Here is a 72,089-nt window from a genome sequence, read left to right as displayed (position 1 = left end):
TTAAAAAGTACTATCATAAGTTTCTTTTTGACATAATTAATAATAATAAGAAGTTTAATATAGTAATCATCGAAAACTTATAAAATACTAAACATTTTACGCACTCACACGCATTTTCAAAATTTAAAAAATATTGTTATGAGTTACGTTGAAGATATTCACAATAGTCATAAATTTAACATAATTATTATTAGAATTTTGCTGTATCCTTTATATTTAGTTCGAAAAAATTATATTTAAGGTACACTGAGAAAAAAAAATACTTTTGTTAAGAACATTTACTTGATACAAGAACATATATTCTTGATAATTTTCAAGAATATATAATTTTGTCTCAAGAATTCGTAGAATCGAAGGAAATAATTTTTATTTAATTCAAGTAAAGCTATTCTTTTGTTTACTTATCATATAATATCAAATTCATATAATAACAAAAATATATTTGATGCTCTTTTCTCAAAAAATTGATAATTAATAATAATAAAATAAATATTTTGAACGGATTTCTTGAACCAAGAAATTCTTGTTTCGAAAATAGTACTTTTTTTTTTCAGTGTATCTTAAATGTTATTAAAATTGAGAGCGTGTAAATAATTAGTTTTTTATTATTTATTCATGCTTATTATAAATTTAATATAATAATTTTTAGAATTTTATAAAATACTTCAGTTTTGTAGGTGTTATTTTTGCTCATATTAGTGACTTACAGGTAAACTGAAACATAATTACCGCAATTAATTCAAGGTTTTACTTTATTATTGTATTCGTTAAGATCATTTTCTATTATATGTATAATTGCAGATGACGGTTTGATGGTACCAGCAAATAAGGATGGCGGTGTCTACGAAAGAATAGAAGCTGGAGTATCTGCAAAGATCTGCAAAAAAAAAAAAATTGGGCATCCTTGAGCTGAAAGGGCGTATCTCAAGACATACGCCCTTTTACCTTTTGAAAAGTAGTGCCTAAAGGTAAAAGGGCGCATAAAAAAAAATTCTAGTTTTAATACAAAATACTGACAAATAATTTCACAAGACAAGTTAGATAAAAAAACACTCCTCCTACACTTTTTTTTTAATTTATTAAAAATAAAATAACTGAAAAAAAAAAAATAAAATGAAAATATCAAATTTTCAATTGAATAAAAAATTTTCATAACGACTATAAAAAATAAAAATTTATTGACTTTTTCTTTAATCAGTGTTTTGGATTATGGATCCGTCATGAATCAGAATATATGAAAAAAAACAAAAAAAAAAAAAATCCAAAGTACATGCGACAGACACGGAGGAAGAGGGTATAGGAATCGTACCTAAATGAACCGGTTATTTCTGCTTTTTTTTTTTTTTTTTTCAATTTAGTATAAGAATTTTAAAATACTATTATAAACTCTAATAATTAACTGTGAAATAAAATAACATTCATACAATTTGCAGCATTTTTTTTTTTTCATTATTAGACTTCGGCTAAGCTTTTTAATAAATTTTTTTGAAAAAAAATTTATACGCCCTTTTACCTTTTGGTCACAAAATTTTCAAATTCCTAAAGCTAAAAGGGCGCATAATTAAAGACATACGCCCTTTTACCTTTGGGAAAAGAATATGTGATTTTTAAGAGTAGAAAATGTTTACTAATCAATTGGCGATGAAAAAAAAATTTATGCGCCCTTTTACCTTTGCAAAGGTAAAAGGGCGCATACATTGGTATACGCCCTTTTACTTTTTGGCACGCGATATTACTATTAGATTTAAGATAATTATCAATAAGATAAAAAAAAATGATTACTTCAAAAACAACTTACTACTTACTCCCTCGCATTTCCCATATTTTGAAAATATTATAATGAGTAATTTCATAACTTATTTATAGTTTTTATAAATTTAATAGAACAATTAGTTTAATCATATAAAATTTTTTATATTCAACTTACTCTCATTTTTTAAATTCTTAATCTATAAATATTTTAATATTTGTATTAAATGTCATGTATTCTATAAGTCTGTAACGATTGCTATATTAAATCTAAAATAATCATAAATAAGTTAAAATATAACAATAATATTTGATAAATTTCAATTATATTTTTTAATAACAAAATAAAAAATGCAAAAAAACAATAGATGAATTTTATTCTTTCCATTTCTTATGTAATGATTAATAATTTATTCGTTGAAGTAGAAGCTGCATACTCTGGTCTGGTGGATTTTATCGTTTCTATCGTTCATTAGTTCGCTTGTGACAAACAATGATAACAATAAGTAATTAAATATTAACGTTAGGATTTTTAATAACCGTACTACTAATAATAATAATAAAGTTAAACTTGTTAATGATGGCAGCTAAATTACTTATAATTTCGTGAATTTTATGTGAATCAAGAAAAAATTTAATTGCTTAGTTAAGTATCATTCTAATAAAATAAAAAAGTTAAATATTAATAAAATAAAAATACAAAGCTTGCACTGCTTTTTACTCGTCGTCATAATTAAAATATATTATCTAGGTATTATTCAGATAATAATAATACGGCGCGGTATCTCCATTATCGACATACGTTAATCAATTTTTCCTGTATTTTATATTGCATGGTACATAAAAATACGACAAAGAAGTCACTTTTCTGGCAGTGTTCACTACGTGGTAGTTTTTTCATTGGGTAGGCTTAAAAATGGTAGAGATTTTTTTTGGTAGTCTCTATTATTGGTAGTGATTTATTCTGGTATATGTGTACTATGGTTGAGTTATTAATGGTAGGCATATTAATGGTAAAGATGCTAATGGTAGGCATTTTTGTGGGTGACCTGTATTGTGGTAGAAATTTTTATGGTGGAGATTGTTATGATCGAGTTTGTTACTGGGAGGGTTGTAATCTGGTAGAGTTGCAATGTGAGAGAGTTCTTAAGTGTTAGAATTGTTGATTGGTTGAGATTTTTGCGGGTAATGTTCAAAACTGGTTTAGTTCGTGTGTGGCGCAGTTACTTGTGGTAGGCCTGGTTATGGTTCAGTTGTCGTAAGGTAGAGATTTTTTTGGTACACCTATTAATGTGCCGTAATGGAGCTTCAAAGTCCAACTCTGACGCTCGTAACTATAAATTAAAATAATGTTTACGCAGGTAATTATTTATCGGTCTCAATTAAAGACTTCATATTGTTATGTATTTGGAGAAAGTTACGCTGCGTGGATTTAAGTTCGGTATATTCACGCAGCGGGAATATGAGTTCTGTATATTCACGCGATGTGAAATTGTAAGTCAATATAAGTAGAACTGATGCAAGTTGCTGGTACTGAGACTTGTTCTGGAGCTACAATGTCTGTATCTTCACGCAGCATTTTCAAATTAATCCCAGATAGAATCTACATATTACTAATATTATCAAGAAAGTCAGGGCACCTGTACTCGTATTCAGAATTCGTGCCTTCTAGATATAAGTATCTTGCATGTACTTTGCTGGAATTTACAAATATCGATACACTAAGAATCGTTTAATGTATTTATTCACTACATTCAAAGTTTTTTTTCTTTTTTATTTAAAGACTATCAAGTATGTTAAATGATTCGTATCATTACAAACATTCAGTTTCTGATAGTTATAAACAATAATTAATTATATGTGTCTGTAATTAATTGGGGATTATTGTAAATTTTCATTTTATTATGATTCCATGTTTTAATCGATATATATTAATATTTCAATCATGTGTCATTACTTTTTCGCGCCAAAAACAATTCAAATTTAACGTTGCTATGTTCGTGTATTGTCGACTTCTTCCGATTATACTCGTTTTCCGAACGTTCACGATGGGGACACTACTCATGAAACCAAAACGATTCCTTCTTTTCATGTTTATTTTCGTTCTGGTATAACCTTAACTTTGTCACAATTTTTAATTCCAAATGTTTTTCCTGATATTATTCATATTGTAATATTTAACTTTGGCTGAACATATCATAAGTTCTATAATCTACAGTTATAAAATAAAATTTAAGATCTGATTTAAAATATAATTTTTTTTATGACTTAATATAATTTATATAATCTATTCAGTATTTAATTTTCAATGATAAATTTGTTCACGATTAAATTTAATTTAAAGTAATTCATTAATACATATGAATTATATTCACGTCATTCTTTAAGTTCACGCTAAGGCTCACGAGTAAGCTCATTTTCCATAAAAATTTATATTCACGCTAGAGTCACGCTAGAGTCAGTTTTGCGTGTTGATAGAGTCGTCTTTTAAAATTAAGCATTTTTTTAAACTTTCGATTTCATTGTATAGTTACGCAGTTGAAATGTAATTTTCATAATAAAAAAAAAAAAATTTGATGAAATAATTTGATTATTCATTTATTAACCATTTCAATTTTACTTAATTATAACTTTATTCTTTCAGACAGGAATTTTATCATTCGTTTTTTTAACTCTCAGGTATAAGTTATTTGATAGCTAATTTTTATTACCGATTTTGGATATGTTTCATGGATTCTAATGATTTATATTGTGGCAGAAAAAATTTCAGATAAAAATTTTTCTATTTTAATTGCAGCTACATCATGAGACTAATAAATAATTAAACTTTATGGATATACTTCTATTTCGTACTTGATATTTTGTTTTGAATTTTATCAAAATTAAATTATTTGAAATACTGTTCGTGATAACAGCATCGAAACTCAGAGTTTCAATGTCTCTACAGTCAGTCGAAAGAAGTTAGAATAATAAGTAGTATTTATAGTTTCTGTTTAATTATAAATTGCAAATGACAATTAACGCTTACGCTAAAAGTTGATCACACCATTGATCTTAAATTTACTTTTTTCTGACTGGCTGCTGACACTAAAATTTCAAGTTCCAATGCAGGTAATGAAAGGGGATGTAGCTGAATGCTGGATTGTTAACATGACTTCACACTTACCTGTTTTAGAATCTTATTTTCTAAATCTTGAGTGTAATCAGCAAGCTTGTTCTTAATTCTTATTCTTATTATTAAAAAAAAATCAATGGTCAATAGAGACTTTGATTTATAATTAATTATTATTAATGAAATTTAAAACTTATGATTGTACTTCCTATCGCTTATTATTATTTATTAACTAATACTACAACTATGCCAATTTCTGCTTTAAATTTTGCAAATTAAAGTTTTGAATATTTATTTAAAAGTGATGTTTGAAATGATAATGTAATTGTTCATTTATTCTATTTTTACTTTACTTATTTTATTTTGAAATACTTAGAGAACAATGAAAATAAAAATCAAATTTAAAACAATTGCAGAAATTCGTATTAAAAAAATAAATAAATAATAGTAATTAAAATTATAAATAATTAAATATTAAAATAAATTGTGACAATTACACAAAATTAAAAAAACATAGTGATTTATTTTTCATATATACAATATTCATACATGTAATAAAAATAAATTAATTAAATTAATAATTACAATTTTAAATTAAGACTTATGGACTACGAGTTTATTGAAAATAACTTCTGTATTAAAATTTAATTTCCGAAATGACTATATTTCTTTTAGATCAAAGAATTAAAAAAAAAAATATAAATAATAAAAACACAACTTAATCTATTTAATTACACATGTGTGCACTTATAAGTGAAACATTTAATGTTATATACGTATTGAAAATAAATAAATTAAATAAGTAATTATTTGACATTGTTAATAATAAAGACCACAAATTTATATACGTATTAACCCTACACCCAAGAAAATGTTTCAAATTGTTACAGACTTAATAATATTAATTAAAAATATTCCTATAAATATATCATTGTAATTTTTCCAAATCTTCATTAGTCAGTAATTTTAAAATACTCCTCGTAAAAGTACTTGGAAGTTGAATGTTATTGAAAATATCATCAATTAAACTAATAGCATTGGATAGCAATTTTTTCCGTCCTAATGCTTTTCTTAAACGATATGCAATCATTCCACCGTATAGTGGAAAAAAAGATTCAATGTTCAAATTTAAAATAGTACTATCACTAACATACTTTAAACTTAAAGCTAATTTGTGTTCACATTTATTACATAGAACAATATAAAGTGTAACATTACTCGTACCAATATATGTTATCTTCAGTTTTTCAATTTCGCTTATGCACTGACCGCGCAATTCACCAAATTTTCCACTATCTACGACTGCTAAATTTTCTTTATCAATGTAACAATTCGTCGCACTGAGTTTGGCAATATATTCAGTAATTGTGTCTTTAACTTTTTGTGAATAATTCTGTCGTGAAGCAAATGCTGTTTTACCATTAGCGTTTTTTAAATTAATATCAACACCAGCATTAAGCAGTTGTCTTATGATATTATCGTCGGTTGCGAAAAATGCGTAATGAAGCGCTGAATATTTATACGCTGTCACTATATTTATATCAACCATACTATGGTTCAAGATTAATTCTACTGCTTCCGAACTTCGGGATTGGACAGCAACATGTAAAGGACTTTCTTTTGAAAAACCACTTTCACTTACACTATTAACATTTGCACCGTATGTTAGAAGAAGCTCCATAATTGGTAAGTTTTCTTTAGTAATAGCACATATTAGTGGTGTTTCAAAATAATGAGTATCAAGGTTCGGATCAGCATTATTTTTTAAAAGTAGTTCTACAATTTTTTCATTACCTCGATCAACAGCAATTTGTAACGGTGATTTGCCAAAACAAAAATCATAGGTTTCCAACATCGCAGTCTCAATGGCATGGTTTTGTAATAAAAACTCAGGATTTTCTTCAAGATTTGGCTCAGCTCTATACAGGTAATGGATCAAATCAGAGTCCTGGATTAGCAGAGTATTAACGTCTGCTCCGTAATTGATGAGGCTTTCAATTATACCCAAGTTCTCCATTATAACAGCAATGTGAAGAGCTGTACCCCAGTATTTACTTCTTGAATTCACATCAGCTTTCTTGCGGAGCAGATAGTTCACCAATCTTTTATCATTATTGAAAGCTGCTATATGAAGCAGCGTAAAACCACCCATGACTGGAACCACTGTATTAATCTTTTCGACATTTACTTGTTTGATTAAGTTGTCAACGTATTCGCAATTGAATATTGAACGGATTGATTCCATCGTAATGAGTGATGCAATTAATAATTGTCGACTTTTAAATAATGAACTTTTAATTTGATTAACTTTGACACTTTACTGTGAGAGTAACTGTTCACTTAGTAATAACTTCAAGTTAAATTATTAACGATCACTGATTTTATGTTTGTAGTTTTGGGACAACATTGACTGTACGACTGATCGTCTCAAGATCGAAAACGGTTTTGAATGATGTTGTCTATGGTACCTTCGACCTTAACAAAATCTCCCCAGATAATTACTTTTCTCCCCCACTCTTAAATATCTGTGGTCATAATTCAGGAAGAGAGGGGCAAAAGGGAGTACTTAAGGAAAGACTGAGTTTTTGGGGGCTCGAATAGGGGAAGAAGGGAGGGGGATACTTACTTTTTGTCTCAATATACCACATTTATCGAAAATTAAAAATCTTTAAATTTGAAGCAAAATGCGTCGTGAAAAAAAGATTTGATATTTTCTCTTTTTACCCCTTTTATTTCTGCTAGTTTTCTACCATGTTTTCGTCATTAATATGCTCCAACAAAAAAAAATTTTATTTGAGGCAACATGGGACCTCTAAAAAATCTACCAAAATTCGGTTATTATTTTATTTCATCTGAAAGCTACTAATTAATAAATTTTTCAGAACACTGAATTTTCGCCCTTAATTATTTTAATTTTGTGCATACAGATACATTGAACGGACTGTGGCATACACAGACTGCAAAAAAAAAGTTTCATTTTTAACTTCCCGCTGAGAAAATTCAAAATTTTCAAAAATTCAGCACGTTGTTGGTTTCGCTTTAATTTTCGCAAATCGAATTCTTTGGGGGAGAAATGGAGTACCCTTCAAATAAGATGACAAAAGAAGTTCTGGAAATTGAATAAATTTGATAAAATAAAATTTTTTTATAAGTAATTTACATAAAGAAAAATTATATTTCACATAATTATTTGATTCAAAGGAAAAAAATAGTTAGTATAGCTTTTGTTATAAAACCAAAGTCATTAATATTTTTCGACTGGAATTTTTTTTTAATTTTAACGAAAAATTTTTTTAAATAATGCTCAATTATACACTTATCCAAAAAATTAAGTGGAGTAAAAATTTTTTTAATTTTTTACTGATATTTAGAAGGCTGTATTTTCGTGAAAAATTATCGTGTTGACAAAATAAAAAAAAAGCAAATTGAAGATTGAAATCTCTAGTTTAAAAATCTGTCAACTAAATAATTTTCTGAGCCACTGTATTTGCAGAATCATAAGAAATAGTTCGAGACAAAATGTTTCTAATTTTTTTGATTTATTTGGCTGACAGATCTTTAAGCTAGAGATTTAAAGCTTCAATTTGCTTTTTTTTTTTTTTTTAATTTTTCAACACGATCATTTTTCGCGAAAATACAGCCTTCCAAAAATTACAAAAAAATTTATAAAATTTTTACTCCCTTTAATTTTTTAGATAAGTATATTAACAAAAGTAATTTTGGAAAAATTTCCTCATAATAAAAATAAACTTATTCTAAAGTAAGCCCATACGAGACATTAAAAGTTCTTAAGTTGCCCTTAAAATTATTTTCTTTCTATCAAAAGTATTTATCTATTTAACAATGGGGAATTCCCAATTGGACTATAGTCTCGACTACGGAAATGATATACTCTCTATCGTCTCGATTACTATAGTTATCCAGTCTATTTTTCATTTACTTTCTATAATTATCGGATAATCTTTCTACTCTTAAAATTTAAATAATTTAAGACCCACTATCGACGATTCTTTGTTATAAAAAAGCTTATACAAAGGTCATTACTATTTATTAATGACTGTAATGAAAATGTGGGTCATTAAATAATATATATTGTACTATGGAACAAATGTATGTAACTGTAATTACGATACTCCATGTTTAAACATGAAGGTTTTCTGGAAACAATCCCAATGGTGAATTTTTACCTGAGCCCTAATAAGCGTCGTCAACAACGAACTTGACATAAAAATGAATCAGATCAAATTCAAAGGGACGGTAATCCCTCGACTACCTGATGTGCTGTCTCGTAGTGGCAACTTCCCTGTTAGCCAGACCTTGCTCTGCAAGTTCTGCTGAGCAACATTTTCGGCTAACTTAACGAGAAAGTTTCTGGCAAACCTTGGCTGGGTAGTACTTTCCTTTAAATTGGCTTCAGAATATGGCAATAGCTTGAATGTAACTTAACAGATAAACTTGCCGTCAATTTGAAGTGTAACTTTCAATCAACTAAACGTCATTGTTTGACAGTAACACTTATAGTCAAATTGAATTCAAGTTTACAGACAATTTACTGTCAACTTAAAGGTAACTGCTTGCTCTACAACAATTTCCATTAAGGACCCAGATAACTAGAGTTTCAGCACAATTTTTGAGCTGAAACTCTTGTCATCTCAGTGACGTACGGTACACATAAAAAATTTTAATGTCAACTTTTGAGTTCTCTTTGACGTCAAATTTCACATAAATTTAACGTAAGTTTAAAACTGCTATTTGACGTCTGTGAGACATCAAAATTTGAAACGCAACAAATGACGTCAACATATGACATCAACAAGATCTCAACTAGAGATATATTTTTTACTTTTTAATTTTTGAATTTACTTTGTTGAATAGTTGCTAGATGTCGCGAGCTGACTATTTTTTCGTTAATTTAACTTAAAAAATTGTTAAGTATATTTTTATCCTTAAATTGTAGATGATTTTGTGTATAAATGTTTACCTTTAAATTGAAGAATAATTAACCGAGAATTTTTATTTTCAACTTTTGCTGTGAAATTGTAGGCAAATTCGGGTAGCAGATTTCAGGTAATTTCAAAATCAAATTACAGTCAATTTCAAGCTAAAGTGGCTATTAGGGTCATTAAACAACCAGGGTGGTGCTGATTAGCATTAGGGAGTATTCAAGTCAAATCGCACGTAAATAATAAATATCAGCACTGTCCGCGCTGTCGTATACGTCATATACGTCATATACATCAAATAGGGGCTTTAATCTGACGTCAAATTTACGTGCAATTTGACTGTTGGTTGAGCTCAACTGGCTATCAGGGAACTTCCAATCAAGGTGGCTTTCAGGCTAGGGTACTATTATTTTATGTTGGTTGACAGCGCGAACAGTGCTGATATTGTCCTCCATAGCTTTAGGTGCCTTCATCTGTAAATTAATCAGTAAACTTGGAATAAATGAATAGGCGCGCACTCAGTTTCCATTTAAAATTTATGTACTGAGATCATACAATCTTTATAGCATCTTATCAATAATAAAATATCAATAACAATTAGTTGATAATACAAATAATAAATCGTTGTAGCACATAATTTTTAAATTATATACTTAGATTATAAGAAATTCGAAATGAATCATTAAATTGTATGCAGAGAAATCTAAACACAGTTTGAGTTGTCTTATTAGAACGTTTCCTGCCTCTCGATACCGAAAACCTTAACAAAATACACGCATAAAAATCGTGAATAGGATCTTGTCCTGGTAAATATGATTATAAACAAATGTGTATTCTATAGACAAACAAGGAAAGGAAGTATACAGTAAATGAAGATTACTTATAACTACAAACCATACCACAGTACCCTAACTATTATTGTTCACACACACACACACACACACACACACACACACACACACACACACACACACACACACACACACACACACACACACACACACACACACACACACACACACACACACACACACACACACACACACACACACACACACACACACACAATAACAATAAATTAATATACCAATATAATATACCAATTTAATATATGCAAATATTCGTTCAGTAACATATTCCTTTAATTTGGCAACGAGCAGTTGTCGATTATGAAATATTTTAACTTTTAATTATACAATAGCTGTACCAGCGTTTCCTAGAAAAAGAATTATACATGAGCATTCATGAAAATGCTTATGAAGGATTATATATGAAATCAAATTTTTTATGTGTACCTTTAAGTTGACAGTAAATTGTCTGTAAACTTGAATTCAATTTGACTATAAGTGTTACTGTCAAACAATGACGTTTAGTTGATTGAAAGTTTCACTTCAAATTGACGGCAAGTTTATCTGTTAAGTTACATTCAAGCTATTGCCATATTCTGAAGCCAATTTAAAGGAAAGTACTACCCAGCCAAGGTTTGCCAGAAACTTTCTCGTTAAGTTAGCCGAAAATGTTGCTCAGCAGAACTTGCAGAGCAAGGTCTGGCTAACAGGGAAGTTGCCACTACGAGACAGCACATCAGGTAGTCGAGGGATTACCGTCCCTTTGAATTTGATCTGATTCATTTTTATGTCAAGTTCGTTGTTGACGACGCTTATTAGGGCTCAGGTAAAAATTCACCATTGGGATTGTTTCCAGAAAACCTTCATGTTTAAACATGGAGTATCGTAATTACAGTTACATACATTTGTTCCATAGTACAATATATATTATTTAATGACCCACATTTTCATTACAGTCATTAATAAATAGTAATGACCTTTGTATAAGCTTTTTTATAACAAAGAATCGTCGATAGTGGGTCTTAAATTATTTAAATTTTAAGAGTAGAAAGATTATCCGATAATTATAGAAAGTAAATGAAAAATAGACTGGATAACTATAGTAATCGAGACGATAGAGAGTATATCATTTCCGTAGTCGAGACTATAGTCCAATTGGGAATTCCCCATTGTTAAATAGATAAATACTTTTGATAGAAAGAAAATAATTTTAAGGGCAACTTAAGAACTTTTAATGTCTCGTATGGGCTTACTTTAGAATAAGTTTATTTTTATTATGAGGAAATTTTTCCAAAATTACTTTTGTTAATATACTTATCTAAAAAATTAAAGGGAGTAAAAATTTTATAAATTTTTTTGTAATTTTTGGAAGGCTGTATTTTCGCGAAAAATGATCGTGTTGAAAAATTAAAAAAAAAAAAAAAAGCAAATTGAAGCTTTAAATCTCTAGCTTAAAGATCTGTCAGCCAAATAAATCAAAAAAATTAGAAACATTTTGTCTCGAACTATTTCTTATGATTCTGCAAATACAGTGGCTCAGAAAATTATTTAGTTGACAGATTTTTAAACTAGAGATTTCAATCTTCAATTTGCTTTTTTTTTATTTTGTCAACACGATAATTTTTCACGAAAATACAGCCTTCTAAATATCAGTAAAAAATTAAAAAAATTTTTACTCCACTTAATTTTTTGGATAAGTGTATAATTGAGCATTATTTAAAAAAATTTTTCGTTAAAATTAAAAAAAAATTCCAGTCGAAAAATATTAATGACTTTGGTTTTATAACAAAAGCTATACTAACTATTTTTTTCCTTTGAATCAAATAATTATGTGAAATATAATTTTTCTTTATGTAAATTACTTATAAAAAAATTTTATTTTATCAAATTTATTCAATTTCCAGAACTTCTTTTGTCATCTTCTTTAAAGGGTACTCTATTTCTCCCCCAAAAAATTCGATTATCGAAAATTAGAGCGAAAACAATAACTTGCTGAATTTTTGAAAATTTTGAATTTTCTCAGCGGGAAGTTAAAAATGAAACTTTTTTTTTTGCAATTTGTGTATGCCATAGTCCGTTCAATGTATACGTATGCACAAAATTAAAATAATTAAGGGCGAAAATTCAGTGTTCTGAAAAATTTATTAATTAGTAGCTTTCAGATGAAATAAAATAATAACCGAATTTTTGTAGATTTTTTAGAGAGCCCATGTTGCCCCAAATAAAAATTTTTTTGTTGGAGCATATTAATGACGAACACATGGTACAAAACTAGCAGAAATAAAAGGGGTAAAAAGAGCAAATATCAAATCTTTTTTTCACGACGCATTTCGCTTCAAATTTAAAGATTTTTAATTTTCGATAAATGTGGTATATTGAGACAAAAAGTAAGTTTCCCCCTCCCTTCTTCCCCTATTCGAGCCCCCAAAAACTCAGTCTTTCCTTAAGTACTCCCTTTTGCCCCTCTCTTCCTGAATTATGACCACAGATATTTAAGAGTGGGGGAGAAAAGTAATTTTCTGGGGAGATTTTGTTAAGGTCGAAGGTACCATAGACAACATCATTCAAAACCGTTTTCGATCTTGAGACGATCAGTCGTACAGTCAATCTTGTCCCAAAACTACAAACATAAAATCAGTGATCGTTAATAATTTAACTTGAAGTTATTACTAAGTGAACAGTTACTCTCACAGTAAAGTGTCAAAGTTAATCAAATTAAAAGTTCATTATTTAAAAGTCGACAATTATTAATTGCATCACTCATTACCATGGAATCAATCCGTTCAAAATTCAATTGCGAATACGTTGACAACTTAATCAAACAAGTAAATGTCGAAAATATCAATACAGTGGTTCCAGTCATGGGTGGTTTTACGCTGCTTCATATAGCAGCTTTCAATAATGATAAAAGATTGGTGAACTATCTGCTCCGCAAGAAAGCTGATGTGAATTCAAGAAGTAAATACTGGGGTACAGCTCTTCACATTGCTGTTATAATGGAGAACTTGGGTATAATTGAAAGCCTCATCAATTACGGAGCAGACGTTAATACTCTGCTAATTCAGGACTCTGATTTGATCCATTACCTGTATAGAGCTGAGCCAAATCTTGAAGAAAATCCTGAGTTTTTATTACAAAAGCATGCCATTGAGACTGCGATGTTGGAAACCTATGATTTTTGTTTTGGCAAATCACCGTTACAAATTGCTGTTGATCGAGGTAATGAAAAACTTGTAGAATTACTTTTAAAAAATAATGCTGATCCGAACCTTGATACTCATTATTTTGAAACACCACTAATATGTGCTATTACTAAAGAAAACTTACCAATTATGGAGCTTCTTCTAACATACGGTGCAAATGTTAATAGTGTAAGTGAAAGTGGTTTTTCAAAAGAAAGTCCTTTACATGTTGCTGTCCAATCCCGAAGTTCGGAAGCAGTAGAATTAATCTTGAACCATAGTATGGTTGATATAAATATAGTGACAGCGTATAAATATTCAGCGCTTCATTACGCATTTTTCGCAACCGACGATAATATCATAAGACAACTGCTTAATGCTGGTGTTGATATTAATTTAAAAAACGCTAATGGTAAAACAGCATTTGCTTCACGACAGAATTATTCACAAAAAGTTAAAGACACAATTACTGAATATATTGCCAAACTCAGTGCGACGAATTGTTACATTGATAAAGAAAATTTAGCAGTCGTAGATAGTGGAAAATTTGGTGAATTGCGCGGTCAGTGCATAAGCGAAATTGAAAAACTGAAGATAACATATATTGGTACGAGTAATGTTACACTTTATAATGTTCTATGTAATAAATGTGAACACAAATTAGCTTTAAGTTTAAAGTATGTTAGTGATAGTACTATTTTAAATTTGAACATTGAATCTTTTTTTCCACTATACGGTGGAATGATTGCTTATCGTTTAAGAAAAGCATTAGGACGGAAAAAATTGCTATCCAATGCTATTAGTTTAATTGATGATATTTTCAATAACATTCAACTTCCAAGTACTTTTACGAGGAGTATTTTAAAATTACTGACTAATGAAGATTTGGAAAAATTACAATGATATATTTATAGGAATATTTTTAATTAATATTATTAAGTCTGTAACAATTTGAAACATTTTCTTGGGTGTAGGGTTAATACGTATATAAATTTGTGGTCTTTATTATTAACAATGTCAAATAATTACTTATTTAATTTATTTATTTTCAATACGTATATAACATTAAATGTTTCACTTATAAGTGCACACATTTGTAATTGAATAGATTAAGTTGTGTTTTTATTATTTATATTTTTTTTTTTAATTCTTTGATCTAAAAGAAATATAGTCATTTCGAAAATTAAATTTTAATACAGAAGTTATTTTCAATAAACTCGTAGTCCATAAGTCGTAATTTAAAATTGTAATTATTAATTTAATTAAATTATTTTTATTACATGTATGAATATTGTATATATGAAAAATAAATCACTATGTTTTTTTAATTTTGTGTAATTCTCACAATTTATTTTAATATTTAATTGTTTATAATTTTAATTACTATTATTTATTTATTTTTTTAATACGAATTTCTGCAATTGTTTTAAATTTGATTTTTATTTTCATTGTTCTCTAAGTATTTCAAAATAAAATAAGTAAAGTAAAAATAGAATAAATGAACAATTACATTATCATTTCAAACATCACTTTTAAATAAATATTCAAAACTTTAATTTGCAAAATTTAAAGCAGAAATTGGCATAGTTGTAGTATTAGTTAATAAATAATAATAAGCGATAGGAAGTACAATCATAAGTTTTAAATTTCATTAATAATAATTAATTATAAATCAAAGTCTCTATTGACCATTGATTTTTTTTTAATAATAAGAATAAGAATTAAGAACAAGCTTGCTGATTACACTCAAGATTTAGAAAATAAGATTCTAAAACAGGTAAGTGTGAAGTCATGTTAACAATCCAGCATTCAGCTACATCCCCTTTCATTACCTGCATTGGAACTTGAAATTTTAGTGTCAGCAGCCAGTCAGAAAAAAGTAAATTTAAGATCAATGGTGTGATCAACTTTTAGCGTAAGCGTTAATTGTCATTTGCAATTTATAATTAAACAGAAACTATAAATACTACTTATTATTCTAACTTCTTTCGACTGACTGTAGAGACATTGAAACTCTGAGTTTCGATGCTGTTATCACGAACAGTATTTCAAATAATTTAATTTTGATAAAATTCAAAACAAAATATCAAGTACGAAATAGAAGTATATCCATAAAGTTTAATTATTTATTAGTCTCATGATGTAGCTGCAATTAAAATAGAAAAATTTTTATCTGAAATTTTTTCTGCCACAATATAAATCATTAGAATCCATGAAACATATCCAAAATCGGTAATAAAAATTAGATATCAAATAACTTATACATGAGAGTTAAAAAAACGAATGATAAAATTCCTGTCTGAAAAAATAAAGTTATAATTAAGTAAAATTGAAATGGTTAATAAATAAATAATCAAATTATTTCATCAAATTTTTTTTTTTTTATTATGAAAATTACATTTCAACTGCGTAACTATACAATGAAATCGAAAGTTTAAAAAAATGCTTAATTTTAAAAGACGACTCTATCAACACGCAAAACTGACTCTAGCGTGACTCTAGCGTGAATATAAATTTTTATGGAAAATGAGCTTACTCGTGAGCCTTAGCGTGAACTTAAAGAATGACGTGAATATAATTCATATGTATTAATGAATTACTTTAAATTAAATTTAATCGTGAACAAATTTATCATTGAAAATTAAATACTAAATAGATTATATAAATTATTTTAAGTCATAAAAAAAATTATATTTTAAATCAGATCTTAAATTTTATTTTATAACTGTAGATTATAGAACTTATGATATGTTCAGCCAAAGTTAAATATTACAATATGAATAATATCAGGAAAAACATTTGGAATTAAAAATTGTGACAAAGTTAAGGTTATACCAGAACGAAAATAAACATGAAAAGAAGGAATCGTTTTGGTTTCATGAGTAGTGTCCCCATCGTGAACGTTCGGAAAACGAGTATAATCAGAAGAAGTCGACAATACACGAACATAGCAACGTTAAATTTGAATTGTTTTTGGCGCGAAAAAGTAATGACACATGATTGAAATATTAATATATATCGATTAAAACAAGGAATCATAATAAAATGAAAATTTACAATAATCCCCAATTAATTACAGACACATATAATTAATTATTGTTTATAACTATCAGAAACTGAATGTTTGTAATGATACGAATCATTTAACATACTTGATAGTCTTTAAATGAAAAAGAAAAAAAACTTTGAATGTAGTGAATAAATACATTAAACGATTCTTAGTGTATCGATATTTGTAAATTCCAGCAAAGTACATGCAAGATACTTATATCTAGAAGGCACGAATTCTGAATACGAGTACAGGTGCCCTGACTTTCTTGATAATATTAGTAATATGTAGATTCTATCTGGGATTAATTTGAAAATGCTGCGTGAAGATACAGACATTGTAGCTCCAGAACAAGTCTCAGTACCAGCAACTTGCATCAGTTCTACTTATATTGACTTACAATTTCACATCGCGTGAATATACAGAACTCATATTCCCGCTGCGTGAATATACCGAACTTAAATCCACGCAGCGTAACTTTCTCCAAATACATAACAATATGAAGTCTTTAATTGAGACCGATAAATAATTACCTGCGTAAACATTATTTTAATTTATAGTTACTAGCGTCAGAGTTGGACTTTGAAGCTCCATTACGGCACATTAATAGGTGTACCAAAAAAATCTCTACCTTACGACAACTGAACCATAACCAGGCCTACCACAAGTAACTGCGCCACACACGAACTAAACCAGTTTTGAACATTACCCGCAAAAATCTCAACCAATCAACAATTCTAACACTTAAGAACTCTCTCACATTGCAACTCTACCAGATTACAACCCTCCCAGTAACAAACTCGATCATAACAATCTCCACCATAAAAATTTCTACCACAATACAGGTCACCCACAAAAATGCCTACCATTAGCATCTTTACCATTAATATGCCTACCATTAATAACTCAACCATAGTACACATATACCAGAATAAATCACTACCAATAATAGAGACTACCAAAAAAAATCTCTACCATTTTTAAGCCTACCCAATGAAAAAACTACCACGTAGTGAACACTGCCAGAAAAGTGACTTCTTTGTCGTATTTTTATGTACCATGCAATATAAAATACAGGAAAAATTGATTAACGTATGTCGATAATGGAGATACCGCGCCGTATTATTATTATCTGAATTATACCTAGATAATATATTTTAATTATGACGACGAGTAAAAAGCAGTGCAAGCTTTGTATTTTTATTTTATTAATATTTAACTTTTTTATTTTATTAGAATGATACTTAACTAAGCAATTAAATTTTTTCTTGATTCACATAAAATTCACGAAATTATAAGTAATTTAGCTGCCATCATTAACAAGTTTAACTTTATTATTATTATTAGTAGTACGGTTATTAAAAATCCTAACGTTAATATTTAATTACTTATTGTTATCATTGTTTGTCATAAGCGAACTAATGAACGATAGAAACGATAAAATCCACCAGACCAGAGTATGCAGCTTCTACTTCAACGAATAAATTATTAATCATTACATAAGAAATGGAAAGAATAAAATTCATCTATTGTTTTTTTGCATTTTTTATTTTGTTATTAAAAAATATAATTGAAATTTATCAAATATTATTGTTATATTTTAACTTATTTATGATTATTTTAGATTTAATATAGCAATCGTTACAGACTTATAGAATACATGACATTTAATACAAATATTAAAATATTTATAGATTAAGAATTTAAAAAATGAGAGTAAGTTGAATGTAAAAAATTTTATATGATTAAACTAATTGTTCTATTAAATTTATAAAAACTATAAATAAGTTATGAAATTACTCATTATAATATTTTCAAAATATGGGAAATGCGAGGGAGTAAGTAGTAAGTTGTTTTTGAAGTAATCATTTTTTTTTATCTTATTGATAATTATCTTAAATCTAATAGTAATATCGCGTGCCAAAAAGTAAAAGGGCGTATACCAATGTATGCGCCCTTTTACCTTTGCAAAGGTAAAAGGGCGCATAAATTTTTTTTTCATCGCCAATTGATTAGTAAACATTTTCTACTCTTAAAAATCACATATTCTTTTCCCAAAGGTAAAAGGGCGTATGTCTTTAATTATGCGCCCTTTTAGCTTTAGGAATTTGAAAATTTTGTGACCAAAAGGTAAAAGGGCGTATAAATTTTTTTTCAAAAAAATTTATTAAAAAGCTTAGCCGAAGTCTAATAATGAAAAAAAAAAAAATGCTGCAAATTGTATGAATGTTATTTTATTTCACAGTTAATTATTAGAGTTTATAATAGTATTTTAAAATTCTTATACTAAATTGAAAAAAAAAAAAAAAAAAGCAGAAATAACCGGTTCATTTAGGTACGATTCCTATACCCTCTTCCTCCGTGTCTGTCGCATGTACTTTGGATTTTTTTTTTTTTTGTTTTTTTTCATATATTCTGATTCATGACGGATCCATAATCCAAAACACTGATTAAAGAAAAAGTCAATAAATTTTTATTTTTTATAGTCGTTATGAAAATTTTTTATTCAATTGAAAATTTGATATTTTCATTTTATTTTTTTTTTTCAGTTATTTTATTTTTAATAAATTAAAAAAAAAGTGTAGGAGGAGTGTTTTTTTATCTAACTTGTCTTGTGAAATTATTTGTCAGTATTTTGTATTAAAACTAGAATTTTTTTTTATGCGCCCTTTTACCTTTAGGCACTACTTTTCAAAAGGTAAAAGGGCGTATGTCTTGAGATACGCCCTTTCAGCTCAAGGATGCCCAATTTTTTTTTTTTTGCAGATCTTTGCAGATACTCCAGCTTCTATTCTTTCGTAGACACCGCCATCCTTATTTGCTGGTACCATCAAACCGTCATCTGCAATTATACATATAATAGAAAATGATCTTAACGAATACAATAATAAAGTAAAACCTTGAATTAATTGCGGTAATTATGTTTCAGTTTACCTGTAAGTCACTAATATGAGCAAAAATAACACCTACAAAACTGAAGTATTTTATAAAATTCTAAAAATTATTATATTAAATTTATAATAAGCATGAATAAATAATAAAAAACTAATTATTTACACGCTCTCAATTTTAATAACATTTAAGATACACTGAAAAAAAAAAGTACTATTTTCGAAACAAGAATTTCTTGGTTCAAGAAATCCGTTCAAAATATTTATTTTATTATTATTAATTATCAATTTTTTGAGAAAAGAGCATCAAATATATTTTTGTTATTATATGAATTTGATATTATATGATAAGTAAACAAAAGAATAGCTTTACTTGAATTAAATAAAAATTATTTCCTTCGATTCTACGAATTCTTGAGACAAAATTATATATTCTTGAAAATTATCAAGAATATATGTTCTTGTATCAAGTAAATGTTCTTAACAAAAGTATTTTTTTTTCTCAGTGTACCTTAAATATAATTTTTTCGAACTAAATATAAAGGATACAGCAAAATTCTAATAATAATTATGTTAAATTTATGACTATTGTGAATATCTTCAACGTAACTCATAACAATATTTTTTAAATTTTGAAAATGCGTGTGAGTGCGTAAAATGTTTAGTATTTTATAAGTTTTCGATGATTACTATATTAAACTTCTTATTATTATTAATTATGTCAAAAAGAAACTTATGATAGTACTTTTTAAATTTTAAAAATGCGACTGAGTGAGTGAAATGTAAAGTATTTTTTGATTTTCAAATTTTTTTGACACGAAATTTTGCGTTGAGGATTGAAAACAAGCATTAATTTAAAACGGGAAGTAACTATTTAGCACAAGAAATTATTTCTTACTCAAAAAATCATTTCTCACCCCAAGAAAATGTATGTATTGAATTCATAATGCATAAAACTTCGTGGTACAAGTAAAAATTTTTCACGCCAAGAAATTCTTTTTTTCTATTCTATTTTATAAATTCAGTAGTGATATTTCGGTTGTCGCATGACTGCAGGTTGCTTAGTATCATGCAATAAAAATTATAACTATATATATTACCGTAAAACCTCGAATCAGTTTTGCAGGTTGTCGTTTTTGTTCATGTTAAAGGAAAACTGAAACAGAATTACCGCACTAAATCGAGGTTTTACTGTATTATTATATTCGTTAAGATTATTTTCTATTATACGTATAATTGCAGATGACGGTGTAATGGTATATATACCAGTAAAGGGTGATAGCGGTGTCTACGAAAGAATAGAAGTCAACAGCTTTGACGATGATGAGGTGGCAGAAGAAAATGCTGGAGTATGTGCTGTTTGCCTTTTGAATAGGCCAAAAGTTATAGTGTTTCCTTGTTTCCACTTATGCTTATGTTTACGGTGTAACTTCGGCCGACAGTTAGTGGATGCGGATCACTTAGCTGTAAATAGAAACAATCGATCAACGTGTCCTGTATCCCGTGGACTTGTTAACTCTACAACAGAAGTGTATATATCATAATTTCTCACAAAAGGAAGCAAAAAAATATTGAGTGATTTTAATATAAGATTTAAAAGAACTATAAATAAGTTAAAAAAAAATAATTACTGAAAAAATAACTTATTACTCACTACCTCGCATTTTCCAAACTTAAATTTTGAAAATATTATGATAAGTAATTTTAAAACTTATTGATAATTATTATTGATTTAGTATAATAATAATTTTAAACTTATAAAAACCTTTCTATTTTATGGAAATATTAAAATTATATATAACTAGAATATTTCTAATAGGAGCGACTGGAAAATGAGTTTTTTTAACTTTTATTGCTAACAATTGAAAATGTAATGTAACAGTTATTGATAATTTATAAGAACTTTTATATTTAGTAGAAATAAAAAAATTTAATATATTTAAAATCTTAGGAGTGAGAGTGAGAGAATAACGAGTTACCTCCGAAATTACTTATTATAATTATAATTTTAGTACAGTAATTATTTTTCATTGACAAAATCCTTCTTATGTAACTCATTCGCTCTCACTTTTAAAATTTAAAAATATTATTATGAGTGACGTGAAACTTATTTATAATTGTTATGAATTAAACATGATAATTATATGGAATAGGCAATATCCTTAATATTTAGTAAACAAATATGATTTTAATATATTAAAAATATTATAAGAATGAGAGCAAGGAAATGATTTTTTCAAAATATTTATAGTTGTTATAAATTCAATGCAACATTTATCTGAATCTTATAAAATACTTACCATTTGACTCACTTACTTTCATTTTAAAAATTTTGAAAGTACTATAATAATATGTTTTTTGACTTTATTAATAATACTTAATAAGTAAATATAATAATTATCTGGATCTTATAAAATACTGAACATTTGACTTACTCACCATCATTTCCAATAGTTTCAATTTATAAATATTTGAATATTTGTACTAAATGTTAAGTATTCCATAAGTTTCAATCAATTATTATATTAATTAAATCTATAATAATCATAAATAAGTTAAAATATAACAATAATATTTAATAAATGTCGATTATATTTTTCAATAATAAAATAAAAAATGCAAAAAAACAATAGATGAATTTTATTCTTTCCATTTCTTATGTAATAATTAATAATTTATTCGTTGAAGTAGAAGCTGCATACTCTAGTCTGGTGGATTTTATCGTTTCTATCGTTCATCTGTTCGCTTGTGACAAACAATGATTTAATTGCTTAGTTAAGTATCATTCTAATAAAATAAAAAAGTTAAATATAAATAAAATAAAAATACGAAGCTTGCACTGCTTTTTACTCGTCGTCATAATTAAAATATATTATCTAGGTATTATTCAGATAATAATAATACGGCGCGGTATCTCCATTATCGACATACGTTAATCAATTTTTCCTGTATTTTATATTGCATGGTACATAAGCATATCATAAAGAAGTTTATTTTTTGGTAGTGTTTCTATGCGGTAGTGTTTTTATTGGGTAGGCTTAAAAAATGGTAAAGACGTTTTTAGTAGTATATTTTATTGGTAGTAATTTATTATGGTATATGTGTAATATGATTGAGTTATTTATGGTAGTCATATAAATGGTAGAGATGCTAATGGTAGGCATTTTTATGGGTGACCTGTATTGTGGTAGAGATGCTTATGGTAGAGATTGTTATGGTCGAGTTCGTTTCTGGGAGGGTTGTAATCTGGTAGAGTTGTAATGTGAGAGAGTTCTTCAGTGGTAGAATTATGGATTGGTTGAGATTTTCGCGGGTAGTGTTCAAAACTGGTATAGTTCGTGTGTGGCGCAGTTACGTGTGGTAGGCCTGGTTATGGTTCAGTTGTCGTAAGGTAGAGATTTTTCTAGTACACCTATTAATGTGCCTCCATAACAAGTCTCAGTACCAGCAACTTGCATCAGATATACTTATATTGACATATAATCGCCCATCGCGTGAATATACAGAACTTACATTCCCGCTGCGGGAATGCAGATCTTAAATTCACGCGGCGTGAATTTCTTGAACGTATATCCACGCGGCATACTCATATAACAACATGAAGAAATCAGTTATGACTAATAATTGATTACCTATGTTAACTTTTTTTTTATTTATAAAAACTAGCGTAGGACTACCATACTATGATCATTATTTAAAAATTATATTAATATCAAATGTAATAATCTAAAAATGTAATTAATTGTAAGTTATTGCAGATAATAGTTTTACTAAATATTCTTAATCGTCTTTTAACTCTGGAAGACTCAATATTTAAGTCATAAAATATTTTGAGATATTGATAACGCAGCTTTTGACCGACCGATCATACGAAACGGTGTTGGTAACTTAACACTGTCAATTGTTAAATCATTTAGTGACAACGTCTCGATTTCATTGCTGTTGTTATTGTCAATTTCTTTGGTTGACTTCTCTTCTAATGAAAGATCGCTGACGCCATTATATAAATCGCTTTGAATTTTTTTTAGTTTTTTCATCGTCGTCTCAAAAATTTTTTGGGATGATTTAGAGCCAGTAAAAATTATATCTTTACAGACGTGAGAAAGTATATTTTTTTTCTGACTTTCTGACAATTTTTTTGGACTCGCGATCTCGCTAATCTTCACACGCCTCATTTTTGGAGTGGAATTGGTCTCTTGATCCGTCGGTTTTAAGATATCATCATTTTGTTTCCATCGATCAGGACATAATTCTTTTTCAAATAATGATAGATTGAAACATGTACGCGCTGCAAAAATGTGGACACATGGAAGAAGCCACGATTTATTAATTTTACAGCTGCATTGATTTGGCGTTGTATAAATTCTTTCATCATAAAATTCAATAGAAATTTTAATTTCCTGCGCATCTTCAATTTTGTATTGAATTCGCTTACTTAATGTAATTTGTTTCATAACATGGTTAAAGGCTGGTTCAATGAGGTACATTTTGTACAGTTTTTCATCTGAAGTTAAATTGGAGTCGGTTACTTTTTGTCTCAAAATCGTTTGGTTTTTTTATGCAGTGCTTCATAAGCTCGGCATTGCTCAAATTCAAATAGAGCATCAATAAATTGAACAAGAGTGTTGTAACGTTGAATAGCAGTTTTTATCTTTCCATTTAGTGACTCCAGTCGATTATTTGTATCGTTTCCTAATGTACCGTTAACCATATTATGGACTGTCCATTCTTCTTTAAGACTGAAGCTGGAACTGTTGTGGAAAATTCTTGATAGACTCGGTTGTATATTTCTGCTGTTTTGCTTTTAGCAAGCTTGTCCAACAATTGAATAGCTACGTTTTTTTCTTCTTTGCTAATACCCATATGCGAAACTGAAACTTCACGTTCGAAAGTCCTTAATGTATGAAAAAGACATATAGAAGTCGGTACTAACGGTAATAGTTCATGGAGGACATATCGTTCTACAAAGTCTTTGTCAGTCATAAAACTTTTTATTCTAGAACATGCTTCGATGTTATAGTTTTTAGAACAAGTCAAGAACCATTTCATTGTGTCTCGTTGTTCATTTGCTAATATTCCGACAGAAGCAATATTAGTTTATGCATTACAATATTCCACAACAATCAGTAGCAATGCAAAATTTCTTTTAAATAATTTGTACGTTCCGTCGATAAAAACGATGTCGGGATACAATTTAATAGCATTTTTATATTTTCAGTGATGAAAAATAATCCAACGAACTCATTTTTATCATTTTGTAAGATTTCTACATCTGCTCCTGGAAAAATAAAAATTTAGTCAACAGAATCACAAGTAACTGAATTTTTTTTTGGCTGTTTAATTTTCTTTCAACAATTTGATATTTATAAATTATTCTCAATTTAATGATTACATAAATGATTTCAATATTCATTAATAATATAACAAAAACAAGTATTTCAATGATTAAATAAAAAAAAAAAAAATATGCAACTTGTTCATTCATGTGGCCTTAAAAAATGAAGAATTTTTAGTAGTTGTTGACTTTAAAATAGATTTGATTTCTCATACATTATATATTCATTTCAATTTAATATAATTAGATGTATCGTTATATTTATTTTGTTTTTTAATTCAACTCATCAATTTCAATTGATTTAATTTAAAAATAAAAATCATCACAATACAAAATTTCAAAAATCATAAATTTTGTTTACTTGAAATTGAGAAGTTAATTTTCTGAATCAGTTTTAAAGAATAAAATTGAAGAAACTAGGAATCAAAAATGAAAATTGGTATTTGACAGATCTTTCCATACCTAAAGAGCCAATAGGACTACTCTGTTTAGAGAATCTTATAGAATCCAATAGATTTTCATAAATTCTTATAGGGATTTTATGAGTATGAATGAGTTTTTTGAGAAGTGTTATAATGAAGTATAGAGTCTTATACATACAGCTATAAGAATCTATCAGATTTTAAAGCAGGGCATTGAAAATATATATGTAAACAAATGAAAAAAGATTAGAATAAAGCTAATATAGAAAAATTATATATCTATATTTTTCTTATTGTTTTTATACTTAAAAATTTTAAATAAAATCCGAAGATTTGTATTTTATTCGATGGGTACAGTTCATTTTATTTTAATAATACTAGCAATCGAGGTAAGTACTATTAATAGACTTAACGAAACACTGAACAAGCTAGAAGAGTAGCATTGAATGATAAAATTTGGAGCTTGTAATGTACAGAAACGTTGACGTGAAGAATATTTGAATCCGACCAATGACATTGTATATGTACACTGATAAAAAAGTTGACTTGATTCAAGAGCGAAAATTTTGAACCAAGAATTATATTTTGAAGAAAATGATTTTCTTGAGTGAAGAGAAAAAATTCTTGAACCAAGAGAAATTCACTTGACCCAAGAATAATTTTTGGCTCAAGAATTTTTTCTCGTGGCTCAAGAAATTCATTTTCTTCAAAATGAAATTCTTTGTTCATGATTTTTTCTCTCGAATCAAGTCAACTTTTTTATCAGTGTATGCTACAAGGCGCAATAAAAATTGTTTTTAATGCGTTTTTTTATCTTTTTTTAATTACTCAATAGTAAATATGATCATGAATAATATAGAATCTAAATAATTTATTTTGTTTTGTATGTAGATTTAATGTTACCGTATTTTTCCCGTAATAATGATTCTGCCGCTGGTAAAGAATCATCATCAGCCGTTGTTGAGGCTTGGGCGATATTGTGGAGATCCTTTCGCGGTATTTTTTTTTTGAAATTCCACTTCGATCTTCTTTTGAATCAGAGATTTGGGACATTTCATTTTTATTAAATCCTCAACAATTATTTTTTCCTCAGGATTTAAATTTCTAATTTTGGGATAGTACTCGAAATATTCCTAAAAAGTAGAGTAATTTAGTTAGTAAAGAATATCTATCACTATTAAATGAATGCTTTTATTTTTTTAATTATTTATACAGTATAATAAGTATGATCTTGACGTGAAATTTTTGTTAGTCAAATAGCTGTTTGTCAGTTCAATCGTAATTATGACTTTTGTGATGTTTCAAAGAATGCCTATTCAAAGTTGAAATACACACAAATAGTTGTTCGAAATATGCAAAAGCTATTTAACAAATAAAAATTTGGATGCTAACAGTATAATTAAAATGTAACAAATATAAAAAAACAAAAATAAAAATTTAAATTTGAACAATTGCTAAGCAAATAGTAGATGAGTATATTTTTCACGCAAATACAACAAAAATCGAAATTATATTGTAGTAATATTAAGGTAATATTTACATCCAGAGTTTTTTTTATCGTACCTGTATTTTCGAGTACCAGTTCAAACAATATAAAAATGATACTTAACGTTTCTTCATTAATATATTTCAGTAGAATGGTACGGATTACAAACCTGTGTCCCTTTATGATTGTGATTCTCGTTGAATTCTTTGACGGCTAACTTTTTTCTGTCTTTTGTGACGGTGATCCGAATAAAAGCAGGACAATTTTTCTTATGAGTGCTATAATAATAAATAAGTATACAAATTAAATTCAAGCTTCTTATAAAATTCTAATGTATCGCAAATAAAAATATCTGAAATTTTTGTAGAAAGTTTTTAACTTGTAAAATTTTTTTAATTTCATGAAAATCTGAATTTATATATATACATTAGGGTGTGTCATATCATTTCGGAGCAACATTTTGTTTTTTAAGTTCATGTGAAAAAAATCATAGTTAAATAAAAAAAAAATTTCGCGCAATAAAAAAATTCTAAGTCGATTACAGACGTAGCTCATTGAAAAATTCGATTTTCCCATTTAAACAACACGGGAAAATTTTTTTTTTAGCTTTAAATACTTTTAAATTCTTAACAAATCAATGAATTGAATAGACTAATACATGATTCTGGAGGAATTTGAACGCTCTACAAAAAAGGTCTCATCATTTTTTGATAAATCCATCTGTTCAATAGTTATTAGAGCTCGAAGTAAAATTAGAGATTTTTTTACTTTTCCGGTGAAACTATCCAACATCACAAAATGTTATAAGATCTTTTTTGTTGACAATTTTATTCTCTACAAATTAGTATCAGTAAAGTCGAGCTCTAATAACTTTTGAACACATCGATTTATCAAAATATGATACGAAACCTTATTTGTAGAACGATCAATTTCCTACAAAATCATGCATTAGTCTATTCGATCCATTGATTTGTTAAAGATTTAAAGATACTTCAAGCTTAAAAAAAATTTTTTCCCGTGTTATTTAAATGGGAAAATCGAATTTTTCAATGAGCTACTTCTGTAATCGACATAGAATTTGTTTTCTTGCGCGAAATTTTTTTTTTTTTTGTGTTGAACTATGATTTTTTCCACATGCACTAAAAAAAAAAAATGTTGCTTCGAAATGACGCACCCTAATATACATATATAGATTATCAAAGCTATTATCTTACAAAATTATTAGAGTGTAATTAATCAAGCAAATACTTTAATAATACCTAGAACTTCTTTGTCCAGTAGATGTAGTTTTGCATTCACTGCTCATTTTACATACATATGTTAGATTGTAATATAAAAGTCTTTCCATATCATTGTCATTTATTACTTGCATTGGTTGTTTGGAGCCACTTTTTTTTTTATGCTAGCACCGTTTGTCGACTTTGTTCATAAGTTTTTAATAGCTTACTTCGAGCAATTAAAAAACAATGTTTCACATGACGTTCATATTGCTCTATAAAAGATTTTAAGTCATTATAACTGTCAAATACCCTGTTATCTAAATTAAAATCCATTCTGAAAAGTTTAGTGGATGACTTTTTATATACAATTGATCAAAAAACAACGCAGTAAATATCCAAACTTATGATTAGTAAACGTTAGTTAGTTAAATCTTCAATAAAGCATTGGGATAATCCATCCAGTCGTTACTCCTATCAGTAAACATAATAGATCGAAAACTGAGCTGTGATAATTTTTCAAAACACCCAAAGAGTTATATGAAAGTTCACCAGATGGAACTGAACACATATTCCCTTGTTTTATGCCATAAAACAAACTGTATTTGATTAGTTTTTGCTATAATAAAGGAATTTCTTAACTCAAAATTATTCTACAAGTTGGTAGAATTCATTACTACTTTTCCCGCCCTCATGACGACAGAATTAAAAAACATCGACGCATCGAATGTATCCATGTCTTAACGAATAAAGGAATTCTTCATATAACCGTGATCGAGCAAGTACGAACAAGTTCCGAAAGCTACTCTCGTCATTAATTATTTATTCGCGTTTTTTATAAAAAAAAAAAATACCAAATTTGGTTTAAATAAAACTGCTAATCAACTTTATTAATAAAAAATAAAAAAAAAATAAAACCATTAAATTTAATTAGTAAATTAATAAAAATTATAATATAATATAATATGGATCGAACATTTCGCGTGGGGGAAACTTTTTCGACCTATGAAGACAACTATGATGACGGAGAGGCTAAATAACTGGATAGATAAAGAAAAAATTTTAAGAGAAAGTCAGGCGGGGTTCAGGAAAAAAAGAGGGACAAGGGACCACATATTTGTATTGAATAGTCTAATAAACAACAAAATGAAGAGGAAGGGAGGAAAATTATGCATCGGGTTCATAGACTTTAGAGCGGCGTTCGACACAGTCAGGAGACCAAAAATGAAGAAAAAGGTATGGAGGAAGGGGGCCAGAGGGAGAATGCACAGAATAATAAGAGAAATATATAAAAGAACAGATTTTAAGGTGAAAGTAGGAAAAAGAAGACAGACAAAAGAATTTATAACAAGAAAAGGGGTAAGACAAGGGTGTGCGATGAGCGGAGCGTTATATGGCATAGATATCGACGACCTAGAAAAGACGATGGAAAAGAAGAAGAGAGGTGGGACAATAATTGGGAACCAACGAATACATGTCATGAAATATGCGGATGATGTGGCGCTAGTTGCGGACACAGAAGAGGAGCTAAGAGGGATGCTGAAAGAGCTGGAAAGATACACAGAAGAGAATAAGATGGAGGTGAACGTGGAAAAAATAAAAATTCTAATATGCAGAAATGGAGGTAGAAAAAAGAAGGGAAAAAAATGGATGTATAAAGGAAGTGAGGTCGATGAAGTCAAAGAATTTAAATATCTTGGGTACCATTTCACCACAAGGAATAGCGCAGGGAAACAAAAAAAGGAACTAGCACAAAAAGCACAAAAGGCCACAAATGCAGTATGGGGAGTGATAAAAAGGAGCAAAAAAGACAGCATGAGGGACAGGATGTATCTGATGAACACTGTGGCAAGAACAGTAGCTTTGTACGGAGTGGAGGTCTGGGGGTGGGAAAAGTCGGAAGAAATAGAGAGGGTGCATAGGAGGCTCTGCAAGATGGCATTAGGAGTAAGAAGGGATACACCAGAATATATTTGGAGGGACGAGATGGGAGTAGAAAAGATGGAAGTAATATTAAAAGAAAGAGCAGTAAGATATATGAAGGATTGTATGATGATGGAAAAAGAGAGATGGCCAAGGATAGCACTGAAAGAAGAAATGAGAGGGATTATGAACAGGTGCCCGACGAAATGGGGGAAATGGTGAAGGTTGCGCTAAAAAAATGGAATGCGAGGAGGTGATCGAGATGATCTACAGGGATGCGGGAGTAGAGGAAATAGAGGAAAAGCTGAATGAGGGCATTAAGAAAATGAGAGAGAACGTGAAAAAGGAGGCTGAAGACGCAATAAACAAATCAACGTATAATACATTGTACAAAAAAATAAGATTAGAGAAAGAAGAAGATAACTACTGGAAAAAAGATAATGTAAGAGGGGAGGACAAGAAGATGTGGGCGAGGATAAGGTGTGGAAATTTGGGAAGAGCGGGCAAAAAAGGGTACAGGGACTGGAGCTGTAAAGGGTGTGGGAAAGAGGAGGAAACGTTGATACACCTACTAAAATGTGAAGGAATATATAAAGGGGTGGAGAAGGAAAAAGAGCTGCTAGAAGAGTGGAGAGGGTTAGAGGATAAAAAAGTAGAAGAAAAAATGATAGCAAAATTAAAAGGAGAGGTTGATATAAAACTATGTACGGTCTTCAAGAGAATTGAAGAAATTTTGAGAGTCAACTCAGGGTTACGGAGCGTGGTGCAAGCGGGATACCAAGACTGTGACGTGCTAAAAATATAAGAAGCCAAAAACAAATAAATTATAGAAGTTAAAAAGTAAGAAAGAAATAATACATATAACGAAGTGAATATTTTACCAAATGAAAATATGATTTATGTAAAAATTTGTATAAGACCTATAAGTTGTGCAAATAAAACTATTTTATATATAGTTGGCCCTGAAATAAAAATATTTAAATAAGTTTTTATCGTTACGATTATACATTTTAAGTAAATTTGATAAGAAATAATATTTGATATACAATTTAGCTGGAAGAATTGAAAAATAAATAAAGAAAATTTATATTAGTTAGCCTTGAAATAAAAATTTACTTACAAACATTTTCATAAAATTTCAAAAAAAAATTGTATAAAAAAATTTCAATGTACTTGGTGTGCTCACAAAAGAGTAAAAAAAAGCATGGTTGATTTTATAAGAAATTAATTTTGCTTGAGTACATGTAGTAACGCACACCAAGTACATTGAAATTTTGTAATACAATTTTTTTTTGAAATTTCATGAAAATGTTTGTTACGATTTTGCATTATACTAGGTACTTAGTATTTTTTCGATTTGACTTTTTTTTTGTAAAAAATAATTTTTTTTTTTACTTTTAATAAATTTTAAACGTGTACTTGGCGCGATGTTCTACAGAGAATCTGCTTTTGGTAGGATACAATTTAGCTGACAGAATTGAAAAATAAATAAAAAAAATTTATATTAGTTAGCCTCGAAATAAAAATTTACTTATCGTAGTCGATGAACAAAACAAGCTAAAAGAATTAACGAAAAAAAAAAGTTTACATTAGTTAGAACCAAAAAAAGTTATTAGGTTGATCAGAAGTAATAACTTTTTTTTTCTTTAAAAATCATAAATTTTTTATCAACCATAAAAGATACATGATAAAATTTTTATGGCATAAAAACCCATTTCGCAAGAGTTCGGTGAACGAACTAATATTTTTAGTTTATAAAAAATTTGTCGCAGGATTGAAAGCGAATTCGCAATGTGTAACTTATAAGTATTGACGATAAAAAGATTTGGTGATGGGGGAGAAATGGCGAAACTTCAAAGCAATTTAGAATTTGGGAAGATTTGGGTCTCGAAAATTAACGGGGGTCTGTACAGAAACGCAAGTTGCTTACAAGTTTTTTTTGGTAAAATTTTGTCACATTTTTAACCTGTGGCTTAAATTCTAAGATAAAATTTGCAATTATGAAAAGTAAAAAAAAAATTTTTCGTAAGGAATAGCGACTCATCGAAACCATTCCCTTGACTATAATATAAAATTTGAAAGATTAAAAATCAAAGAATTTTTTATAAAGAAAGAAATTTGAAGAAGCGAATGATGAATCTTCAAAATCATTCTCCAATTACAAATATTCAATTTATAAGCAACAAGATATAGATTTTTTTTTAAAACTATAAGAGATAAAAAAAATAATTACCAAGTTTATGATATTTACCAACCAAAATTTATAAACAGTCCATTCAAAAAATCATATATTTCTTGTCATTAAAATTTTTATTAAAAAATTATTTTTTTGGCAATACATCAGTCACATTAAATTTATTTTATTTGCCTTTATTTATTTCTTATAACTTTTTTAATGCAACCTAAATAATAAAATATCAAAGCCCCTGGAAAAATATTAACATTCAAAATTTGAAGTTGGAATAAATATGTATTCGCTTAAGGGTAAGTAATTACTCACTTAAGATTTTTCTGGCTTAAGTGTCACAAGTTATCCTCAATTTTACTACCAGTTCAAAATAATTATCCAGTTGAAATTTATTTTCTCTTATAGTTTAAATTACAATTAAGCTTTAATTCTAATTCATAAGTTTCCTACTGTTAATTCAAAAGCTTGACGGAAAAATTAATAAATTATTTCAGTAGATTAATTTCGAATGAGATGAAAACATAGAGACTCTTTACTTGAAGTCAAACTGATTATTATGTAAAATAAATTTTATTGCAATAAAAAATATTTGTAGTTTGAAAACCCGGTACGCGCCGTATAACAATTCGCCCTATATCGAACCACGGACCTAGCTATTTGTTAACGCGAACAGTTTCTGTTTATTCAAAAAAAGAATTTACATTCAATAGAAAAGTGTATAAGTAGTTTTTTAAAATCGGCGCACAAAACCCTAAATTTGCTCACGGCAACCAAGCTTCCGCTTGACCAACAACGATCAACGTAGTAGTCGACAGCAGGCTCGAATTGCCTACAGGAGCACACTTAGCCACTGTTTTCCTGTTTTAATAAAAGCTAAATGGGAAAAAAATTAATTAAAAAATAAAAAATGACTATCGCGACCGGAGCCTTCGGTGGCTCTAATAATAGCAGTAAATAAAATTACAAAGATGGTAGAGACCCGAGACGCTGCCAACAACAGCCAGTTGATCTCAATTAATAAGTTTAAAACAATTAGAAATTAAGGATTTATGTTATTTAGTTTATTTATTCCTATTATGTATGACATGGTAAATTTAAATAAAGAAACTTTAAACAAAAAAAAAAGGTTCGATTCCCGGTACCGGAATATTATTTTTTTTTTTTTGTGACGAATTACGAAAAAGCTATTAATAGAAAAGCTATTATTAATTTTTGATTTTTTCAAACAATTATTTGGTGTACTTGTCATAAGGAAAGTTGTGTCTCTCTAACAGACGAAAGTCTCCTGAAATTTCACAAATATATCAATAAAATTATTCATATCATTCACAGTGTGGTAAAATTGTTGAAGTAGCCAATAGCCAGCTACTATTAAAAAATCAACTAAATGCGAACGGAATATTTTAATATTGTTAAGTTTTGATATTCCATCGTTGGCAATGCTAAATATTTTGTCTGATGCAAATATTTCAGGGATCGATGATTCGGTAATTCTATTGGATCGCACGTACCGACGAAAAATAACAACAATACTCACTGTGTCGGTACCTGCGAGCCAATAAGAAAGCTAGAAGTAGTAGAGGGGATATTTCCTTTGCTGTGATTGGTGCGCGTGTACCGATAGAAAGTAATTACGAGAAAATCGTCACGTCGGTAACTGCGAGCCAATCAGAAAGCAGTACGTTGAAATTTAGTCGTGGAGGTGGTAAAGGTCAGAGGTTACTTAATGGTCATACAGTCATTGTAGGTCATTTCCAACCGACTACTTACTTTGTACGTCACGCAAAATATTCAAGTTTTTAACTTCACACGTCAAGATGAATTTCATTAATTCAACTGGCCACACGTTTAAGCTGACTAAAATCAGCACGAAGCTATACACGACAGATTCAGGAGCTGTGGAGGTTGCAGAGTCATCCCTGTATCCGAGGACAGACATCCAGGAAACATGGAGTTTCCGTATGGAGCTAAGCCACGACCGGGAAGACAACTTTTGGCTTTCGTTGGGCATCCAACCGTCCAAGTCCAAGGACCTCAAGACGAGATACACCGCCCAGTGTTTCGCCCTTGACTTGCTCGGTAACCTGACGACCCTCACCGACCAGTCTGCTCCTTTCAAGGCCTACGATGACTACATACACTTGGGCAACTGCATCAGACGACGTGGCAGAGACGACTTCTGTGGCATATTACATGAAGCCAGCGATGAAGTATATATCATGGTACAGGTGAAGATACTTTCTAATTAGATACTTAAGTTCTGACTTAAGTTAAAAACGGCCCTTTTCAGGGCCACCAAATTTTTCATACGTAAAGAACAATTCAAGTTTACACCTAAGCATTCAATCCTTGCTTCCATACTCTTTCAATATTTATATTTATTTAGTAAGTGGCTAAACAACAAGTACAAATTTTAATATTTACTAAATTATGATTTTTTATACATTTCGAGTTGTGCATATATTTATTTTTGCCTCACCATTAGTCTCTTATTTTAACAAATATAAGTATTCCAACTAAGTATTTTTATTGACTGTTTAATGTTTACAAGAGTGTAAGTTTTATAGTTTTACAGCTTTAAGTAATTATTTATAACGCAAAATAATAACAATATTGATTGAGTCGGTATCGGCTAACCAATAAGTAGTAGAAAAATATCCCGGGTTGTGAAAAAAAAGTTGTCATCACGACTTTATAATTTGGTTTTCATGTTATTTTGAGGAAATCTCAAACGAAAAATGTCTTTCGTCAGGAATTCTTTTTATTTCTATGTACAGATTTTTTATAATTGGATACTGAAGTTTTACACTTTAAGTTGGAAATGGCTCTTTTTAGGGCCACTATAATTTACGTTCGTCAATAATAATTTAACCTCCGTAACATTTAACTCACATCAATGCCCCGATATTTTTTCGCAGTAAATGTTTCATTGTTTTAAATGACTGAGAAAGAATTACAATTTTTTAACATTTGTTAAATTATAGTTTACACTTTAGTTTATAAATATATTTATCTTTAAGTACAGAGATGATAGATAAAAATTCTGCAGACTAGGTTAGAAAATTTTTTACTAATTGCCGTAAAATTCAACAAAAAAAAGTTTCATGAATTTGTTGAGTCCAATGGGAAAGGATAAAGTTAAAGATGGGTTTTATGGGTATTTGGAAATTATATTTAAGGAAATTATACTCTGCAAGAAAAAAATTTTATGTTATTTGTACGGAAAAAAAATTTTGTATATCTTATGACTGCTTATTTAGTATAATTTAAAACTTGAAAAGAATAGACGTATAAAAAATTTGGGGGGGGGGCCCTGCATGAACAGGACCCTAAAAGCTCAAGAACTTTCTCCATGTGGGCCAGGCGCTGAAAAGAGCAGTTTGGTTTTAATTTGGTATGGTTTTACGTATGGGTATGGTTGTTTTTTGTACAATTTACTTAAAATCAAAGTCAAAAAATAAAAATAAAAAAAATTATGACAGTTCACCTTGATATTGGATTGATTGAAAAACTCTTCGTCGTAATAATAAGGCGCTGAAGTCCCACTTGACGTCAATTATATTAAGAATAATTTATTTGATGTAAGACCTGACTGAAAAAATTAAAAAATTAAATATTAGTTTGCCCTGAAATGAAAACATTTAAATAAGTATTTTTCAATACAATGAAGCGCTGAAAAGTGTAATTTTAAGTCAATTTTATAAACAATAATTTATTTAATACAAGATTTAACTGAAAGAATAAAAAAAAAAATAATAAATATTAGTTGGCCCTGAAAGGAGCGCTGTAAGCTGTGTAAGTGTACAGACGTGTAAAAGAGTAGCTAGTGCAAAAATAAATGAAATAGTGAAAAAAAAAAAGAAAAGGCAAGTAAGTTTAGAGTAAAAAAGGTGGGAGTGAAAAACGCCAAACAAGGTGAATAATAAAAAAAAAAGAAAAGCTGTGGCACGGGAAAAGCAAAAGACGCGGAAACCAAAAGGTAAAAGCAATCCGGGTTTTTGCGGACATAGAGGAATTGGCGGGAGACAAGACGAAGGAAAAAAGTGACGAGGAACGAGAGGGCAGCACATACAAAGAGATGACAAGTGACGAGGAAAGACATGAGAGAGGTAAAGCGAATGGCGCAAGCGCCGGGATGACCAAGAGAAGGAGGGGAAGGCCGCTCAAATTCAAAAGTACAAATTCAGCGAGTAAAAGAGATTACGGTATGAAAAATGGAGCGTTAGAAAAATTTGTGTGTAGTCAGATGGATATAATAAAGGCAAAAGCAAAAAAGGTAGAAAACACAGACAATATAAATGAGGTAGGAACAAACTGATGCAGAGCCGGATTTCAGCTAGCGAGAACACCGGCAAGAAACAGTAGAGGAAGTCTGCAAGTTGAGAAGGACAGTAATGAAGAGGCGAAAGAGTTAGATATAATCGAGACAATCAATGATAGGAAAGACAAACAGAAAGATGAAGTGGGAAAAAAGACAAAAGAACAAGCAACGCAGAATGGAATGTCAAATTGGAGCCAAAAGCAGGAAATGAAGGATAGTGAAAAAAATTCAGAGGAAAAGATGTGGCAATTGATCGCAGAGATAGAAGACAGGGTAAAAACAAAAGTTGAAGAATTGATAATGAAATCAATGGAAGAAATAAAGGCATGTACAAGACAAGAAACCTCGAAGATAGGGGCCCAAATAATTAGGAGCAAATGTAAAGAAGACCAAGTGGAAAAGGAAAGAAGACACAGACAGGAAATAGAAAGATTAGAAAAGGAAATTGGTAAAAGAGAACAAAGCATAAAGGAAAAGGACAGAGTAATTAAAGAGCTAAGTGAAAAAATAAAAAAGGAGAAAGAAAGTAAGACGAACATACCAAATAAGACAAAAGCTACCGAGGAAAAAAAAAGGAAAGCAACACGACAGTCAGAGTCACGACACAAAGAGACAAGGAAAGAGTAACAGTGGAGGAAGGCAGGAAAGAGGGCGATCAAGAGTGAAGGAAACAGAAAACGCGTGGGCGAATGAAAGGAATGTTCAAGAAATGAGGGAATGGAGCTTGGAAAATGAGGTGGAAAGATTCGTGAGCGAGGCGAGGAAAAGACAAGACAAGAAGGACAAAACAAATGAAGAATGGAGAAGACAAGAAAAAGAAAAGCTCATTGAAGAAAAGCCAAAAAAAATTAATGGAAATGAGCTGGAGGAAGAACTAAAAGAAAGGAAGCAAAAAAGGTTAAACATACACATATATTATGAAAATGGCATGTACCGAAGAAAAGAAGACGTAATGGAGGTGATGGAAAGGAGATTGAAAGTCAGAATTGAGCCGATGAGAGTAAAATTCCAGAAAGGAAGACAGATAATAATCGAGAGTGCAAATGAGAAAGAGAAGAGAGACATTCTGGGAAGACGGAAGATTATGAAAGGGACCGGAGTGTGGGTGGGGGAAGAAAAAACGAGTAGAGAGTTAGAAGTCGAGAGGTGGATAAGAAGAAAAGCAAAATTGGAGCAGAGTAATGGCAATGTAACAGAAGTAGAGGGGAAGAAAATAAAAATTGGGGAGGTATGGTGGTGTTGGAATGAAAAAAAAGGAGAATTGGAATTATGAAAGTGGGCGAATGATGAGAAAAAGGAGTGGAGAGTGGGTACAGAAAGAGACACAGAGGCCAAGGAGAGAGAGGACCAAAATAAAGGAAGAGAGCAAGAAAATAGAAGGAAAATAATGTTTTGGAATGTTGCAGGTATGAATGAGGTAGAAAAAGCTGCCACAATGATGGAAGAAAACGAGATTGTTGTGCTAGTGGAGACATGAGTAATGGAAGATAAGGTGGAAATAACATGTGAGAGGCTGAGCAAAGAATTCAAATGGTGGGCGAAGCCTGCGACGAGAGAGAAACAGAGAGGAAGAGCAAAGGGAGGTCATATTATTGGGATAAAAAAAAATTGCAAACCAAAATGGGAAGTCAGAGAATGGAAATACGGAATGATGTTGGAAGAAAGTAAGGAAAGTGAAAGTATAATCACAGTGTATAACAATGTAGGAATGAGCAAATTAGAAACGGAGCTAAGAAGGCAGATAGAAGAATGTGCAAACAGGGACGAAAGCGTGATGATCATTGGGGACTTTAATGCGAGAATCGGAGAAGAAAACGTAACAGGAGAGGACGAAGGCAGAGTGAGGAAAAAAAGAAAATCGAGAGACAAGACAGTAAACAGCGAAGGAAAAAAATTACTAAAGATGTGTGATGAGTTAGGACTCTGCGTATAAAATGATAGAGCAAGAGGAGATGAAGGTGGGGAAATAACTTACGTCGGGGGAGACGAAGAGAGTTTAGGATCAGTAATTGACCTAATACTAACGCTGGACAGAGGCGATGAGCAAGAAATAGAGGTAAGAGTGGTGGAAAGAATAGAGTCAGATCATCTACCAGTGTTGGCGAGATATAAGGTAAAGAGAAATGAGGAAGAGAGTAAGGAAGGAAGCTGCATGTCAGAGGAGGAAGAGCAGGAAGAAATTGGAGCAAATAAGCTGATCTGGAAGAAAGAAAAAATACAGGAGTATGCAGAAGCAACGCAGGAAGCACTGACAGAAGCACTAGAGGAAAAAAGCGAGCTTGAGTGGGAGGATATAAAGGAAATAGTAAGAAAAGGGGCTGAAAAGACGGGGATAGTGATGAAAGGAAAGAAGGACAAAGATACAAAGGAGAAAAAAAAGTGGTACAATATCGAGGGTAAAAAAAAAGAAAAGAAGTATGGAAGAAGCTCAAAGAATTCATCAAGGATAATAACAAAGAAAAAAAAAGAAATCTGAAGGAAAGCAGAAAGAAATATAGGGAAACAATCAAAGAGAGCAAGGAAAGGTGGATGATGGAAAGGTGTGAGGAGATAAATAACGCCAAAGACATGACAAAATGGTGGGAAGCCATAAATAGGTTCAGAGGAAGAAAGAAAAGAGCTGCAAGCAACAGCATAAGAGCAAAACAATGGGAAAAGCACTTTAGTGATCTGCTGAATGGGGAAGGCAATGAAGAATCGGAAGAAGAAGAAAATGAGCCGTGGAAAGGAGAAGGTAGTAATGAAGGATCAGAGGAGCCGAAGCTCAATAAAAACTTCAGCAGGAGAGAAGTGAAAGCCGCAATAAGAAAGCTCAGGAATCACAAAGCTCCAGGGGAAGACGGGATGGCAGCAGAATTTATAAAGAACAGTGCACCAGATGTCATTGAATGGATAGGCGAAATTATAAATAGAATATGGGACGAAGGAAGTATGCCAGAATGATGGGACACAGCAGTGATAATTCCGATTTACAAAGCAGGAGACGAAGAAAGAACAGAAAATTACAGGGGAATTTTGCTTCTAAATACAGGGTACAAGTTATTGACAACTATGATGACGGAGAGGCTAAATAACTGGATAGATAAAGAAAAAATTTTAAGAGAAAGTCAGGCGGGGTTCAGGAAAAAAAGAGGGACAAGGGACCACATATTTGTATTGAATAGTCTAATAAACAACAAAATGAAGAGGAAGGGAGGAAAATTATGCATCGGGTTCATAGACTTTAGAGCGGCGTTCGACACAGTCAGGAGACCAAAAATGAAGAGAAAGGTATGGAGGAAGGGGGCCAGAGGGAGAATGCACAGAATAATAAGAGAAATATATAAAAGAACATATTGTAAGGTGAAAGTAGGAAAAAGAAGACAGACAAAAGAATTTATAACAAGAAAAGGGGTAAGACAAGGGTGTGCGATAAGCGGAGCGTTATATGGCATAGATATCGACGACCTAGAAAAGACGATGGAAGAGAAGAAGAGAGGAGGGACAATGATTGGGAACCAACGAATACATGTCATGAAATATGCGGATGATGTGGCGCTAGTTGTGGACACAGAAGAGGAGCTAAGAGGGATGCTGAAAGAGCTGGAAATATACACAGAAGAGAATAAGATGGAGGTGAACGTGAAAAAAACAAAAATTCTAATATGCAGAAATGGAGGTAGAAAAAAGAAGGGAAAGAAATGGATGTATAAAGGAAGTGAGGTCGAAAAAGTCAAAGAATTTAAATATCTTGGGTACCATTTCACCACAAGGAATAGCGCAGGGAAACAAAAAAAGGAACTAGCACAAAAAGCACAAAAGGCCACAAATGCAGTATGGGGAGTGATAAAAAGGAGCAAAAAGAACAGCATTAGCAAAAAATATAAGAAGCCAAAAACAAATAAATTATAGAAGTTAAAAAGTAAGAAAGAAATAATATATATAACGAAGTGAATATTTTACCAGATGAAAATATGATTTATGTAAAAATTTGTATACGACCTATAAGTTGTGCAAATAAAACTATTTTATATATAGTTGGCCCTGAAATAAAAATATTTAAATAAGTTTTTATCGTTGCGATTATACATTTCAAGTAAATTTTATAAGAAATAATATTAGATATACAATTTAGCTGAAAGAATTGAAAAATAAATAAAGAAAATTTATATTAGTTAGCCTTGAAATAAAAAATTACTTATCGTAGTCGATGAACAAAACAAGCTAAAAGAATTAACGAAAAAAAAAGTTTACATTATTGAGAACCAAAAAAAGTTATTAGGTTGATCAGAAGTAATAACTTTTTTTTTTCTTTAAAAATCATAAATTTTTTATCAACCATAAAAGATACATGTTAAAATTTTTATGGCATAAAAACCCATTTCGCAAGAGTTCGGTGAACAAACTAATATTTTTAGTTTATAAAAAATTTGTCGCAGGATTAGAAGCGAATTCGCAATGTGTAACTTATAAGTATTGACGATTAAAAGATTTGATGATGGGGGAGAAATGGCGAAACTTCAAAGCCATTTAGAACTTGGGAAGATTTGGGGCTCGAAAATTAATGGGGGTCTGTACAGAAACGCAAGTTGCTTACAAGTTTTTTTTTGGTAAAATTTCGTCACATTTTTAACCTGTGGCTTAAATTCTAAGATAAAATTTGCAATTATAAAAAGTAGATAAAAATTTTTCGTAAGGAATGGCGACTCATCAAAACCATCCCAGTGGCAATGTTAAAAAATTTCAGAGATTAAAAAAATCGAGGAATTTTAATAGAGAAAAAAATTTCCTCTCGTATGGTTCCGGTAAATTTTTTTTAAATATTTGAAAGTAGATTCGCAATTAACTAAAAATTATCGGTTATAAAATGTATCGATGAAGGAAAAATGGCGTAATTTCAAAACCATTTTAAATTTGGGAAAATTTGGATCAGTAAAAATAAGTAGGATTTTCTGTACAAAAGCGCAATATCCTTATAAGTTTTTGTTTAAATAAATTTTTGTAATATGTTTGATAGTTTGGTTTGAATTTCAATTTAAAATTCACAGTAATAAAGAGTAGAAAAAAAATTTTGTCCAAGAAATGGTGACTCATCAAAACCATTCCTCTGACTATAATATAAAATTTGAAAGATTAAAAATCAAAGAATTTTTCATAAAGAAACAAATTTGAAGAAGCGAATGATGAATCTTCAAAATCATTCTCCAATTACAAATATTCAATTTATAAGCAACAAGATATAGATTTTTTTTTAAAACTATAAGAAATAAAAAAAATAATTACCAAGTTTATGATATTTACCAACCAAAATTTATAAACAGTCGATTCAAAAAATCATATATTTCTTGTCATTAAAATTTTTATTAAAAAATTATTTTTTTGGCAATACATCAGTCACATTAAATTTATTTTATTTGCCTTTATTTATTTCTTATAACTTTTTTAATGCAACCTAAATAATAAAATATCAAAGCCCCTGGAAAAATGTTAACATTCAAAATTTGAAGTTGGAATGAATATGTATTCGCTTAAGCGTAAGTAATTACTCACTTGAGATTTTTCTGGCTTAAGTGTCACAAGTTATCCTCAATTTTACTACCAGTTCAGAATAATTATCCAGTTTAAATTTATTTTCTCTTATAGATTAAATTACAATTAAGCTTTAATTCGAATTCATAAGTTTCCTACTGCTAATTCAAAAGCTTGACGGAAAAATAAATAAATTATTTCAGTCGATTAATTTCGAATGAGATAAAAAAATAGAGACTCTTTACTTGAAGTCAAACTGATTATTATGTAAAATAAATTTTATTGCAATAAAAAATATTTGTAGTTTGAAAAACCTGGTACGCGCCGTATAAGAATTCGCCCTATATCGAATCACGGATTGAGTAAAATGAACCAAAGATGGACACAGAGAAAAAAATTTATTGATTAGTAGCTTTCAGATGAAATAAAATAATAACCGAATTTTGGTAGATTTTTCAGAGGGACCATGTTGCCCCATATAAAAATTTTTTTTGTTGGAGCATATTAATGACGAACACATGGTACAAAACTAGCAGAAATAAAAGGGGTAAAAAGAGCAAATATCAAATCTTTTTTTCACGACGCATTTTGCTTCAAATTTAAAGATTTTTAATTTTCGATAAATGTGCTATATTGAGACAACAAGTAAGTATCCCCCTCCCTTCTTCCCCTATTCGAGCCGCCAAAAACTCAGTCTTTCCTTAAGTACTCCCTTTTGCCCCTCTCTTCCTGATTTATGACCACAGATATTTAAGAGTGGGGGAGAAAAGTAATTATCTGGGGAGATTTTGTTAAGATCGAAGGTACCATAGACAACATCATTCAAAACCGTTTTCGATCTTGAGACGATTAGTCGTACAGTCAATCTTGTCCCAAAACTACAAACATAAAATCAGTGATCGTTAATAATTTAACTTGAAGTTATTACTAAGTGAACAGTTACTCTCACAGTAAAGTGTCAAAGTTAATCAAATTAAAAGTTCATTATTTAAAAGTCGACAATTATTAATTGCATCACTCATTACGATGGAATCAATCCGTTCAAAATTCAATTGCGAATACGTTGACAACTTAATCAAACAAGTAAATGTCGAAAATATCAATACGATGGTTCCAGTCATGGGTGGTTTTACGCTGCTTCATATAGCAGCTTTCAATAATGATAAAAGATTGGTGAACTATCTGCTCCGCAAGAAAGCTGATGTGAATTCAAGAAGTAAATACTGGGGTACAGCTCTTCACATTGCTGTTATAATGGAGAACTTGGGTATAATTGAAAGCCTCATCAATGACGGAGCAGACGTCAATACTCTGCTAATTCAGGACTCTGATTTGATCCATTACCTGTATAGAGCTGAGCCAAATCTTGAAGAAAATCCTGAGTTTTTATTACAAAACCATGCCATTGAGACTGCGATGTTGGAAACCTATGATTTTTGTTTTGGCAAATCACCGTTACAAATTGCTGTTGATCGAGGTAATGAAAAAATTGTAGAACTACTTTTAAAAAATAATGCTGATCCGAACCTTGATACTCATTATTTTGAAACACCACTAATATGTGCTATTACTAAAGAAAACTTACCAATTATGGAGCTTCTTCTAACATACGGTGCAAATGTTAATAGTGTAAGTGAAAGTGGTTTTTCAATAGAAAGTCCTCTACATATTGCTGTCCAATCCCGAAGTTCGTAAGCAGTAGAATTAATCTTGAACCATAGTATGGTTGATATAAATATAGTGACAGCGTATAAATATTCAGCGCTTCATTACGCATTTTTCGCAACCGACGATAATATCATAAGACAACTGCTTAATGCTGGTGTTGATATTAATTTAAAAAACACTCATGGTGAAACAGCATTTGCTTCACGACAGAATTATTCACAAAAAGTTAAAGACACAATTACTGAATATATTGCCAAACTCAGTGCGACGAATTGTTACATTGATAAAGAAAATTTAGCAGTCGTAGATAGTGGAAAATTTGGTGAATTGCGCGGTCAGTGCATAAGCGAAATTGAAAAACTGAAGATAACATATATTGGTACGAGTAATGTTACACTTTATAATGTTCTATGTAATAAATGTGAACACAAATTAGCTTTAAGTTTAAAGTATGTTAGTGATAGTACTATTTTAAATTTGAACATTGAATCTTTTTTTCCACTATACGGTGGAATGATTGCTTATCGTTTAAGAAAAGCATTAGGACGGAAAAAATTGCTATCCAATGCTATTAGTTTAATTGATGATATTTTCAATAACATTCAACTTCCAAGTATTTTTACGAGGAGTATTTTAAAATTACTGACTAATGAAGATTTGGAAAAATTACAATGATATATTTATAGGAATATTCTTAATTAATATTATCAAGTCTGTAATATTTTGAAACATTTTCATGGGTGTAGGGTTATTAAGTATATAAATTCGTGGTCTTTATTATTAACAATGTCAAATAATTACTTATTTAATTTATTTATTTTTAATACGTATATAACATCAGGAGACACGGTAGTGTCTCGCGCCAAGTACACGTTCAAACACATGTATATGTGTGAAGTGTGATGGCGCTAGCCTACGGTGTCTCTATACTGTAGACAGAACGGTATTTAGCTCCAATTTTCAAAAACTTTTTTAAAAAACAAAATATCTAGAAAATTCCTTTTGCAATCGAAAGATGATTGATTGTTCGTCATAAAATTATGAAACTTTACCCATTTTAGTTATGAGAACTAATTTAAATAATTAAATTAGGCCAGCATATACTATAGTACTCCCATTTTAATCCTTTTACAAATTTTTTGATGCGAAAAGGGCACTGCCAGAGAATAAAAAGTTGTAAGAAATGCCATGATTCAGTAAATATTGAAATTTTTCTGTAGCAGTGATTTGTGTTTTCGCCACCAGCGGTGCTTCAGTCTGTATTTTTTACTATAGTTTCGTATGCAAATTTTTTATGAGCATAAATAAATTCGTTTCATAATCATAAATTTTATGAAAAATTCAAGGAAAATTTTATAAGTAAACTTTTGGTAAAGCAAACTGTGCTGTTAGGAATGGTTTTATATAGTTGCAAAAAAAACTTTTACGATTATGTAAAACTCCTGTTTAACGTCCTTATGGTGTAGTTCTATTCGCTAAGCAGTATCAACCTTGATAGTCAAGCTGACAGCAAGCTAACGACAATCTATTGTCGCAACTTGTCATCAAGTTGACCGCAGAAATTGGCATTTCCTTAAATTAGCCGCAATTGGTTGCCAAGTTATAAGAAACTTGATAACAACTTATAGGAACTCTTCCAAAAGCTGAAAGTTGTCACCAATTTGGTCGCATTTAATTGACACCAAGTTTTTAATTAGTGCTATGTATATATATTTATGTAGTGATCAATTAAAGTATAATGTTTACTTAGTGATTGCGTTGAAAATCCGTATCATTATCTCTAATTAAGTTATTATTATTGACTAAAACTAAATTTTGCGTCAAATAATACCTTTCATTTAGGAAATATAATTTGTGGATTGCTAAAAACTTTTGAATGTTGTATGTTCTCTCTAGTTATATTCGCGAGGTCCATGATAGCCTCCAACCGTGAGTTAACTTCAAGCTACTGCCGTATTAGCCAATTCGAAGGAAAAGTATTGGAGAGCAAACAGTTACCTTTAAGTTGACAGTAAATTGTCTGTAACTTGAATTCAATTCGACCAAGTGTTACTGTCAGACAATGACGTTAAGTTGACTGTAAGTTTCACTTCAAATTGACGGCAAGTTTTTCTGTCAAATTACGTTCAGACGGTAGTTGATTTGCATCAATTTGCACGCAAGTATTATCCAGCCAAGACTTTCCAGAAACTTATTGTTAAGTTGCCCGTAAATGTTCCACTGCAGAACTTGCTAAGCAATTATATTTAGAGTGTGGCGTTTAAAGGTGGTACCAAAATCGTGCCATTTAGCGCGATGATAGGTACAGATGTTGTCATTAATGGCCGTATTCGGCCGAACTAAATCCTATACGTGAACCTAATAAGATTTAGTTAAGATTTAGTCTAATAAGTATGCTTTGCTTCTACTATGTTAAATCTTAACTTAATTTACAGAGAACTTAATTCAGCTAAGCACGGCGAATACCTGGAATTACTAAACTTACCCTCATAGCATTGAAATTGATAGTAATTTGATGTTGAAATTACCTGAAATCTGCTGCCTGAATCTGCAGACAATATCACAGCAAAAGTTGAAAATAAAAATTTGCGGTTAATTTTTCTTCAATTTTAAGATAAACATGTACGAAAAAAAACGGTCGATAATGTTCATTCTTACCATTTCAGAACGTATGCAAATTTATACGTAAAATTGTCTACAATTTGAGCGTAAAAATATACTTAACAATTATTCAAGTCAAATTAACGATAAATTGACATAAAATTTGCCTGAAAATTAAAGACAACTTTTTTCTAGTCAACTTTTGAAGTGAATTTGCATTCAAATTCGGGCAGTAAATTTACGTCAAATTCAATAATAAGTTGCATACAAGTCGTAAAAAATGGAAAAGTCCAAAGTTGACGGAAATTTGAGGAAAAATTCAACAAAACTTTTGTACAGTAAACTTTTGCTCAAGCAAATTGTGCTATTAGGGTTAGTTGACGTCTGCCGTAACTGCCCTAACAGTCACTCCAGAATGAAATCGACAGTAATTTGACAGTTGAAATTACCGAAATTTGCCGCCCGCATCTGCCGACAATTTGATAGCAAAAGTTGAAAAAAAAAATTAGCGGTTAATTTTTTTTTTTATTTAGAGGTTACTTTTTTTTGGCTAGAAAAAAACCCTAGAGAAAGTTCCTATGAAATTGTTCTCAAATGTCTGTCAACTTCGGGCTATTCCGTTTTTGACGAGAATTTGCATACAACTTGCTATACAATTTGACGTAAATTTACTACCCGAATTCGAATGCAAATTCATTTTGAAAGTCCTATACGAATTATCGTCAAAAACGGAAAAGCCCGAATTTGACAGACATTTGACAAAAATTTCATGGGAACTTTTATTAGGGTTTTTTTCTAGCATAAAAAGTAACCTCTAAATTAAAAAAAAAAAATTAACCGCTAATTTTATTTTCAAGTTTTGCTATCAAATTGTCGGCCAATTCAGGCAGCACATTTTGATAATTTCAATTGTCAAATTACTGTCAGTTTTAATCTAAAGTGGTTTTTAGGGTGATTTCGTACATCTAACAACATTGTGGCGCTACCTGTCAATACCTTATTGGCGAAATTTGGAAATCAGGTTTTTAATCAATGGAAACAAATAATTATTTTTTAAGTTAATTTTTTAACGGAAGATTTAATATCATTATACAGAAACAAAATATCATTATACAGAAAAAAAATATTATTTATTGAAGACTACTAATGGAAATTCTAGTTTTTTAATTACATTTTTGTTATAAATAAATTACTGTTTTATTTGTTTTCACCACCCTGACGATTTTAAATCAGCCTGGGAACACCCTGGGAGTGGAAACACGGTGGAATCACGGTGGATCCAGGGTGGGTTCGTGTCATTTTATCACCGTGTATACACGCTGGTTACATAGTGTTTCCACGATGGTAACACAGTGTACCCACCCTGATTCCACGGTGTATTCATCGAGATTCCACAGTGTATCCACGGTGATTACGCGGTGTACGTGGAATCACGGTGAATACACCGTGTAATCACCGTGGAATCACGGTGATAAAATGACAAAAAACCCACCGTGTAACCGCCGTGGATCCACCGTGTTTCCGGGGTGTTTCCAGGGTGAATCAAAACCGCGAGGGCAACAATCACCGACAAACGGTTTCCTAGCAATTTAAATAAAAAAATTAAAAAATTATAGAAATAGAGGGGTTCAATGAAAAAAATTAAAGGTTAATTTTTATTCACTTTTTCATAATTGAGCAATTAACCCTTAAACAACTTTGATAGGTCAACATTGATCGACAAACGACCAACAAACGATGGCAATTGAAATTAATCGGATCGGTTTATATTGAGTTGGTTTATAATGAGTAGTTAAGTTGGAGCTCAAATATACAACTTCATTAAGCGATTTCTGATAATCAATTTGGAAGCAAGCTAGTGGCAACCAACTGTAGCAACTTGCTATCAAGTTGGCCGCAAATACTGTTCCAATGTATGCCAATAGCTGGCATTCCCTTAGTTGACAGGATTGACGAAAAGTTGCCTTCAATTTTCTCAGAAAGTTGGTGACAGGTTGCGGTAGTAGATTATCGTCAACTTTCTACGAACGTTAGTAACAACTATCAGTACTATTATATTGTTTCTAAAAAATAATACTATAAACAGTATACCCTCACGTGTTATATATCACGACTACGCATTACTTTAAGACGAACTTTAGGAGTTTAGTTTGGAAGTCGATTTCTAATAGTATACATTAAAACTATTTACAATCAACAGGACAAAAAGAAAACAAATCCTACCAAAAACAGATTCTCTGTATAACATCGCGCCAAGTACACGTTTAAAATTTTTTAAAAGTAGAAAAAACAATTAATTTTAACAAAAAAAAAGTCAAATCGAAAAAATACTAAGTACCTAGTATGATGCAAAATCATAACAAACATTTTCATAAAATTTCAAAAAAAAATTGTATAAAAAAATTTCAATGTACTTGGTGTGCTCACAAAAGAGTAAAAAAAAGCATGGTTGATTTTATAAGAAATTAATTTTGCTTGAGTACATGTAGTAACGCACACCAAGTACATTGAAATTTTGTAATACAATTTTTTTTTGAAATTTCATGAAAATGTTTGTTATGATTTTGCATTATACTAGGTACTTAGTATTTTTTCGATTTGACTTTTTTTTTGTAAAAAATAATTTTTTTTTTTACTTTTAATAAATTTTAAACGTGTACTTGGCGCGATGTTCTACAGAGAATCTGCTTTTGGTAGGATACAATTTAGCTGAAAGAATTGAAAAATAAATAAAAAAAATTTATATTAGTTAGCCTTGAAATAAAAATTTACTTATCGTAGTCGATGAACAAAACAAGCTAAAAGAATTAACGAAAAAAAAAAGTTTACATTAGTTAGAACCAAAAAAAAATATTAGGTTGATCAGAAGTAATAACTTTTTTTTTTCTTTAAAAATCATAAATTTTTTATCAACCATAAAAGATACATGTTAAAATTTTTATGGCATAAAAACCCATTTCACAAAAGTTCGGTGAACGAACTAATATTTTTAGTTTATAAAAAATTTGTCGCAGGATTGAAAGCGAATTCGCAATGTGTAACTTATAAGTATTGACGATAAAAAGATTTGGTGATGGGGAAGAAATGGCGAAACTTCAAAGCCATTTAGAATTTGGGAAGATTTGGGTCTCGAAAATTAACGGGGGTCTGTACAGAAACGCAAGTTGCTTACAAGTTTTTTTAGGTAAAATTTTGTCACATTTTTAACCTGTGGCTTAAATTCTAAGATAAAATTTGCAATTATAAAAAGTAGAAAAAAAATTTTTCGTAAGGAATGGCGACTCATCGAAACCATTCCCTTGACTATAATATAAAATTTGAAAGATTGAAAATCAAAGAATTTTTTATAAAGAAACAAATTTGAAGAAGCGAATGATGAATCTTCAAAATCATTCTCCAATTACAAATATTCAATTTATAAGCAACAAAATATAGATTTTTGTTTTAAACTATAAGAAATAAAAAAAATAATTACCAAGTTTATGATATTTACCAACCAAAATTTATAAACAGTCCATTCAAAAAATCATATATTTCTTGTCATTAAAATTTTTATTAAAAAATTATTTTTTTGGCAATACATCAGTCACATTAAATTTATTTCATTTGCCTTTATTTATTTCTTATAACTTTTTTAATGCAAGCTAAATAATAAAATATCAAAGCCCCTGGAAAAATATTAACATTCAAAATTTGAAGTTGGAATAAATATGTATTCGCTTAAGCGTAAGTAATTACTCACTTAAGATTTTTCTGGCTTAAGTGTCACAAGTTATCCTCAATTTTACTACCAGTTCAGAATAATTATCCAGTTGAAATTTATTTTCTCTTATAGTTTAAATTACAATTAAGCTTTAATTCGAATTCATAAGTTTCCTACTGTTAATTCAAAAGCTTGACGGAAAAATAAATAAATTATTTCAGTAGATTAATTTCGAATGAGATGAAAACATAGAGACTCTTTACTTGAAGTCAAACTGATTATTATGTAAAATAAATTTTATTGCAATAAAAAATATTTGTAGTTTGAAAACCCGGTACGCGCCGTATAACAATTCGCCCTATATCGAACCACGGACCTGGCTATTTGTTAACGCGAACAGTGGCTGTTTATTCAAAAAAAGAATTTACATTTAATAGAAAAGTGTATTAGTAGTTTTTTAAAATCGGCGCACAAAACCCTTAATTTGCTCACGGGAACCAAGCTACCGCTTGACCAACAACGATCAACGTAGTAGTTGACAACAGGCTCGAATTGCCCACAGGAGCACACTTAGCCACTGTTTTCCTGTTTTAATAAAAGCTAAATGGAAGAAAAAATAATTAAAAAATAAAAAATGACTACCGCGACTGGAGCCTTCGGTGGCTCTAATAATAGCAGTAAATAAAATTACAAAGATGGTAGAGACCCGAGACGCTGCCAACAACAGCCAGTTGATCTCAATTAATAAGTTTAAAACAATTAGAAATTAAGGATTTATGTTATTTAGTTTATTTATTCCTATTATGTATGACATGGTAAATTTAAATAAAGAAACTTTAAACAAAAAAAAAAAAGGTTCGATTCCCGGTACCGGAATATTATTATTTTTTTTTTTGTGACGAATTACGAAAAAGCTATTAATAGAAAAGCTATTATTAATTTTTGATTTTTTCAAACAATTATTTGGTGTACTTGTCATAAGGAAAGTTGAGTCTCTCTAACAGACGAAAGTCTCCTGAAATTTCACAAATATATCAATAAAATTATTCATATCATTCACAGTGTGGTAAAATTGTTGAAGTAGCCAATAGCCAGCTACTATTAAAAAATCAACTAAATGCGAACGGAATATTTTAATATTGTTAAGTTTTGATATTCCATCGTTGGCAATGCTAAATATTTTGTCTGATGCAAATATTTCAGGGATCGATGATTCGGTAATTCTATTGGATCGCACGTACCGACGAAAAATAACAACAATACTCACTGTGTCGGTACCTGCGAGCCAATAAGAAAGCTAGAAGTAGTAGAGGGGATATTTCCTTTGCTGTGATTGGTGCGCGTGTACCGATAGAAAGTAATTACGAGAAAATCGTCACGTCGGTAACTGCGAGCCAATCAGAAAGCAGTACGTTGAAATTTAGTCGTGGAGGTGGTAAAGGTCAGAGGTTACTTAATGGTCATACAGTCATTGTAGGTCATTTCCAACCGACAACTTACTTTGTACGTCACGCAAAATATTCAAGTTTTTAACTTCACACGTCAAGATGAATTTCATTAATTCAACTGGCCACACGTTTAAGCTGACTAAAATCAGCACGAAGCTATACACGACAGATTCAGGAGCTGTGGAGGTTGCAGAGTCATCCCTGTATCCGAGGACAGACATCCAGGAAACATGGAGTTTCCGTATGGAGCTAAGCCACGACCGGGAAGACAACTTTTGGCTTTCGTTGGGCATCCAACCGTCCAAGTCCAAGGACCTCAAGACGAGATACACCGCCCAGTGTTTCGCCCTTGACTTGCTCGGTAACCTGACGACCCTCACCGACCAGTCTGCTCCTTTCAAGGCCTACGATGACTACATACACTTGGGCAACTGCATCAGACGACGTGGCAGAGACGACTTCTGTGGCATATTACATGAAGCCAGCGATGAAGTATATATCATGGTACAGGTGAAGATACTTTCTAATTAGATACTTAAGTTCTGACTTAAGTTAAAAACGGCCCTTTTCAGGGCCACCAAATTTTTCATACGTAAAGAACAATTCAAGTTTACACCTAAGAATTCAATCCTTGCTTCCATACTCTTTCAATATTTATATTTATTTAGTAAGTGGCTAAACAACAAGTACAAATTTTAATATTTACTAAATTATGATTTTTTATACATTTCGAGTTGTGCATATATTTATTTTTGCCTCACCATTAGTCTCTTATTTTAACAAATATAAGTATTCCAACTAAGTATTTTTATTGACTGTTTAATGTTTACAAGAGTGTAAGTTTTATAGTTTTACAGCTTTAAGTAATTATTTATAACGCAAAATAATAACAATATTGATTGAGTCGGTATCGGCTAACCAATAAGTAGTAGAAAAATATCCCGGGTTGTGAAAAAAAAGTTGTCATCACGACTTTATAATTTGGTTTTCATGTTATTTTGAGGAAATCTCAAACGAAATATGTCTTTCTTTGGGAATTCTTTTTATTTCTATGTACAGATTTTTTATAATTGGATACTGAAAATTTACACTTTGAGTTGTAAATGGCTCTTTTTAGGGCCACTATAATTTACGTTCATGGATAATAATTTAAGTTCTGTAACATTTAACTCACATCAATGCTCCGATATTTTTTCGCAGTAAATGTTTCATTGTTTTAAATGACTGACAAAGAATTACAATTTTTTAACATTCGTTAAATTATAGTTCACACTTTAGTTTATAAATATATTGATCTTTGAGCACAGAGATGATTGATAAAAATTCTGCAGACTAGGTTAGAAAATTTTTTACTAATTTCCGTAAAATTCAACAAAAAAAATTTCATGAATTTGTTGAGTCCAATGGGAAAGGATAAAGTTAAAGATGGGTTTTATGGGTATTCGGAAATTTTATTTAAGGAAATTATACTCTGCAAGAAAAAAATTTTATGTTATTTGTACGGAAAAAAAATTTTGTATATCTTATGACTGCTTATTTAGTATAATTTGAAATTTGAAAAGAATAGACGTATGAAAAATTTGGGGGGGGGCCCTGCATGAACAGGACCCCAAAAGCTCAAGAACTTTCTCCATGTGAGCCAGGCGATGAAAAGAGCCGTTCGGTTTTAATTTGGTATGGTTTTACGTATGGGTATGGTTGTTTTTTGTATAATTTACTTGAAATCAAAGTCAAAAAATAAAAATAGAAAAAATTATGACAGTTCACCTTGATATTGGATTGATTGAAAAACTCTTCGTCGTAATAATAGGGCGCTGAAGTCCCACTTGACGTCAATTACATTAAGAATAATTTATTTGATGTACGACCTGACTGGAAAAATTAAAAAAAAAAAATAAAACAATTCATGTTAGTTGATTCCTGAAATGGAAATTTTTAAACAAGTTTTCAACTTTTTAACAAGGTGCTGAAAAGTGCCGTTTAATATAAATTTTATAAACAATAATTTATTTAGTTTAAAATTTGACTGAAAGAATTAAAAAAAAAAAAATAAAAAAATAAATATTAGTTGGCCCTGAAACAGAAATTATTGAGTAAGTTTTTATCATTACAATGGGGAGTTTAAATTTGTCATTTGATGTCAGTTTTATAAGTAACAATTTAATTAGTTAATGATCTAGCTGAAAATATAAAAAAATTAAATATTAGTTTGCCCTGAAATGAAAACATTTAAATAAGTATTTTTCAATACAATGAAGCGCTGAAAAGTATAATTTTAAGTCAATTCTATAAACAATAATTTATTTAATATAAGATTTAACTGAAAGAATAAAAAAAAAAAAATAATAAATATTAGTTGGCCCTGAAAGGAGCGCTGTAAGCTGTGTAAGTGTACAGACGTGTAAAAGAGTAGCTAGTGCAAAAATAAATAAAATAGTGAAAAAAAAAAAGAAAAGGCAAGTAAGTTTAGAGTAAAAAAGGTAGGAGTGAAAAACACCAAACAAGGTGAATAATAAAAAAAAAGAAAAGCTGTGGCACGGGAAAAGCAAAAGACGCGGAAACCAAAAGGTAAAAGCAATCAGGGTTTTGGCGGACATAGAGGAAATGGCGGGAGACAAGACGAAGGAAAAAAGTTACGAGGAACGAGAGGGCAGCACATACAAAGAGATGACAAGTGACGAGGAAAGACATGAGAGAGGTAAAGCGAATGGCGCAAGCGCCGGGATGACCAAGAGAAGGAGGGGAAGGCCGCGCACATTCAAAAGTACAAATTCAGCGAGTAAAAGAGACTACGGTATGAAAAATGGAGCGTTAGAAAAATTTGTGTTTAGTCAGATGGATATAATAAAGGCAAAAGCAAAAAAGGTAGAAAACACAGACAATATAAATGAGGTAGGAACAGACTGGTGCAGAGCCGGATTTCAGCTAGCGAGAACACCGGCAAGAAACAGTAGAGGAAGTCTGCAAGTTGAGAAGGACAGTAATGAAGAGGCGAAAGAGTTAGATATAATCGAGACAATCAATGATAGGAAAGACAAACAGAAAGATGAAGTGGGAAAAAAGACAAGAGAACAAGCAACGCAGACTGGAATGTCAAATTGGAGCCAAAAGCAGGAAATGAAGGATAGTGAAAAAAATTCAGAGAAAAAGATGTGGCAATTGATCGCAGAGATAGAAGACAGGGTAAAAACAAAAGTTGAAGAATTGATAATGAAATCAATGGAAGAAATAAAGGCATGTACAAGACAAGAATCCTCGAAGATAGGGGCCCAAATAATTAGGAGCAAATGTAAAGAAGACCAAGTGGAAAAGGAAAGAAGACACAGACAGGAAATAGAAAGATTAGAGAAGGAAATTGGTAAAAGAGAACAAAGCATAAAGGAAAAGGACAGAGTAATTAAAGAGCTAAGTGAAAAAATAAAAAAGGAGAAAGAAAGTAAGACGAACATACCAAATAAGACAAAAGCAACCGAGGAAAAAAAAAGGAAAGCAACACGACAGTCAGAGTCACGACACAAAGAGACAAGGAAAGAGTAACAGTGGAGGAAGGCAGGAAAGAGGGCGATCAAGAGTGAAGGAAACAGAAAACGCGTGGGCGAATGAAAGGAATGTTCAAGAAATGAGGGAATGGAGCTTGGAAAATGAGGTGGAAAGATTCGTGAGCGAGGCGAGGAAAAGACAAGATAAGAAGGACAAAACAAATGAAGAATGGAGAAGACAAGAAAAAGAAAAGCTCATTGAAGAAAAGCCAAAAAAAATTAATGGAAATGAGCTGGAGGAAAAACTAAAAGAAAGGAAGCAAAAAAGGTTAAACATACACATATATTATGAAAATGGCATGTACCGAAGAAAAGAAGACGTAATGAAGGTGATGGAAAGGAGATTGAAAGTCAGAATTGAGCCGATGAGAGTAAAATTCCAGAAAGGAAGACAGATAATGATCGAGAGTGCAAATGAGAAAGAGAAGAGAGACATTCTGGGAAGACGGAAGATTATGAAAGGGACCGGAGTGTGGGTGGGGGAAGAAAAAACGAGTAGAGAGTTAGAAGTCGAAAGGTGGATAAGAAGAAAAGCAAAATGGGAGCAGAGTAATGGCAATGTAACAGAAGTAGAGGGGAAGAAAATAAAAATTGGGGAGGTGTGGTGGTGTTGGAATGAAAAAAAAGGAGAATTGGAATTATGAAAGTGGGCGAATGATGAGAAAAAGGAGTGGAGAGTGGGTACAGAAAGAGAAACAGAGGCCAAGGAGAGAGAGGACCAAAATAAAGGAAGAGAGCAAGAAAATAGAAGGAAAGTAATGTTTTGGAATGTTGCAGGTATGAATGAGGTAGAAAAAGCTGCCACAATGATGGAAGAAAACGAGATTGTTGTGCTAGTGGAGACATGAGTAATGGAAGATAAGGTGGAAATAACATGTGAGAGGCTGAGCAAAGAATTCAAATGGTGGGCGAAGCCTGCGACGAGAGAGAAACAGAGAGGAAGAGCAAAGGGAGGTCATATTATTGGGATAAAAAAAAATTGCAAACCAAAATGGGAAGTCAGAGAATGGAAATACGGAATGATGTTGGAAGAAAGTAAGGAAAGTGAAAGTATAATCACAGTGTATAACAATGTAGGAATGAGCAAATTAGAAACGGAGCTAAGAAGGCAGATAGAAGAATGTGCAAACAGGGACGAAAGCGTGATGATCATTGGGGACTTTAATGCGAGAATCGGAGAAGAAAACGTAACAGGAGAGGACGAAGGCAGAGTGAGGAAAAAAAGAAAATCGAGAGACAAGACAGTAAACAGCGAAGGAAAAAAATTACTAAAGATGTGTGATGAGTTAGGACTCTGCGTATAAAATGATAGAGCAAGAGGAGATGAAGGTGGGGAAATAACTTACGTCGGGGGAGACGAAGAGAGTTTAGGATCAGTAATTGACCTAATACTAACGCTGGACAGAGGCGATGAGCAAGAAATAGAGGTAAGAGTGGTGGAAAGAATAGAGTCAGATCATCTACCAGTGTTGGCGAGATATAAGGTAAAGAGAAATGAGGAAGAGAGTAAGGAAGGAAGCTGCATGTCAGAGGAGGAAGAGCAGGAAGAAATTGGAGCAAATAAGCTGATCTGGAAGAAAGAAAAAATACAGGAGTATGCAGAAGCAACGCAGGAAGCACTGACAGAAGCACTAGAGGAAAAAAGCGAGCTTGAGTGGGAGGATATAAAGGAAATAGTAAGAAAAGGGGCTGAAAAGACGGGGATAGTGATGAAAGGAAAGAAGGACAAAGATACAAAGGAGAAAAAAAAGTGGTACAATATCGAGGGTAAAAAAAAAGAAAAGAAGTATGGAAGAAGCTCAAAGAATTCATCAAGGATAATAACAAAGAAAAAAAAAGAAATCTGAAGGAAAGCAGAAAGAAATATAGGGAAACAATCAAAGAGAGCAAGGAAAGGTGGATGATGGAAAGGTGTGAGGAGATAAATAACGCCAAAGACATGACAAAATGGTGGGAAGCCATAAATAGGTTCAGAGGAAGAAAGAAAAGAGCTGCAAGCAACAGCATAAAAGCAAAACAATGGGAAAAGCACTTTAGTGATCTGCTGAATGGGGAAGGCAATGAAGAATCGGAAGAAGAAGAAAATGAGCCGTGGAAAGGAGAAGGTAGTAATGAAGGATCAGAGGAGCCGAAGCTCGATAAAAACTTCAGCAGGAGAGAAGTGAAAGCCGCAATAAGAAAGCTCGGGAATCACAAAGCTCCAGGGGAAGACGGGATGGCAGCAGAATTTATAAAGAACAGTGCACCAGATGTCATTGAATGGATAGACGAAATTATAATGGGACGAAGGAAGTATGCCAGAATGATGGGACACAGCAGTGATAATTCCGATTTACAAAGCAGGGGACGGAGAAAGAACAGAAAATTACAAGGGAATTTCGCTTCTAAATACAGGGTACAAGTTATTGACAACTATGATGACGGAGAGGCTAAATAACTGGATAGATAAAGAAAAAATTTTAAGGGAAAGTCAGGTGGGGTTCAGGAAAAAAAGAGGGACAAGGGACCACATATTTGTATTGAATAGTCTAATAAACAACAAAATGAAGAGGAAGGGAGGAAAATTATGCATCGGGTTCATAGACTTTAGAGCGGCGTTCGACACAGTCAGGAGACCAAAAATGAAGAGAAAGGTATGGAGGAAGGGGGCCAGAGGGAGAATGCACAGAATAATAAGAGAAATATATAAAAGAACATATTGTAAGGTGAAAGTAGGAAAAAGAAGACAGACAAAAGAATTTATAACAAGAAAAGGGGTAAGACAAGGGTGTGCGATAAGCGGAGCGTTATATGGCATAGATATCGACGACCTAGAAAAGACGATGGAAGAGAAGAAGAGAGGAGGGACAATGATTGAGAACCAACGAATACATGTCATGAAATATGCGGATGATGTGGCGCTAGTTGTGGACACAGAAGAGGAGCTAAGAGGGATGCTGAAAGAGCTGGAAATATACACAGAAGAGAATAAGATGGAGGTGAACGTGGAAAAAACAAAAATTCTAATATGCAGAAATGGAGGTAGAAAAAAGAAGGGAAAGAAATGGATGTATAAAGGAAGTGAGGTCGAAGAAGTCAAAGAATTTAAATATCTTGGGTACCATTTCACCACAAGGAATGGCGCAGGGAAACAAAAAAAGGAACTAGCACAAAAAGCACAAAAGGCCACAAATGCAGTATGGGGAGTGATAAAAAGGAGCAAAAAAAACAGCATGAGGGACAGGATGTATCTGATGAACACTGTGGCAAGAACAGTAGCTTTGTACGGAGTGGAGGTCTGGGGGTGGGAAAAGTCGGAAGAAATAGAGAGGGTGCATAGGAGGCTCTGCAAGATGGCATTAGGAGTAAGAAGGGATACACCAGAATATATTTGGAGGGACGAGATGGGAGTAGAAAAGATGGAAGTAATATTAAAAGAAAGAGCAGTAAGATATATGAAGGATTGTATGATGATGGAAAAAGAGAGATGGCCAAGGATAGCACTGAAAGAAGAAATGAGAGGGATTATGAACAGGTGCCCGACGAAATGGGGGAAAATGGTGAAGGTTGCGCTAAAAAAAATGTAATGCGAGGAGGTGATAGAGATGATCTACAGGGATGCGGAAGTAGAGGAAATAGAGGAAAAGCTGAATGAGGGCATTATGAAAATGAGAGAGAACGTAAAAGGAGGCTGAAGCCGCAATAAACAAATCAACGTATAATACATTGAACAAAAAAATAAGATTAGAGAAAGAAGAAGATAACTACTGGAAAAAAGATAATGTAAGAGGGGAGGACAAGGAGATGTGGGCGAGGATAAGGTGTGGAAATTTGGGAAGAGCGGGCAAAAAAGGGTACAGGGACTGGAGCTGTAGAGGGTGTGGGAAAGAGGAGGAAACGTTGATACACCTACTGAAATGTGAAGGAATATATGAAGGGGTGGAGAAGGAAAAAGAGCTGCTAGAAGAGTGGAGAGGGTTAGAGGATAAAAAAGTAGAAGAAAAGTTGATAGCAAAATTAAAAGGAGAGGTTGATATAAAACTATGTACGGTCTTCAAGAGAATTGAAGAAATTTTGAGAGTCAACTCAGGGTTACGGAGCGTGGTGCAAGCGGGATACCAAGACTGTGACGTGCAAAAAATATAAGAAGCCAAAAACAAATAAATTATAGAAGTTAAAAAGTAAGAAAGAAATAATATATATAACGAAGTGAATATTTTACCAAATGAAAATATGATTTATGTAAAAATTTGTATAAGACCTATAAGTTGTGCAAATAAAACTATTTTATATATGGTTGGCCCTGAAATAAAAATATTTAAATAAGTTTTTATCGTGACGATTATACATTTCAAGTAAATTTTATAACAAATAATATTTGATATACAATTTAGCTGAAAGAATTGAAAAATAAATAAAGAAAATTTATATTAGTTAGCCTTGAAATAAAAATTTACTTATCGTAGTCGATGAACAAAACAAGCTAAAAGAATTAACGAAAAAAAAAGTTTACATTAGTAAGAACCAAAAAAAGTTATTAGGTTGATCAGAAGTAATAACTTTTTTTTTTCTTTAAAAATCATAAATTTTTCATCAACCATAAAAGATACATGATAAAATTTTTATGGCATAAAAACCCATTTCGCAAGAGTTCGGTGAACGAACTAATATTTTTAGTTTATAAAAAATTTGTCGCAGTATTGAAAGCGAATTCGCAATGTGTAACTTATAAGTATTGACGATAAAAAGATTTGGTGATGGGGGAGAAATGGCGAAACTTCAAAGCCATTTAGAATTTGGGAAGATTTGGATAAGTAAAAATAAGTAGTATTTTCTATACAAAAGCGCAATATCCTTATAAGTTTTTGTTTAAATAAATTTTTGTAATATGTTTGATAGTTTGGTTTGAATTTCAATTAAAAATTCACAGTAATAAAGAGTAGAAAAAAAATTATGTCCAAGAAATGGTGACTCATCAAAACCATTCCCTTGACTATAATATAAAATTTGAAAGATTAAAAATCAAAGAATTTTTTATAAAGAAACAAATTTGAAGGAGCGAATGATGAATCTTCGAAATGATTCTCCAATTACAAATATTCAATTTATGAGCAACAAGATATAGATTTTTTTTAAAACTATAAGACATAAAAAAAATAATTACCAAGTTTATGATATTTACCAACCAAAATTTATAAACATTCCATTAAAAAAATCATATATTTCTTGTCATTAAAATTTTTATTAAACAATTATTTTTTTTGCAATACATCAGTCACATTAAATTTATTTCATTTGCCTTTATTTATTTCTTATAACTTTTTTAATGCAACCTAAATAATAAAATATCAAAGCCCCTGGAAAAATATTAACATTCAAAATTTGAAGTTGGAATAAATATGTATTCGCTTGAGATTTTTCTGGCTTAAGTGTCACAAGTTATCCTCAATTTTACTACCAGTTCCGAGTAATTATCCAGTTTAAATTTATTTTCTCTTATAGTTTAAATTACAATTAAGCTTTAATTCGAATTCATAAGTTCCCTACTGTTAATTCAAAAGCTTGACGGAAAAATAAATAAATTATTTCAGTCAATTAATTTCGAATGAGATAAAAACATAGAGACTCTTTACTTGAAGTCAAACTGATTATTATGTAAAATAAATTTTATTGCAATAAAAAATATTTGTAGTTTGAAAACCTGGTACGCGCCGTATAAGAATTCGCCCTATATCGAACCACGGATTGAGTAAAATGAACCAAAGATGGACACAGAGAAGAAAATTTATTAATTAGTAGCTTTCAGATGAAATAAAATAATAACCGAATTTTGGTAGATTTTTCAGAGGGACCATGTTGCCCCATATAAAAATTTTTTTTGTTAGAGCATATTAATGACGAACACATGGAACAAAACTAGCAGAAATAAAAGGGGTAAAAAGAGCAAATATCAAATCTTTTTTTCACGACGCATTTCGCTTCAAATTTAAAGATTTTTAATTTTCGATAAATGTGCTATATTGAGACAAAAAGTAAGTATCCCCCTCCCTTCTTCCCCTATTCGAGCCGCCAAAAACTCAGTCTTTCCTTAAGTACTCCCTTTTGCCCCTCTCTTCCTGAATTATGACCACAGATATTTAAGAGTGGGGGAGAAAAGTAATTATCTGGGGAGATTTTGTTAAGGTCGAAGGTACCATAGACAACATCATTCAAAACCGTTTTCGATCTTGAGACGATCAGTCGTACAGTCAATCTTGTCCCAAAACTACAAACATAAAATCAGTGATCGTTAATAATTTAACTTGAAGTTATTACTAAGTGAACAGTTACTCTCACAGTAAAGTGTCAGAGTTAATCAAATTAAAAGTTCATTATTTAAAAGTCGACAATTATTAATTGCATCACTCATTACGATGGAATCAATCCGTTCAATATTCAATTGCGAATACGTTGACAACTTAATCAAACAAGTAAATGTCGAAAATATCAATACAGTGGTTCCAGTCATGGGTGGTTTTACGCTGCTTCATATAGCAGCTTTCAATAATGATAAAAGATTGGTGAACTATCTGCTCCGCAAGAAAGCTGATGTGAATTCAAGAAGTAAATACTGGGGTACAGCTCTTCACATTGCTGTTATAATGGAGAACTTGGGTATAATTGAAAGCCTCATCAATTACGGAGCAGACGTTAATACTCTGCTAATTCAGGACTCTGATTTGATCCATTACCTGTATAGAGCTGAGCCAAATCTTGAAGAAAATCCTGAGTTTTTATTACAAAACCATGCCATTGAGACTGCAATGTTGGAAACCTATGATTTTTGTTTTGGCAAATCACCGTTACAAATTGCTGTTGATCGAGGTAATGAAAAACTTGTAGAATTACTTTTAAAAAATAATGCTGATCCGAACCTTGATACTCATTATTTTGAAACACCACTAATATGTGCTATTACTAAAGAAAACTTACCAATTATGGAGCTTCTTCTAACATACGGTGCAAATGTTAATAGTGTAAGTGAAAGTGGTTTTTCAAAAGAAAGTCCTTTACATGTTGCTGTCCAATCCCGAAGTTCGGAAGCAGTAGAATTAATCTTGAACCATAGTATGGTTGATATAAATATAGTGACAGCGTATAAATATTCAGCGCTTCATTACGCATTTTTCGCAACCGACGATAATATCATAAGACAACTGCTTAATGCTGGTGTTGATATTAATTTAAAAAACGCTAATGGTAAAACAGCATTTGCTTCACGTCAGAATTATTCACAAAAAGTTAAAGACACAATTACTGAATATATTGCCAAACTCAGTGCGACGAATTGTTACATTGATAAAGAAAATTTAGCAGTCGTAGATAGTGGAAAATTTGGTGAATTGCGCGGTCAGTGCATAAGCGAAATTGAAAAACTGAAGATAACATATATTGGTACGAGTAATGTTACACTTTATAATGTTCTATGTAATAAATGTGAACACAAATTAGCTTTAAGTTTAAAGTATGTTAGTGATAGTACTATTTTAAATTTGAACATTGAATCTTTTTTTCCACTATACGGTGGAATGATTGCTTATCGTTTAAGAAAAGCATTAGGACGGAAAAAATTGCTATCCAATGCTATTAGTTTAATTGATGATATTTTCAATAACATTCAACTTCCAAGTACTTTTACGAGGAGTATTTTAAAATTACTGACTAATGAAGATTTGGAAAAATTACAATGATATATTTATAGGAATATTTTTAATTAATATTATTAAGTCTGTAATATTTTGAAACATTTTCATGGGTGTAGGGTTAATAAGTATATAAATTCGTGGTCTTTATTATTAACAATGTCAAATAATTACTTATTTAATTTATTTATTTTCAATACCTATATAACATTAAATGTTTCACTTATAAGTGCACACATTTGTAATTGAATAGATTAAGTTGTGTTTTTATTATTTATATTTTTTTTTTTAATTCTTTGATCTAAAAGAAATATAGTCATTTCGAAAATTAAATTTTAATACAGAAGTTATTTTCAATAAACTCGTAGTCCATAAGTCGTAATTTAAAATTGTAATTATTAATTTAATTAATTTATTTTTATTACATGTATGAATATTGTATATATGAAAAATAAATCACTATGTTTTTTTAATTTTGTGTAATTCTCACAATTTATTTTAATATTTAATTATTTATAATTTTAATTACTATTATTTATTTATTTTTTTAATACGAATTTCTGCAATTGTTTTAAATTTGATTTTTATTTTCATTGTTCTCTAAGTATTTCAAAATAAAATAAGTAAAGTAAAAATAGAATAAATGAACAATTACATTATCATTTCAAACATCACTTTTAAATAAATATTCAAAACTTTAATTTGCAAAATTTAAAGCAGAAATTGGCATAGTTGTAGTATTAGTTAATAAATAATAATAAGCGATAGGAAGTACAATCATAAGTTTTAAATTTCATTAATAATAATTAATTATAAATCAAAGTCTCTATTGACCATTGATTTTTTTTTAATAATAAGAATAAGAATTAAGAACAAGCTTGCTGATTACACTCAAGATTTAGAAAATAAGATTCTAAAACAGGTAAGTGTGAAGTCATGTTAACAATCCAGCATTCAGCTACATCCCCTTTCATTACCTGCATTGGAACTTGAAATTTTAGTGTCAGCAGCCAGTCAGAAAAAAGTAAATTTAAGATCAATGGTGTGATCAACTTTTAGCGTAAGCGTTAATTGTCATTTGCAATTTATAATTAAACAGAAACTATAAATACTACTTATTATTCTAACTTCTTTCGACTGACTGTAGAGACATTGAAACTCTGAGTTTCGATGCTGTTATCACGAACAGTATTTCAAATAATTTAATTTTGATAAAATTCAAAACAAAATATCAAGTACGAAATAGAAGTATATCCATAAAGTTTAATTATTTATTAGTCTCATGATGTAGCTGCAATTAAAATAGAAAAATTTTTATCTGAAATTTTTTCTGCCACAATATAAATCATTAGAATCCATGAAACATATCCAAAATCGGTAATAAAAATTAGATATCAAATAACTTATACATGAGAGTTAAAAAAACGAATGATAAAATTCCTGTCTGAAAGAATCAAGTTATAATTAAGTAAAATTGAAATGGTTAATAAATAAATAATCAAATTATTTCATCAAATTTTTTTTTTTATTATAAAAATTACATTTCAACTGCGTAACTATACAATGAAATCGAAAGTTTAAAAAAAAGCTTAATTTTAAAAGACGTCTCTATTAACACGCAAAACTGACTCTAGCGTGACTCTAGCGTGAATATAAATTTTTATGGAAAATGAGCTTACTCGTGAGCTTTAGCGTGAACTTAAAGAATGACGTGAATATAATTCATATGTAGTAATGAATTACTTTAAATTAAATTTAATCGCGAACAAATTCATCATTGAAAATTAAATACTGAATAGATTATATAAATTATTTTAAGTCATAAAAAAAAATTATATTTTAAATCAGATCTCAAATTTTATTTTATAACTGTAGATTATAGAACTTATGATATGTTCAGCCAAAGTTAAATATTACAATATGAATAATATCAGGAAAAACATTTGGAATTAAAAATTGTGACAAAGTGAAGGTTATACCACAACGAAAATAAACATGAAAAGAAGGAATCGTTTTGGTTTCATGAGTAGTATCCCCATCGTGAACGTTCGGAAAACGAGTATAATCGGAAGAAGTCGACAATACACGAACATAGCAACGTTAAATTTGAATTGTTTTTGGCGCGAAAAAGTAATGACACATGATTGGAATATTAATATATATCGATTAAAACAAGGAATTATAATGAAATGAAAATTTACAATAATCCCCAATTAATTACAGACACATATAATTAATTATTGTTTATAACTATCAGAAACTGAATGCTTGTAATGATACGAATCATTTAACATACTTGATAGTCTTAAAATGAAAAAAAAAAAAAAAACTTTGAATGTAGTGAATAAATACATTAAACGATTCTTAGTGTATCGATATTTGTAAATTCGAATAAAAGCGGTGTAACTATATTTATGCCAATGACAATTAGCAAAGTACATGCATGATACTTATATCTAGAAGGCACGAATTCTGAATACGAGTACAGGTGCCCTGACTTTCTTGATAATATTAGTAATGTGTAGATTCTATCTGGGATTAATTTGAAAATGCTGCGTGAAGATACAGACATTGTAGCTCCAGAACAAGTCTCAGTTCCAGCAACTTGCATCAGTTATGCTTATGATTTTTAAAGTAATAGTGATGCATAGTTGTCCACGACGTGAATTCACTGAGCTTACATTTGCGCCACTTGAATTAATTTGCGCGGGAAGCATTGTAAGTTCGGTGCTTTACTGAATATTTTGTAACAAATTTTCATAGCTAGTTAACGAGAATCGTGAGAAATTAAGTAATTAAACTTTATTAATTATAGTTATAACATTAGTTTTTACATCCTCGGCAATACCATTCTTCATCAACGTCTTCATTTGTTTTAACCTTATATTTTGCACATTTAATTTCCTATTATTTTAAATTGTAAATTATTATTTGAAATAATTTACAACAACTCTCCACATCGTTAAATCATGCTGCCTTTAAGTATAATTTTCAAATAAATCATTCTTAACTATATAAAATCGTGAAAGAGAAGTTTTTAATTTAAGGATTTATGTAATTAATTTGAAATGATTCGAAAGTTTGAATCATTTTAAATAATTTCAAATCAGAAAATAAAATTTCATTATCATGTAATTCAATATGATTTATATTGATTTATTTCAAAATTTATACTCAAATTTGACTTTATTTATACTTTAATAATTTAGACAACTTGGAATGATTTAAAATAATTAAGAGTTACGTAATCTCAAATCATTCCAAATGAGACTTTTTAATCAAGGTAATTACTGTTCACTTACCACGCCATCAACGATCACTTCGTTACGCTCAGTAATGATGTGTTCACCAACATTTTCTACTTGCAAGTTATCAGCAACATTACCGACCACTTCTTTTCCACCCACGCTAGTACCGGCTATTTTATCTTGAGCGTTGTCTTTATTTTTTTTATCAAGTACTACTTGTTCATTGATTTCATTTTTACTTGCGTCGCTCTTTTCATTCGATTTTTTGTTTCTTTTATCTGGAAACTAAATGAGAGATAAATTTATTAATGCAAATACATATGTGTATATAGAAATATATATATATATATATATATATATATATATATATATATAGATATATATGTTTTTTTTTTTGAGTTAGAATTTGTTATTAACCTCGTAATCATTAGATTGATCGCCATCTTGGCGCGCGAGTCCACGTTTCTTCTGTAAATACGAAAGAGATATTTAAGTTTTGAAATATTTCGATAAAAAATTTTTCTTTTTTTTTACCTTCTCCGTAACAGGGTGGTTATGCACATCCTCAAACTCTATAACTTGCAAACTTTGCCCGTCGTCTGATGCTTTCAAGAAGGGCTTGACTGGACAATCGGTTTTTTCGCTTCTGAAAATATAAAAATTTTATAATTACAATTATCTACATGTAGATCATACTTGTTGTGTTTTTTAAAACGAATTATATAGTAATTTATTTACTTACTTTCGTTGTCTTGCATTTTTCTTAGCTTTAGATTGAAATGTTCCCGCTCGGGGACATACAAAATATTTTTTATAAAATTTTAACTCTGGTAAAATATTTTTTTTTAAATTAGCACTGTCCACTTTTTTTGAGTCTTTTACACTAAAGTTATGTCCAGAACTTTCACAAAAAGCATCAAACTTTAGTGTAAATTCTTCATAGGTCGATAAAGTTTCCCCTACGCGAAATGTTCGATCCATATTATATTATATTATAATTTTTATTAATTTACTAATTAAATTTAATGGTTTTATTTTTTTTTTTTTATTTTTTATTAATAAAGTTGATTAGCAGTTTTATTTAAACCAAATTTGGTATTTTTTTTTTTATAAAAAACGCGAATAAATAATTAATGACGAGAGTAGCTTTCGGAACTTGTTCGTACTTGCTCGATCACGGTTATATGAAGAATTCCTTTATTCGTTAAGACATGGATACATTCGATGCGTCGATGTTTTTTAATTCTGTCGTCATGAGGGCGGGAAAAGTAGTAATGAATTCTACCAACTTGTAGAATAATTTTGAGTTAAGAAATTCCTTTATTATAGCAAAAACTAATCAAATACAGTTTGTTTTATGGCATGAAACAAGGGAATATGTGTTCAGTTCCATCTGGTGAACTTTCATATAACTCTTTGGGTGTTTTGAAAAATTATCACAGCTCAGTTTTCGATCTATTATGTTTACTGATAGGAGTAACGACTGGATGGATTATCCCAATGCTTTATTGAAGATTTAACTAACTAACGTTTACTAATCATAAGTTTGGATATTTACTGCGTTGTTTTTTGATCAATTGTATATAAAAAGTCATCCACTAAACTTTTCAGAATGGATTTTAATTTAGATAACAGGGTATTTGACAGTTATAATGACTTAAAATCTGTTATAGAGCAATATGAACGTCATATGAAACATTGTTTTTTAATTGCTCGAAGTAAGCTATTAAAAACTTATGAACAAAGTCGACAAACGGTGCTAGCATAAAAAAAAAGTGGCTCCAAACAACCAATGCAAGTAATAAATGACAATGATATGGAAAGACTTGTATATTACAATCTAACATATGTATTTAAAATGAGCAGTGAATGCAAAACTACATCTACTGGACAAAGAAGTTCTAGGTATTGTTAAAGTATTTGCTTGATTAATTACACTCTTATAATTTTGTAAGATAATAGCTTTGATAATCTATATATGTATATTAGGGTGCGTCATCTCGAAGCAACATTTTTTTTTTAAGTGCATGTGGAAAAAATCATAGTTCAACACAAAAAAAAAAAATTTCGCGCAAGAAAAAAAATTCTATGTCGATTACAGAAGTAGCTCATTGAAAAATTCGATTTTCCCATTTAAATAACACGGGAAAAAATTTTTTTTAAGCTTGAAGTATCTTTAAATCTTTAACAAATCAATGGATCGAATAGACTAATGCATGATTTTGTAGGAAATTGATCGTTCTACAAATAAGGTTTCGTATCATATTTTGATAAATCGATGTGTTCAATAGTTATTAGAGCTCGACATTAAAATGGGAACAACTAGAAAACAATGTGGAATTTTAAAAAACTTTACTGATACTAATTTGTAGAGAATAAAATTGTCAAAAAAAAAGATCTTATAACATTTTGTGATGTTGGATAGTTTCACCGGAAAAGTAAAAAAATCTCTAATTTTACTTCGAGCTCTAATAACTATTGAACAGATGGATTTATCAAAAAATGATGAGACCTTTTTTGTAGAGCGTTCAAATTCCTCCAGAATCATGTATTAGTCTATTCAATTCATTGATTTGTTAAGGATTTAAAAGTATTTAAAGCTAAAAAAAAATTTTTCCCGTGTTATTCAAATGGGAAAATCGAATTTTTCAATGAGCTACGTCTGTAATCGACTTAGAATTTTTTTATTGCGCGAAATTTTTTTTTTATTTAACTATGATTTTTTTCACATGAACTTAAAAAACAAAATGTTGCTCCGAAATGATATGACACACCCTAATGTATATATATAAATTCAGATTTTCATGAAATTAAAAAAATTTTACAAGTTAAAAACTTTCTACAAAAATTTCAGATATTTTTATTTGCGATACATTAGAATTTTATAAGAAGCTTGAATTTAATTTGTATACTTATTTATTATTATAGCACTCATAAGAAAAATTGTCCTGCTTTTATTCGGATCACCGTCACAAAAGACAGAAAAAAGTTAGCCGTCAAAGAATTCAACGAGAATCACAATCATGAAGGGACACAGGTTTGTAATCCGTACCATTCTACTGAAATATATTAATGAAGAAACGTTAAGTATCATTTTTATATTGTTTGAACTGGTACTCGAAAATACAGGTACGATAAAAAAAACTCTGGATGTAAATATTACCTTAATATTACTACAATATAATTTCGATTTTTGTTGTATTTGCGTGAAAAATATACTCATCTACTATTTGCTTAGCAATTGTTCAAATTTAAATTTTTATTTTTGTTTTTTTATATTTGTTACATTTTAATTATACTGTTAGCATCCAAATTTTTATTTGTTAAATAGCTTTTGCATATTTCGAACAACTATTTGTGTGTATTTCAACTTTGAATAGGCATTCTTTGAAACATCACAAAAGTCATAATTACGATTGAACTGACAAACAGCTATTTGACTAACAAAAATTTCACGTCAAGATCATACTTATTATACTGTATAAATAATTAAAAAAATAAAAGCATTCATTTAATAGTGATAGATATTCTTTACTAACTAAATTACTCTACTTTTGAGGAATATTTCGAGTATTATCCCAAAATTAGAAATTTAAATCCTGAGGAAAAAATAATTGTTGAGGATTTAATAAAAATGAAATGTTCCAAATCTCTGATTCAAAAGAAGATCGAAGTGGAATTTCAAAAAAAAAATACCGCGAAAGGATCTCCACAATATCGCCCAAGCCTCAACAACGACTGATGATGATTCTTTACCAGCGGCAGAATCATTATTACGGGAAAAATACGGTAACATTAAATCTACATACAAAACAAAATAAATTATTTAGATTCTATATTATTCATGATCATATTTACTATTGAGTAATTAAAAAAAGATAAAAAAACGCATTAAAAACAATTTTTATTGCGCCTTGTAGCATACACTGATAAAAAAAGTTGACTTGATTCGAGAGAAAAAATCTTGAACAAAAAATTTCATTTTGAAGAAAATGAATTTCTTGAGTCAAGAGAAAAAATTCTTGAGTCAAAAATTATTCTTGGGTCAAGTGAATTTCTCTTGGTTCAAGAATTTTTTCTCTTCACTCAAGAAAATCATTTTCTTCAAAATATAATTCTTGGTTCAAAATTTTCGCTCTTGAATCAAGTCAACTTTTTTATCAGTGTACATATACAATGTCATTGGTCGGATTCAAATATTCTTCACGTCAACGTTTCTGTACATTACAAGCTCCAAATTTTCTCATTCAATGCTACTCTACTAGCTTGTTCAGTGTTTCGTTAAGTCTATTAATAGTACTTACCTCGATTGCTCGTATTATTAAAATAAAATAAACTGTACCCATCGAATAAAATACAAATCTTCGGATTTTATTTAAAATTTTTAAGTATAAAAACAATAAGAAAAATATAGATATATAATTTTTCTATATTAGCTTTATTCTAATCTTTTTTCATTTGTTTACATATATATTTTCAATGCCCTGCTTAAAAATCTGATAGATTCTTATAGCTGTATGTATAAGACTCTATACTTTATTATAACACTTCTCAAAAAACTCATTCATACTCATAAAATCCCTATAAGAATTTATGAAAATCTATTGGATTCTATAAGATTCTCTAAACAGAGTAGTCCTATTGGCTCTTTGGGTATGGAAAGATCTGTCAAAAAACCAATTTTCATTTTTGATTCCCAGTTTTTTCAATTTAATTCTTTAAAACTGATTCAGAAAATTAACTTCTCAATTTCAAGTAAACAAAATTTAAGATTTTTGAAACCTTTGTATTGTGATGATTTTTATTTTTAAATTAAATCAATTGAAATTGATGAGTTGAATTAAAAAACAAAATAAATATAACGATACATCTAATTATATTAAATTGAAATGAATATATAATGTATGAGAAATCAAATCTATTTTAAAGTCAACAACTACTAAAAATTCTTCATTTTTTAAGGCCACATGAATGAACAAGTTGCATATTTTTTTTTTTTTATTTAATCATTGAAATACTTGTTTTTGTTATATTATTAATGAATATTGAAATCATTTATGTAATCATTAAATTGAGAATAATTTATAAATATCAAATTGTTGAAAGAAAATTAAACAGCCAAAAAAAAATTCAGTTACTTGTGATTCTGTTGACTAAATTTTTATTTTTCCAGGAGCAGATGTAGAAATCTTACAAAATGATAAAAATGAGTTCGTTGGATTATTTTTCATCACTGAAAATATAAAAATGCTATTAAATTGTATCCCGACATCGTTTTTATCGACGGAACGTACAAATTATTTAAAAGAAATTTTGCATTGCTACTGATTGTTGTGGAATATTGTAATGCATAAACTAATATTGCTTCTGTCGGAATATTAGCAAATGAACAACGAGACACAATGAAATGGTTCTTGACTTGTTTTGAAAGCTATAACATCGAAGCATGTTCTAGAATAAAAAGTTTTATGACTGACAAAGACTTTGTAGAACGATATGTCCTCCATGAACTATTTCCGTCAGTACCGACTTCTATATGTCTTTTTCATACATTAAGGACTTTCGAACGTGAAGTTTCAGTTTCGCATATGGGTATTAGCAAAGAAGAAAAAAACGTAGCTCTTCAATTGTTGAACAAGCTTGCTAAAAGTGAAACAGCAGAAATATACAACCGAGTCTATCAAGAATTTTCCACAACAGTTCCAGCTTCAGTCTTAAAGAAGAATGGACAGTCCATAATATGGTTAACGGTACATTAGGAAACGATACAAATAATCGATTGGAGTCACTAAATGGAAAGATAAAAACTGCTATTCAACGTTACAACACTCTTGTTCAATTTATTGATGCTCTATTTGAATTTGAGCAATGCCGAGCTTATGAAGCACTGCATAAAAAAACTAAAACGATTTTGAGACAAAAAGTAACCGACTCCAATTTAACTTCAGATGAAAAACTGTACAAATTGTACCTCATTGAACCAGTCTTTAACCATGTTATGAAACAAATTACATTAAGTAAGCGAATTCAATACAAAATTGAAGATG

The 72,089-nt window shown here is 30.2% G+C and overlaps 5 protein-coding genes across 5 annotated transcripts; all 5 read left to right on the top strand.

Moving 5' to 3' along the window:
- The first annotated feature begins 29,659 nt into the window (after positions 1–29,659).
- On the top strand, positions 29,660–30,379 carry LOC128668080 (uncharacterized). Its single transcript, XM_053740246.1, has one exon. The coding sequence runs from the start codon at positions 29,660–29,662 to the stop codon at positions 30,377–30,379; it is 720 nt and encodes a 239-aa protein (XP_053596221.1).
- A 6,996-nt stretch (positions 30,380–37,375) lies between these two features.
- On the top strand, positions 37,376–37,939 carry LOC128668079 (uncharacterized). Its single transcript, XM_053740245.1, has one exon. The coding sequence runs from the start codon at positions 37,376–37,378 to the stop codon at positions 37,937–37,939; it is 564 nt and encodes a 187-aa protein (XP_053596220.1).
- A 207-nt stretch (positions 37,940–38,146) lies between these two features.
- Positions 38,147–39,609, top strand: LOC128668078 (golgin subfamily A member 6-like protein 22). Its single transcript, XM_053740244.1, has 3 exons — positions 38,147–38,580; positions 38,701–39,062; positions 39,179–39,609. The coding sequence occupies exons 1-3, from the start codon at positions 38,147–38,149 to the stop codon at positions 39,607–39,609; spliced, it is 1,227 nt and encodes a 408-aa protein (XP_053596219.1).
- A 15,604-nt stretch (positions 39,610–55,213) lies between these two features.
- LOC128668077 (uncharacterized) lies at positions 55,214–55,777 on the top strand. The gene has a single exon (XM_053740243.1). It carries the CDS (start codon positions 55,214–55,216, stop codon positions 55,775–55,777), a length of 564 nt encoding a protein of 187 aa, XP_053596218.1.
- A 2,178-nt stretch (positions 55,778–57,955) lies between these two features.
- Positions 57,956–58,699, top strand: LOC128668076 (uncharacterized). Its single transcript, XM_053740242.1, has one exon. The coding sequence runs from the start codon at positions 57,956–57,958 to the stop codon at positions 58,697–58,699; it is 744 nt and encodes a 247-aa protein (XP_053596217.1).
- The last annotated feature ends 13,390 nt before the right edge of the window (positions 58,700–72,089 follow it).

Source organism: Microplitis demolitor, chromosome 6 (genome assembly GCF_026212275.2).
Source record: "Microplitis demolitor isolate Queensland-Clemson2020A chromosome 6, iyMicDemo2.1a, whole genome shotgun sequence".
Taxonomy (NCBI): domain Eukaryota; kingdom Metazoa; phylum Arthropoda; class Insecta; order Hymenoptera; family Braconidae; genus Microplitis; species Microplitis demolitor.
Note: the sequence above shows the minus strand (reverse complement) of the source record. Positions and strands in the feature narration are given on the sequence as shown.

Bases quoted from the DNA above. Each gene is read 5' to 3' on its own strand.
- LOC128668076 (XM_053740242.1), top strand. From the start codon at position 57,956: ATGGAAGAGAAGAAGAGAGGAGGGACAATGATTGAGAACCAACGAATA.
- LOC128668077 (XM_053740243.1), top strand. From the start codon at position 55,214: ATGAGGGAATGGAGCTTGGAAAATGAGGTGGAAAGATTCGTGAGCGAG.
- LOC128668079 (XM_053740245.1), top strand. From the start codon at position 37,376: ATGAGGGAATGGAGCTTGGAAAATGAGGTGGAAAGATTCGTGAGCGAG.
- LOC128668078 (XM_053740244.1), top strand. From the start codon at position 38,147: ATGGAAGATAAGGTGGAAATAACATGTGAGAGGCTGAGCAAAGAATTC. The intron at 38,581-38,700 runs GTTAGGACTCTG...AACGCTGGACAG, and splicing joins TTACTAAAGATGTGTGATGA to AGGCGATGAGCAAGAAATAG. The intron at 39,063-39,178 runs GTAAAAAAAAAG...AAACAATCAAAG, and splicing joins AAAGTGGTACAATATCGAGG to AGAGCAAGGAAAGGTGGATG.
- LOC128668080 (XM_053740246.1), top strand. From the start codon at position 29,660: ATGGAAAAGAAGAAGAGAGGTGGGACAATAATTGGGAACCAACGAATA.